Source organism: Notolepis coatsorum, assembly GCF_963971535.1.
Source record: "Notolepis coatsorum genome assembly, chromosome: 6".
Taxonomy (NCBI): Eukaryota; Metazoa; Chordata; class Actinopteri; order Aulopiformes; family Paralepididae; genus Notolepis; species Notolepis coatsorum.
Genome location: NC_140170.1, coordinates 45,396,019 through 45,468,107, shown reverse-complemented (window position 1 = coordinate 45,468,107; position 72,089 = coordinate 45,396,019). Strand labels below are relative to the sequence as shown.

At 44.9% G+C, this 72,089-nt stretch overlaps 1 protein-coding gene across 1 annotated transcript; it reads right to left on the bottom strand.

Annotated features, from left to right (window-relative positions):
• Positions 1-30,917: 30,917 nt before the first annotated feature.
• On the bottom strand, positions 30,918-60,319 carry LOC311229457 (uncharacterized protein; the record flags this gene model as incomplete). The annotated part of the gene is made up of 13 exons (XM_084315538.1): positions 30,918-31,129; positions 32,719-32,794; positions 33,934-34,059; positions 39,257-39,399; positions 39,564-39,740; positions 40,143-40,282; positions 42,099-42,282; positions 45,146-45,877; positions 46,621-46,691; positions 48,543-48,623; positions 48,993-49,128; positions 58,854-59,048; positions 60,247-60,319. 13 exons carry the CDS (start codon positions 60,317-60,319, stop codon positions 30,918-30,920), a joined length of 2,346 nt encoding a protein of 781 aa, XP_084171664.1.
• Positions 60,320-72,089: the final 11,770 nt, after the last annotated feature.

The following is a 72,089-nucleotide window of genomic DNA, read 5'->3' as shown; positions in this document are numbered from 1 at the left end:
CAAATTCCTCAGAGACTCAGCAGCCGCCATCACCCCAATCATCACACACATAATAAACCTCTCCATAAAACAGGGACACGTCCCCAAGGACTTCAAAATTGCGAGAGTGACCCCTCTGCACAAAAAGGGCAGCAAATTAGACCCAGGCAACTACCGCCCTGTTTCTATTCTTGCCTCAATCTCGAAAGTCATGGGGAAAAAATTCTACAAACGGGTCGAAAAGTACCTAGCGGAAAAAAATCGAATCTACGAATTCCAATCTGGCTTCAGAACATCCCACTCCACTGACACATGCCTTCTCTATTTGAACGACCACATCAAACAAGAGGTGGACGCGGGCAAATACTGCGGCAATGTGCGGCATGGTCATGCTGGGCCTACAAAAGGCCTTCAACACTGTCAATCACTCCATTCTGATTGACAAGCTCAAAGCAATTGGTTTTGATAGTTTATCAGTGAGCTGGATGCAATCCTACCTTGAGGGGAGAGAACAGATGGTGGAGGTAAACGGTACTCTATCCCCCCCCCTCACAGTGAGCTGTGGTGTTCCACAAGGAAGCATACTAGGACCGCTACTGTTCCTAATTTATGCAAATGACATGTCGTCAGCTTGTGACTGCAACTTGTTCTTGTTCGCGGACGACTCAGCCCTGCTGGTTTCTGACACGAACAAGTTACAGGTTGAAAAACCCCTCAGCTCAGAACTCGGCAGAATCTGCACCTGGCTCGCTGATAACAAACTATCATTACACCTGGGTAAAACAGAGTCCATTCTCTTCGGATCAAATAACAAACTCAACAAGACCGACGGCTTCTCAGTTACAGTGGGTGACAATATTGTCACAAGGAAAGATGAAATTACATACCTAGGGTCCATCCTAGAGGCAAATCTTTCCTGTGACAAAATGGCATCCAAGGTAATAAAAAAAGTCAACCAACAAACTAGATTCTTGTACCGGATCTCCTCTCTGGTAAACAAGAATACCCTGAAGACTCTGGCAGGAGCACTCATTCAAGGGTACTACGACTATGCTTGCACCTCATGTTACCAAAGCACCTCAAAGGCGCTAAAAACAAGATTACAAACATCACAAAACAAACTGGTCAGACTACTACCTTGACTCCTAGAACCCACCTCACCCCTGCCCACTTTGACTACCTAGGATGGCTTAGAGTAGACGACAGAGTACAGCAACTTGCAATGGGCCTAGTCTACAAGATACACTATACGACTAAGGTACCCATGTACATGTCAAAATATTTCCCAAAGGTCAGTGAATACCACAAGCACTACACCAGAGGAAGCTCAACAAATCATGTTAAACCCAGATTCGGCTCAAACAAGGGACTAAACACGTTTCGCAATTATGCCACATCAATGTGGAACGCCCTACCCAAAGCTGTAAAGGAATGTGAATCCCTACCCACATTCAAAACCGCTCTAAAAGAGCACCTACGGGAGGCTGCAATTCGAAACTGGCCACCGTAAATGTCCAAACCCCCCCACCCCCTCCTAATGTACAGTCTCCTCCCCACCGTATGTATTCTCTCCCCACCATATGTATATTTCTCTCCCACCCACCCACCCCCTCCTAATGTACAGTCTCTTCCCCATCATGTGTATATACTCTCTGTCAGGATCTATGGGTAACAGTACTGTATATTTGCATATCATATGTCACAAATGTAACAGTACTATATACCTGTATGTCATGTATGTGTTATGGTTTGTGTTGTGAAGGATCAGATTAAACCGAATATATATATTTATTTATGGATATATATTTAATAGTATTTGTATATCGTTTGATATCCCCTGTATATTCCTTGTACAATATGCACTGAATATCCCTTTAGTCTACTAACAGCCCATAATAGTTTCATTCTACCATTGGACGAGAACCTGGCGCCAGCAGCCATGCCCCTTGGTTCAAGTTCAATCGTGCCGACAAACATGTCGTGGCAAGCCCGGTTCCGCGTAGGAATACGTCTGGCGAAATACGAATGGTACTATTTGTTCACAGCGCATATATATATGGCGCAAGTAAAGTAGAACTTTCTTTTAGTCCATTAGTCCTTTACCCTCCAACCTAGTAACAGACGTGAAGCCTCACCCACGACGCACGTGTGGTGCAGTAAGGCCTACTTGGCCTCAGAATAGGCATTGAGACATCGTGTGGATTAATAGTTGAATTGTCATAGTTTGGCACTATACCGTCGAGTGGGACGTATTTCTATTAAGTTAATAATAGTCTATTATGTATGGTGCATCGTTCGGTTAGAGTTATAAAGTGAGCAGTACCCCCATCGTTCCTGACGTTATCTGGAGTCTTAACCAGGCTGGGCAGACCACGTGTGGTGCTTGCATCCGAGGAGCTCCGGGCCAGGACGAGTGGACCTGTACATTGTATTGCTTTGCCCGGACGACGGCGAGCCTTCCACGGCTTGGATTATCTACATGCTTTGGGTGCTTTGATTATTCCATGGATAACGGCCAACACTGCTGAGTGTTGGAACTACCCCCCGGAGAGGAGTCCAGGTGAGACGGCGCTCTACCCCGAGTGAGGTCGCCTCACGTCTCTTCGTTGTGGACCGGCAGCTGCCGTCCACCAGAGGGTCCAGCTGTATTCATCTGTGGACCGAGGTTCTGTGGGCACCGTGTTCAGCACTCTGAATTCTCCCAAGAAATCGTCGGCCAGATGGGATACCGCCAGCGGCTCTTCTAACCCCCCCCCCCCCCTACTGTCTTACAACCAGCGGGACCCCCCCCCTTTAGTGTATCCAGCTATAATCATTTAAGTACCATCGCTATAGTTCCCTAAAGAACCAGGTTGTATACTTGCTCCCTGCGTAACCAGAGATTGGACATTCAATGTTGATTTACCTACGAATACTCATTTGCCTTACAAGTGCATTTCAAATCATAAATGTCATTAAGTGAACGTTGTATATACCCTTTGCTATATAAAATATTCGATTTATACATTTGTGTGGACTTCGTTTCATCAGGTGGGAAAGTGTTCATCATATCTATATCATGTACTGGATGGCCAGAAGTTAAAGTACAAGCGGTAGTGGTTTAATAATACCATACTTATCAATACAGTCAGGGAATTGTACCCCTCAGTTACAATTGGTCCTTCGAGCCGGAGGGTAACTAGTGTAATATTAATATAGTGTTATTAATATTGAAATGGCCTATGATGAACACTCCACGAAACGGTCCTCCTAACGTAGAACGCCCGCAGCGCAGACGACAGCCACCTCAGTACTTAGAGGATTACGCTGTCAGTCAACTACCTAGCCTTCAACAAACGGTAAACGCGGTAAAAGTAGAAAGTAAAATTATGTCTGACCTTAACGACCAGGTTTCCCCGACCACAGAGGCCCTAGTGGGTTCTAATGTAACTGACCAAGCTCACGGTGGGGACCAGGAGGGAGCTGACATGCCTTTACCCCCCGCCAATACCGAAGAAGTAGTCCCCGACCAGCCCCGGGAGGAAGACAACCCTACAGAGAGAGAACTCTGCACGGAAGAAGAGGAGGAGAGCGCCGAGGAAATAGAGCTCCAGGACTCCCCAACGAGCGGCTCACCCAGGAGCGGCTCACCTCTACAACCGTCTTCCCCCAGCGAAGCGGAGAGGATGCTACAACAGGCGTTCCTCGTCAGCCTGACAGCCTCTACCGAACGCGATCGACTTCAGGGTGAACGCGATCGACTTCAGGGTGAACGCGATCGACTCCAAGCACAGATGCTTATCGAGCGCGAACAACTCCAAGCGCAGCAACGGAGTGAAGAAGAGCGCATACGCCTGGAGATGAGACGCCTTCAGACGGAAGAGAATATGGCAAGAGACCGGGCCGACGCCCAGCGCGCCGCTGCCGGTGCCCAAAGAGAAGCAGATCTCACCAAGCGCGAAGCCGAGCGCGACAAGCTACAAGCGCAACTAATGGAGCAGCTGATCCTCAAGGCAACACCCTCTCCCTCCGCCAGGGGTTCAAGGAACTCGTCGAGACAACAGTCAAGGGCAGCGTCTCCTAACCGAGCAAGCGACCCTGAACTTGACCAACAGACCAAGCCTATACCCCCCGCAGACCCCCTTCCCAGACCGGTCCAAGCGAGACCCAGCTACAAGGAAGGAGCGGCATACACTGCGGAGAAGCTAAATAAACGACTACAGGATCTAGAGGACCTGATAGAAGAAGAAGAGGGAGAGGAGGAGAACCAAGCCCGACGACAGCACAGTACTCCACCGGACCAGGAGGTCCAGTACAGCCCAGGCTATACCCCCGCGGCGCTGCGCTACAGACCCCCGACTCTATTCACGGGTGAGCATGACGCACGACCAGCCCCGAGGAATAGCACCTGGACCAGCGGGCCATGGTACCCTGTCGGTACCAGCCCACAGAGAGGCGCAAGAGGAGACTCGCCTAGGAGGTCTCTCCCCCAACGCTCGCCGATGTATCAGCCATCCACGGCGTCATACATTGCCACGCCGACGTTTCCAGACTTCACCTATGAGAATCGAGCACAGTACACGGAGCTCCGGATGTGCTTAGAGACAATGATGGTGGATGTCGCTGATGAACGCCACAAGTATGCAATATTACTGAAGCACCTGAAAGTACCGCGAGCGCACAATATAGCGCTAGCCTATGCCACCTCTACGACCCCATACACCGCGGCTCTAGCAGCGCTGGACCAGAGATATGGACGTATATGGGATTACGTAATCCAAGAGATAAGGCATATTGATCGCCTACCCCCAGCAACAGACAATCGCTCATTAGACGACCTGTCGATAAAAGTGCAGTCCCTGGTAGGGATGCTGGGAGCGCAACGGGAAAAGGGCATGCACGAGCTATACGCCAACTCTAACGTCGAGAGGATTTTAGAGAAGCTGCCACCCGCAAGACAAGAGCGTTTTAGGCGGCAGAGAGACCACCGTGATCCTAACGGTCCCGAACCATCCCTCCTCGATCTAGCCGACTTCCTGGCGAGAGAAGTCAGCAGCTTACGACTGGATACGTTCGTGCGGAGCACGCCAAGCTCCAGAGAGGGACCCAGGAGAATAAACGATGGAAGAAGATCGGTGACTGTCATGCACCAATCAGAGTCAGTACCGAGCAGTAAGAGCCACAGTACCCCCTCGAGAAAAGAGAAGTGGAAGATGGTGTGCCCCTACTGTGAGAAGGAACACTGGCTGTCACAATGTGACCTGTTCACAAAGATGAATGCAGAAGAAGTGAGTCAATGGATAAAGTCCAACAGGCGCTGTTACCGATGTGCGCGCAGTCACATGGCAGCCGAATGCCGCCTAAAGAAAAGGTGCAGTCGGTGTGACGGAGCCCATCTAGATATACTACACGACAGTAACAGAAGACGGCCTTCACCTGCACCATCGAGCGGCACCAAGGCAAGTGTCATGTACATTGACCCCGCCAGCAGCAGCGGCGCCCAAGTGCTCTTAAAGGTAGTCCGTGTGACATTGAGCTACCAAGATAAAGTCATGGACACTTACGCCGTCCTTGATGACGGGTCAGAGAAGACCCTTCTGCTCGCGTCCGCTGCGGCCCAGCTGGGACTGCGGGGGAGCGAGAACCAAATGACGATTCGGACAATAAGAAGAGATTTAAAGACGATAAAGGGCGAGAATGTCTCCTTCACTATCGCAGCAAGCGGGCAGCCAGAGCGACGGTATAGGATTACAAATGCTTTCACCAGACAAGAAATAGGACTATCGCAGTACACCTACCCCATCGCCAAGCTGATGGATAAATATGTGCACCTGCGTCAACTACCTATCCCGCTCATAGACGGCGCCACCCCGACCCTGCTGATAGGCTCCGACCATGCAGACCTCATCGTCCCGATTGACCGGGTCCATACAGGACCCCGAGGCTGTCCTGCAGCAGTCGAGACCCGCCAAGGGTGGACACTACAAGGCCCCCTCGCTAAATCTCTCAACCGAACAGCAGCCACTAGCTGCCTCCACTCCAGAACGACAGAAGAAGACACCACTCTCCTGCAGCATGTCGAGAGGCTATGGACACTAGAGACAATGCCTTTTAAGAACGAAAAGAAAGACATTCGTTCTAAAGAAGACATTTACGCCATCAACCTACTCAAGCAAGGGACAAAGAGAGTCACAGTCGGCGGAGTGATGAGATACGCAACTCCACTCCTGAGGCGAGAGGGAATGCCCACCTTTCACGCAAAGAAAGATGCCACGGAGCGGTATCTATTGAACACAGAGCGGCGCCTAGCCAAAGACCCCGCTCAAGAGAGTGTGTACCGCGCTGAGATTGAGAAGCTAATCACAGCGGGACACGTGACAAAGATTGACATTAAAGAGGCCGATCAGACGACCGAATCATGGTACGTGCCGCACCACAAGGTCCACCACAACGGCAAGGATCGCATTGTGTTTAACTGCAGCTACCAGATCGGATCCCAAAATCTGAATAAAGAGCTCTTGCCCGGCCCCACACTCGGCCCCTCTCTACTAGGCGTGCTACTACGCTTCCGCCAGGACAAGGTGGCTATCAGCGGGGATATCAAAGGGATGTTCCTGCAGGTGAGACTAGTGGAGGAGGACAAGCCCCTGCTGCGGTTCCTATGGAGAGAGAGGATCGGAGATGAGAACCCAGCCATCTACCAGTGGGAAGTACTCCCCTTCGGAACCACGTGCAGCCCGTGCTGTGCTACATTTGCACTACAGAAACACGTCGCAGAGGACCCAGCAGCAGATGAAGAGGTCCGACACAGTGTGAAGAACAGTTTCTACGTGGACAACTGTTTACAAAGCGTTTCGACTCAAGAAGAAGCCGAGGCTCTCCTAATCAAGCTACGCGCCTCCCTGATCAAAGGCGGCTTTGATCTCAGGCAGTGGGCCAGCAGTGACCCGCACGTATTGCGCAGCCTCTCCCCCGCGGACAAGGCTGCCAGCAGCGAGACCTGGATGGCGACCATCCCAGGAGAAGCCCAAGAAATGACACTAGGATTAGTCTGGCGCTTCAAAACAGACTCGCTCCACTATAGACACAAACCCCTGACCACGGAGCAGGGAAGGTCGACGGCGATACCGACCACCAGACGGAGTGTGTACAGAACACTCGCCAGACAATATGACCCGTTGGGATGTATTCTACCTTACACCACCAGGGCAAAGATGATTGTACGAGCACTATGGGACAAGGACCAGGGCTGGGACGACCCAATACCCGCACACCTTGCCTCCACATGGAACTCCGCTCACTCCCAGGCGTCAATATACGCCGCAGCTACTTCCCACCCACAGTGAGGCCAGAGACATGCAAGATGGATCTACACGTCTTCAGTGACGCCTCCGAAGTAGCCTATGGATCGGTGGCCTACTTGCGTGCCCAAGAGAAGGGAGGAGAGATACACACTGCTTTCATCCTGGCTCGCTCAAGAATAGCCCCACGAAAGCAACAATCTATCCCGCGTCTAGAGCTCTGCGCAGCCCTAGCAGGAGCGCATCTAGCCACGTTAATCCAACGTGAACTCACCATTCCGGTGCACAGAACAATCTTGTGGTCAGACTCCACGACAGTACTCACATGGATCAAGTCTGATTCATGCAGATACAAGGTCTTCGTGGGAGTCAGAATCACCGAGATTCAAGAGTTAACAGAAGCAGCGAGCTGGCGGTATGTGGACACCAAACACAACCCAGCTGACGTCATCACCCGGGGAATGTCCCTGGATGACCTCACCCGTCGCAACATCTACAGTGACGGACCAGAATTCCTCAAGCTCCCGGAAGAAGAGTGGCCTACGCCCACCCCACAGGAAGCAAGTAAAGAGGAGGCTGAGAACAAGAAACCTATGTTCTGTGGACTGAGCACAGTCGCCTCCACAGACCCCAACATAGATGACTGCATTACCCTACAGAGTGCGCAGCAAAAGACATTCCTGTGGCACCACCCAGAGATTCAGTCTACCACTGACATTTCAGCAGCTGACTACGAAGAAGCAGAACTTCTTCTACTACAACGAGCCCAGAGAGCACAGACTCATTCCTTATGGCCTTCCGAAGATTCACATCACGGAAAGGAAAACCGTCTACATTGTTGTCTGATCACGGGACAAACTTCAAAGGCGGAGAAAGAGAGCTGAGAGAGAGCTTCCAAGCTATGGGCCCAGAACTTAAGACCCACCTCGCTCCATCCCAGATTGACTTCCAGTTTAATCCCCCGAACGCACCCCACTTCGGTGGAACCTGGGAACGAGAAGTACGTTCTATAAAGACAGCCCTGTACGCCGTGCTTGGGGCCCAGACTGTGGCGGAAGAAGTCCTAATGACAGTCCTCACGGAGATCGAGGGAGTATTGAACTCCAAGCCCCTCGGCTACGTCTCCAGTGATGTAGCAGATGTCGACCCAGTCACCCCCAACACACTCTTAATGGGGCGGCTGGACCCCGCGCTACCCCAGACAATGTACAGGCCTGAAGAAGCGAACGGCCGAAGAATGTGGAGGTACAGTCAAGTGCTAGCTGACAAGTTTTGGAACAGCTTCCTACTCCACTACCTACCGTCTCTACAGACCCGCCAGAAGTGGGTAAAAGAGAGAGACAATTTGACAGAAGGAACAGTCGTCATGATTATCGACCAGTCACTACCCAGAGGTAAGCAAAGTGATCACCGGTGCCGATGGCAAGGTCCGAGCAGCTGAAGTGCTCGTCCAAGGGCGAACTTACACACGACCCGTGGCGAGGCTAATAGAACTGCCCCGACTCCCAGACACTATCGATGATGACCATGACCCCATGACTTTGTGAGTTGACTGACCCTTACAGCGGACCTTGAGTGGTAGACAGTGCGGTTAATCTGTCTCTGCTTAGCTAATTAGGTGGGACTAATTAGGGGGCGGCTGTTGTGAAGGATCAGATTAAACCGAATATATATATTTATTTATGGGTATATATTTAATAGTATTTGTATATCGTTTGATATCCCCTGTATATTCCTTGTACAATATGCACTGAATATCCCTTTAGTCTACTAACAGCCCATAATAGTTTCATTCTACCATTGGACGAGAACCTGGCGCCAGCAGCCATGCCCCTTGGTTCAAGTTCAATCGTGCCGACAAACATGTCGTGGCAAGCCCGGTTCCGCGTAGGAATACGTCTGGCGAAATACGAATGGTACTATTTGTTCACAGCAGCGCTTGCGACCACAACTCGGCCCGCCCCTTTGTTGGCTAGACCTTCTAGAGTTTTCTCTTTTTTTTTTAATGTGTTTTTTTCTTTTCTTCACATTATTATAAATTGAATGTATAAGTACTTGTTTACTATAAAAACGAACAGTTAGAATATCTAAAATAGTGTCAAACCTGTGTTTAAATTTAGGTTGTTCACGGACTTTATTTCAATGAAACGGGGGCGTAATTACTGTATTTGCATGTGAATCAAACCTAGCCTGCAGCCCGCAGAGATTTACATTGGGGGAGTGTTTGAAGCGACGCACTGGCTGTTTACACTTTCAATGGGATTAGCACTCTGGATCAGAAAGAGATGAATGCATTGGATCTAATGAACGAGTACATGAACTTTGTTAAACCAGTTGATTCAGTCTCTGGCTCTCTGCTCACCGGTGAAAACACCGCGCTATTCAACGAAATTAACTGAGATCGGTCGAGATGCGTCTGCATGGGTAAGTTTAAGAATGTTTGTTTATGTTTACAGTAGCATGTTTACAATTCCGCATCTTTGATAAAACTACACCAAGTTTTTCTGCCGACCACAAGTCCAACCATGTCACGTTTATTACATTAACGTTAGCGTTCGTCTTGTTTACATCAGGGTCCCCCATTTTCAATGCATCATAACATTGACATACATGAACACAACGCATTGTAACGTTAACGCAGCTGTCAACTGTACTTTACTATGGAATATACATGTATATTATCGCGACGCGTCGTCACAGACTAAACAGTGTTGTGAACACAACACATTGTAACGTTAACGCAGCTGTCAACTGTACTTTACTATGGAATATACATGTATATTATCGCGACGCGTCGTCACAGACTAAACAGTGTTGTGAACACAACACATTGTAACGTTAACGCAGCTGTCAACTGTACTTTACTATGGAATATACATGTATTGTTAGAAAATGTTTTGGATCTAAATCACTTGGAGTTTGAAAGTGATATCAGAAGAAACTACTCAACCTCGGCTGTCTTTAACTATGATTGAACACAACACTCTAACTCACCATGTTTAGATAATAAAGTACTCAACCTCTACTTGTCTACTGTCTGACTGAACACAACACTCTAACTTACCATGTTTAGATAATGAAGTACTCAACCTCTACTGTATTTAACTATGAGTGAACACAACACTCTAACTTACCATCTTTAGATAATGAATATCTAAACATGGTAAGTTAGAGTGTTGTGTTCACTCATAGTTAAATACAGTAGAGGTTGAGTACTTCATTATCTAAACATGGTAAGTTAGAGTGTTGTGTTCAGTCAGACAGTAGACAAGTAGAGGTTGAGTACTTTATTATCTAAACATGGTGAGTTAGAGTGTTGTGTTCATTCATAGTTAAAGACAGCCGAGGTTGAGTAGTTTCTTCTGATATCACTTTCAAACTCCAAGTGATTTAGATCCAAAACATTTTCTAACAATACATGTATATTCCATAGTAAAGTACAGTTGACAGCTGCGTTAACGTTACAAGGTGCAAGGTGGAGAGCTGTAAACAAGACGAAAGTGTATGGATGCAGGGTCCATGTGTGTGTGTGTGTGTGTGTGTGTAATAACAACAAGTTTATAATCTCAGCACAGATTGCAGAATGGGTACAGTACAATACAGCTCAATACACACAATTGTTAAGGGGATGCAGACCTGAGAAAGACTTTCGTCTTGTTTACATCAGGGTCCCCCATTTTCAATGCATCATAACATTGACATACATGACATACAGGTAGACAGTACTGCTACATCAGTGTCTAAGAGAGGTGATGAGCATCAGATAGCAAGGTGGAGAGCTACATAACATTAGGTTGTGGTGGCTAGGAGGGATATGAGAACTGTGTGTGTGTGTGTGTGTAGTTTAAGATGCTGCATCACCGCTTAGCCACTGAGTCCAGCTAGTTTAAGATGCTGCATCACCGCTTAGCCACTGAGTCCAGCTAGTTTAAGATGCTGCATCACCTCTTAACCACTGAGTCCAGCTAGTTTAAGATGCTGCATCACCTCTTAACCACTGAGTCCAGATAGTTTAAGATGCTGCATCACCTCTTAACCACTGAGTCCAGATAGTTTAAGATGCTCATCACCTCATGACATGAGGACCGTGCGTATGTGTAGCTAGGAGTGATATGATAAGCAGTGTGTAAGCAGCTTGCAGAGCTACATAACATTAGGCCCATGCCACTGAGTGAGGACTTTGTTGCTTTTTCTCGTTGTGACATAGATTTAACAATAATTCTGGTGTCAAAGCAGCATGGGGGGGGGGGGGTACATAGCTTCACAGTCCTATACAGTCCAGATAGGGGGTCCTGGAGAGACAGGGGTCCTGAGGAGAGAGAACTCTGATTCAGCAGCACTTAATTATGTTAATGTTATTCAGGTGAGGGGCGTTGCTGGAGGGGGGTTTGTTGACGCCCAGTTGAAACTGTCTGAAGTGTGAAAAGTTGCCTTCCTTTGAGACACCTTTTCACCTCTTTGGTAATTTAGAACACAGCCAGTTTTAGAAGTTATAATTGGGCACATCGTGTTCAAAACATTCTCAGATGTCAACATATGACACATCATTTGAAAGCTTAGATTCTGTACTTTAGCAATCTGGAATAATCTGAAAAATGAAAATGTAGAGATCTGGCATAAAGCGCTGTGAGGTGACACATATGGCGCAAGTAAAGTAGAACTTTCTTTTAGTCCATTAGTCCTTTACCCTCCAACCTAGTAACAGACGTGAAGCCTCACCCACGACGCACGTGTGGTGCAGTAAGGCCTACTTGGCCTCAGAATAGGCATTGAGACATCGTGTGGATTAATAGTTGAATTGTCATAGTTTGGCACTATACCGTCGAGTGGGACGTATTTCTATTAAGTTAATAATAGTCTATTATGTATGGTGCATCGTTCGGTTAGAGTTATAAAGTGAGCAGTACCCCCATCGTTCCTGACGTTATCTGGAGTCTTAACCAGGCTGGGCAGACCACGTGTGGTGCTTGCATCCGAGGAGCTCCGGGCCAGGACGAGTGGACCTGTACATTGGATTGCTTTGCCCGGACGACGGCGAGCCTTCCACGGCTTGGATTATCTACATGCTTTGGGTGCTTTGATTATTCCATGGATAACGGCCAACACTGCTGAGTGTTGGAACTACCCCCCGGAGAGGAGTCCAGGTGAGACGGCGCTCTACCCCGAGTGAGGTCGCCTCACGTCTCTTCGTTGTGGACCGGCAGCTGCCGTCCACCAGAGGGTCCAGCTGTATTCATCTGTGGACCGAGGTTCTGTGGGCACCGTGTTCAGCACTCTGAATTCTCCCAAGAAATCGTCGGCCAGATGGGATACCGCCAGCGGCTCTTCTAACCCCCCCCCCCCCCCCTACTGTCTTACAACCAGCGGGACCCCCCCCCTTTAGTGTATCCAGCTATAATCATTTAAGTACCATCGCTATAGTTCCCTAAAGAACCAGGTTGTATACTTGCTCCCTGCGTAACCAGAGATTGGACATTCAATGTTGATTTACCTACGAATACTCATTTGCCTTACAAGTGCATTTCAAATCATAAATGTCATTAAGTGAACGTTGTATATACCCTTTGCTATATAAAATATTCGATTTATACATTTGTGTGGACTTCGTTTCATCAGGTGGGAAAGTGTTCATCATATCTATATCATGTACTGGATGGCCAGAAGTTAAAGTACAAGCGGTAGTGGTTTAATAATACCATACTTATCAATACAGTCAGGGAATTGTACCCCTCAGTTACAGTTTGACACCGACCCCAAACGCAAACGGCACAGAGAGAGTTGTTTCAGAGTTAGCCAAAATCAAGGGCGTGTTTATTTACTGAGTAACAAGAATGAATTTGGTGGTGAACAGAACAAACTGGGAAACAGGCATGTGAGGAATGTTTGCTGCTCTGCAGCTTCTCCCAGAAGGTTACATTGTGGAATTTGTCCGTGACGTCTGAGCCGCTCTGCAGATCCTCCCAGCATATACTCCGGATGGAGGCGGAGAGGGAGAGAGAGAGTCCGAGTTAGCTCAGCGCACAATTGAAAACTGACAGGTGAGGTGAATTCTCCAAACAAATAATCCAAGTGACAGATCTTCGGTGTGAAACACACAGTGAGCAGTGTCCAGAGTGAAAACAATTAGGTAATCCAAATGTGAAAATCCAACAGACAAAAAGGTGAGAACAGTCTGAACAAAAACAGGATCTCTTCAGTGCTTTACAAACACACAAAAAACGATAGATCCAAAAGACTGTTTACAAAAACTCACCAGAGCGCAGCGCGTAAAGCGGGCAGATCAAACAAGGCGACCGCTTCGTAACGGGGAAGCAGGTTCTCCAAACGGAATATTTCTCGAGAGTCCTGGGAGGCAAAGGAACAGGGAAAGCAGCGACGGGAAGGAACAGGCAAATGCAGGGAATGTTTCAGAACGATCCAACATCAATAATAGGGAGATCAGGGTATTTAAAGCCACGGGGCGCTTAATGACAAGCTGTGACAGCTGCGGGATGAAATTGATCATTGCTCCAGAAGCGTGTGGTTGGGAGAGCACCAATCAAACGGCATCTACAGGAAGAAGCGTGTGGAGAGGAGAATGCAATTAATTAACCGAAATACCTTAAAGGAACAGAGCGAGTGGGTGGGCAGCGGACAAAACCTCACAGTACCCCCCCCTCCACGGGAGCCACCCGGCGACCAGGCCGACCCGCCCGGATGGGCACGATGGAAGTCTGTGATCAGGCCGGGATCCACGATGAGCTGGCGGGAGACCCAGCTCCGTTCCTCCGGGCCGTAACCCTCCCAGTCCACCAGGTACTGGAACCCCTGACCCCGCCGTCGAACGCCCATCAACCGGCGGACCTGCCACTGGGGGTGACCGTCCACCATCTTGGGAGGAGGTGGATCCGGAGCAGGAGGCATCAGGGGACTGAGAGAGACAGGCTTAACCCGGGACACATGGAAAACGGGGTGAATGTGCATGGACGCAGGAAGCTTAAGACGCACCGCCGCCGGACTGAGTACCTTCAGAACCTCGAAAGGTCCGACGAACCGGGGGTTAAGCTTCTTGGCCGAGGACCGAAGCGGGAGGTCCCTTGCGGAAAGCCACACCCTCTGCCCAGGGTGGTACGTCGGCGCAGGAACCCGGCGCCGGTCAGCCCCACAACAGGTGCGCTCTGATGACCGGAGCAGCGCGGTCCTGGCGATCTCCCAGACCCGACGGCACCGGTCGAGGTGGTCCTGCACGGAGGGAACTGCCACCTCCGTCTCCTGTGCAGGGAAAAGAGGGGGCTGGTAGCCCAGGGATACCTCAAAGGGTGAGAGGCCGGTGGCGGAACTGACCATGGAGTTGATGGAGTACTCGACCCAGGGAAGGAAACGGCTCCAAGAAGCTGGTCTCTCGGCAGCCACACACCGAAGAGCAGACTCCACGCTCTGGTTCATCCTCTCCGTTTGTCCGTTAGTCTGGGGATGATAACCAGAGGAAAGACTGACCGTCGCCCCCAATCCCTTGCAAAAAGCCCGCCATACCTGGGAAGTGAACTGGGGCCCCCGGTCCGAGACGATGTCCTGGGGAAAACCATGGAGGCGAAACACGTGGTGTGTCAGGAGGTCCGCCGTCTCGGCCGCCGAGGGAAGCTTGGGAAGGGCCACGAGGTGAACCCCCTTGCTGAACCGATCCACCACGGTCAGAAGGCACGTGTTCCCCTGGGAGGAGGGAAGACCTGTGACGAAGTCCAGCGCCACATGTGACCAAGGACGGCTCGGAATGGGAAGTGGCTGTAACAGCCCGGAGGGTGCCTGGTGGGAGGCCTTGCTGCGGGCGCAGACCGCGCAGGCCAGTACGAACTCCTTGACGTCGTTCCTCATGGTGGGCCACCAGAATCGACGAGCTTGGAAGGAGAACGTGCGATGAACGCCTGGGTGGCAGGCGAACCGGCTGGTATGGCCCCACTGGAGGACCCGGGACCGGACTCAGTCGGGGACGAAGAGACGATGAACCGGTACATTGCCTGGAGCGCGATGGAAGCGTAGGGCACGCCTTACCACCCCCTCGATGCCCAAGGTGACGACTCCTACCACCCTGGCCTCCGGGAGAATGGGAGTCGGGTCCTCAGTGGTTGGAGCCCCCTTGGAGTGTAACCGGGACAGGGAGTCGGCCTTCGTGTTGCGGGAACCAGGGCGAAACGTCAGCGAGAAGTCGAACCGACTGAGGAAGCTGGCCCATCTTGCCTGCCGACCGTTGAGGCGCTTGGAAGCACGGATGTACGTCAGGTTCTTGTGGTCCGTCCAAATGGTAAACGGCTCCTCGGCCCCCTCTAGCCAATGACACCACTCCTCCAAGGCAGCCACGACCGCCAGCAGCTCCCGATTGCCGATGTCATAGTTCCTCTCGGCAGGGAGGAACCGACGCGAGTAGAAGGCGCACGGATGTACCTTCTGGTCCGTTGCCGATCGCTGGGATAAGATAGCTCCCAGTCCAGTATCCGAGGCGTCCACCTCAACGATGAACTGTCTCTTGGGGTCCGGATGGAGCAAGATCGGGGCGGAAGTGAACCTCTTCTTGAGGGAGCGGAACGCAGCACATGCTGCTGGGGACCAGTCGAACGGCAGGGCGGGAGAGGTCAGTCTGGTAAGCGGTTCCGCCACTTGACTGTAGTTCCGGATGAACCTTCGGTAGAAGTTGGCGAACCCGAGGAAGCTCTGTAACTCCTTCCGAGAGGTGGGTTCAGGCGATTCCTCCACTGCCTGGATCTTGCGAGGATCAGCTCGGGTCAAGCCCTTCTCCACGATGAAGCCCAGGTAATCGACGGAGTCGGAGTGGAATCGGCACTTCTCCGCCTTGACGAAGAGCCGATTGTGGAGGAGGCGCTCCAGCACACGGCGGACATGCTGGATGTGTTCCTCGAGGGTCTTGGAGAAGATGAGGATGTCGTCCAGGTACACTACCACAAACTCCTCCAGCATGTCACGAAGGACGTCGTTCATGAGCGCCTGGAATACCGCCGAAGCGTTGGTGAGGCCGAACGGCATCACCAGGTACTCGTAGTGGCCCCTGGGAGTCTTGAAGGCGGTCTTCCATTCATCGCCCTCACGGATACGGACTAGATGGTAGGCACTCCCGGAGGTCCAGCTTGGTAAAGACGGTAGCCTGGGTGAGAGGCTCGAAAGTGGAGTTCATGAGAGGTAGAGGATACTTGTTCTTGATGGTGATCTCGTTGAGCTGGCGATAGTCGATGCAGGGTCGAAGGTCCCCGTCCTTCTTCCCAACAAAGAAGAAACCGGCCGCCACAGGGGAGGAGGAAGGCCGAATGAGTCCTGCTTCCAAGGACTCAGAGATGTATTGATCCATCGCCGCCTTCTCCGGAACGGTCAGACTGTAGAGGCGGCTGCCGGGAAGGGGAGCCCCTGAGCGGAGGTCGATGGCACAGTCGTAAGGCCGGTGGGGTGGAAGGGCCTGAGCCCTGGACTTACTGAAAACCTCCATGAGGTCGTGGTACTCGGGGGGTATGGTCGAAAGGTCCGGAGGCGGCTCACCAACGGATCTCCGGGGCGGGGGACAGGACGCCTCCTGAAGACACTGGGCATGACAGGAGGAGCTCCAGCCCTTGATGGTACCGGAGGACCAGGCGATGTGGGGCTCGTGCAGCGCGAGCCAGGGCCGGCCCAGGACTACTGGGACAAGAGGGGATCTGGTGATAAGGAACTGGAGTCTCTCAACGTGGTTACCAGCAATGGTCAGCAGGACAGGGCAGGTGCGTTGAGTGATGTCAGCCAGGCGGTGTTGGTCCAATGCGAATATCTCCAATGGCCTCACAAGGTCCTCAAGTGGAATGTTGGCCCGGGTAGCAAACTCGAAGTCAATGAGTGCCTCCACCGTGGCCCGTTGGTCCGCCCAGGCCAGGTTGACGCTCATCAGATGGCCAGGTGGTGCACGGCTCTGGGAATGAGAAAAACGGCTCACCAGGATCTCCCGGGGTCCCGGCGAGCCTGGTCTTTTGGCCGGGTGGGGCAGTTGGCGATTCGGTGTCCCTCCCGACCGCAGTAGAGGCAAAGGCCGGACCTGAACCTCGCCTCCCGTTCAGCTTGGCTCAGATGAGAACGTCCCAGCTGCATGGGTTCCTCCTCGGGTACCGAACGGGAGGGAAAAAAACCACCAGTCGTGTTGGGAGCAGGGCGACCAGCAGTACCGTCACGAGTACGGGGGGTCCGGAGTACCTCAGGAGGTCCCTGTCGGGTTCTCTCACGTCTTCTCTCCTGGAGGCGTCCGTCGATGCGAATGGCGAGGCTGAACAGGTCCTCGAGGGACTCAGGTTCCTCACGGGTCGCGAGCTGGTCCCTGACTGCGTCGTTGAGCCCCCTCATGAAGGTAAGACGAAGTGCTTGGTCGTTCCAACCGCTCTCCGTAGCCGCCAGTCTGAACTCCAGCACGTAGTCGGTAACCCCGCCGCTGCCCTGCCGGAAGGTATCCAACCGGGCTCCAGGGTCCAGACCACGGGCTGGATGGTGGAACACCCTGCGGAGCTCAGCCACGAAGTCTGGGTAGGAGAAACAGAAGTCTGCCTCCATTGCCCAGGAGGAAGTGACCCACTGGGCTGCCCGGCCTGAGAGCAAGTTAGTCATATAGGCCACTTGGGCTCCCCTTGAAGTGAAACGACTGGGTTGATGACGAAAAACCAACTCACATTGCATGATGAATGTGGCACAATCCTCGAAGTTGCCGTCGAACAGCCGTGGTTCGGAGAGACGGGGCTCCCGAGGTGCGGGATCGGGAGGCGCGGGGCCTGCCAGGGCTGCGGGTGATGCTCCGGCCAAGGCTCCTGAAGGAAGTGGGGGTACAAGCAAGGTGTTAACGGTGTCACTCAGCGTGTGTAGGTGGAGGAGAATACTTGACTGCTGGCTTGCCAGAGCGCCCAGGGACCCCTGAATAGGCAGGACCTGCTCTCGGAGTTCCTGTACTGCAGCCGCAGCCCTGTCTAGCTGTTGGCTGTGTTCCTTGGTTAACTCAATCTGGCCTGCTAATGCTGTTCTGACTCTCTCTGTGTCGGCTGGGGTCGTCATGTTGGTTGGATCGTAATGTTATGGTTTGACACCGACCCCAAACGCAAACGGCACAGAGAGAGTTGTTTCAGAGTTAGCCAAAATCAAGGGCGTGTTTATTTACTGAGTAACAAGAATGAATTTGGTGGTGAACAGAACAAACTGGGAAACAGGCATGTGAGGAATGTTTGCTGCTCTGCAGCTTCTCCCAGAAGGTTACGTTGTGGAATTTGTCCGTGACGTCTGAGCCGCTCTGCAGATCCTCCCAGCATATACTCCGGATGGAGGCGGAGAGGGAGAGAGAGAGTCCGAGTTAGCTCAGCGCACAATTGAAAACTGACAGGTGACTGGTGAGGTGAATTGTCCAAACAAATAATCCAAGTGACAGATCTTCGGTGTGAAACACACAGTGAGCAGTGTCCAGAGTGAAAACAATTAGGTAATCCAAATGTGAAAATCCAACAGACAAAAAGGTGAGAACAGTCTGAACAAAAACAGGATCTCTTCAGTGCTTTACAAACACACAAAAAACGATAGATCCAAAAGACTGTTTACAAAAACTCACCAGAGCGCAGCCAGGCGGTCAGGGTGGGGGGTCAGACCTCCAACACCATCACCCTGAGTATCGGGTCCCCCCAGGGCTGTGTTCTGAGCCCCCTGCTGTATTCACTCTACACACATGACTGTGTGGCCAAGTTCAGCTCCAACTCCATAGTGAAGTTTGCGGACGACACAGTGGTGGTGGGGCTGATCTCGGACAACGACGAGAAGGCCTACCGGGAGGAGGTTGAGGTACTGGAACGCTGGTGCCAGGACAACAGCCTGCTCCTGAACAGGAGCTGATTGTGGATTTTAGGAGAAGACAGCAGGGGACACACACACCACTGAGGATAAACGGGGCTACCGTGGACAAGGTGAGCAGCTTCAAGTACCTGGGGGTCCTCTCAGAGGATCTGATATGGACAACATTGATTGATTGATTGATTGATTGATTGATTGATTGATTGATTGAAAAGTTTATTAACAGATTGCAGAATGGGTACAGAGACAGAGAGAGAGACACACAGAGAGAGAGTGTGTATTTTTCAGTGTGACAGTCAGAGACAGACAGACTGCCACCACTATGATGAATTGAAAATGGGGGACCCTGATGTAAACAAGACGAAAGTCTTTCTCTGGTCTGCATCCCCTTAACAATTGTATGTATTGAGCTGTACTGTACTGTACCCATTCTGCAATCTGTTAATAAACTTTTCAATCAATCAATCAAACTCCTAATATACTGCTGTCTCAACCAGAATACACACACACACACACACACACACACACACACACACACACACACACACACACACACACACACACACACACACACACACACTCATACATACCCAGACACAGCCACACACACAGACACATGCACGCACACATTACCACACACACAGACACACGCACACATTACCACACACACAGACACATGCATGCACACATTACCACACACACAGACACACACACACGCAAACATTACCACACACACAGACACACGTATGCATACATACACACGCACAAACAGATACATACACACACACATTTGAATACTTTATTTGGTTCCACAAATTATATTACATAAACAGGGAATCAAACATATCAGGGCCAAGCAACACTGAACACTTAATGGACACATAGCATAGCACCTCCTTCTCCACGCAGCTAAGCTGCCAATAATAGCTGAGACAGAGCAATATTTGGCCATTTGTTCGACTTTTCTCTTTGACATTGCAGCAATTCTCAGACCATGGTGCATTTATATACATGGCCGAGACTTCAGAACACAAGTACACTATATCAACACTTGTACCCAAGGCTGGTTATCACATCGAGCAATGGTTGGTATTTTATATACTTGTCCCGGAAAGCCTGGTCCATGTACAGATCAAAGGTACAGCCTACTTCTATGACCAGCACCTCCCTGTGGCTGGTGTCAACAAAAACAACATCAGGTGTATTTGGGATGTTAGCAAAGACATCATTGGTAAAACCAAACCATTCTGGTAGCACTCTAGTATGCTTGTACATTGCTGCACTAGATGGTGAGATGTTTTGTACCACATCAGACACAATATCCACAATACGGTCATGAGGAGCTACAGGTGTTTGTATGCATTACATCCATTTGTTGTGCTATAAGTGGTTTAAGAATAAATCGCAAATTACTTTGGCTATGCAATCGACAGGCGTTTTATGCAAAACGAATCCAGGGTCTGCAGTACCTGTAAACCTGTAGAAAGCAGCGGCCCGCCTGATCTCAAACCTACCGAAGTCGGCCCATGTCACCCCACTTCTTAGGGACCTGCACTGGATCCCCATTGCCGCACAAATCCGCTTCAAGGCCCTCGACCTAAGATAAGATAAGATATTCCTTTATTGATCCCCTTGGGGAAATTCAGGCATCATAGCAGCATGGGGGGGAGGGGGGGAGGGGTACAGGTAGTAAAACAACACAGTATACAGGTAGTAAAAGACAACACAGGCAGTGTAAACAATTTGATCAATATGGTCAATATAATTTACTATCTGACTAGCTGAGGAATATTCACATTATTCACAGTGTCACATGAGGTGCAGTATGCATGAGGTAGTGTTATAATTTACTATCTACTGAGTATACATTAATCAAAGTACCAGGGTAGTCTACTTTGTCCCCCTTGGGTTCCTATAAGTCCCAGGTCAATGTCTGGTAGCAGTCGCTGTCGCTGCCCCCTGTTGTGGGGCCTGGAGGCTGCTAGTCGCTGCCCACTGTTGTGGAGCCTGATGGCCGCTGGTATGAAGGACTGTCCGAGGCGGTTAGTTGAGTGTCGGGGGGGGATGAGTCTGTGGCTGAACGAGCTTCTCATCTTGACTAGCTCGTCGTAGAGGGGCATATCGTGCGGCGAAGGGAACAGCTCCCGCCTACCTCCGGTCAATGGACTCTAACTACACACCCTCAAGACCCCTACGCTCTGCATCTTCTGGCCGCCTCAGACCTACTCCTATCCAAGCTCCGGGAGGGTCATCAAAGAGAAGTCGCCTATTCTCAGTCCTTGCCCCACAATGGTGGAACAAACTTCCCACCACAGTTAGGACAGCCGAAACCTGACCAGTCTTTCGCCGTCGACTAAAGACACACTTCTTCAATCATTATCTGAAATGAAAAGAAATACAAATAAAATATCTAACCCTAACTAACCTTACTGTCATGCACTTGTCCTAATAAACTAACCTACACTGTAGCACTCAACACTTTGATGAACATTGTTACTCAGCTGATAGAGTTGTACCCTTCCTGCTGTCTTGTTGTACAAAACTTGTAAGTCGCTTTGGATAAAAGCGTCAGCTAAATGACTAAATGTAAATGTAAACATAGTGTCCCACGCGGTCAATACGCTTTTCCGGGATCACATACATACATATACCACATTGCATTGTGGGTTGTTTTTGTGTCTTGCTCCAGCCTACAGGTTGAGGCTGTTCTGTCCTGAACTTGACCTGTATCATTTATGGATTGGATTCACTTCGTCATGTGAGAAATACAACACCCAGGCCCGCCCCCCTTTGCACAGACAAGGCAAGCATCCGTCACTGACTGACACTGTTACATGTGACTGTCCTGTATGTATTTATGTATATATGTATTTATTGTGGGGATTGGGAGATGGGAGGGGGGCGTTTGATGTCTGATGTTTCATGTTGATGTCCCAGTGCTTTTAACAAACTGTACCGCAAACAATTACATTTACATTTACATTTAGTCATTTAGCTGATGCTTTTATCCAAAGCGACTTACAAGTTCTGTACGACAAGTCATCAGGAAGGGCACAACTCTATCAGCTGAGCAACAATGTTCATCAAAGTGTTGAGTGCTACAGTGTAGGTTAGTATATTATGTATGAGTGCATGACAGTACGGTTAGTTAGGGTTAGATTTTATTTTATTATTATTATTTTTTTAAATTCAGATAATGGTTGAAGAAGTGCATCTTTAGTCGACGGCGAAAGATTGGACGGGTTTCGGCTGTCCTAACTGGGGTGGGTAGTTCATTCCACCATTGTGGGGCAAGGACTGAGAATAGGCGACTTCTCTTTGATGACCCTCCCGGAGCTTGGATAGGAGTAGGTCTGAGGCGGCCAGAAGATGCAGAGCGTAGGGGTCTTGAGGGTGTGTAGTTAGAGTCCATTGACCGGAGGTAGGCGGGAGCTGTTCCCTTCGCCGCACGATATGCCAGGTCGAGGGCCTTGAAGCGGATTTGTGCGGCAATGGGGAGCCAGTGCAGGTTCCTGAGAAGTGGGGTGACATGGGCCGACTTCGGTAGGTTTGAGATCAGGCGGGCCGCTGCGTTCTACAGGTTTACAGGTACTGGAGACCCTGGATTCGTTTTGCATAAAACGCCTGTCGATTGCATAGCCAAAGTTATTTGCGATTTATTCTTAAACCACTTATAGCACAACAAATGGATGTAATGCATACAAACACTTGTAGCTCCTCATGACCGTATTGTGGATATTGTGTCTGATGTGGTACAAAACATCTCACCATCTAGTGCAGCAATGTACAAGCATACTAGAGTGCTACCAGAATGGTTTGGTTTTACCAATGATGTCTTTGCTAACATCCCAAATACACCTGATGTTGTTTTTGTTGACACCAGCCACAGGGAGGTGCTGGTCATAGAAGTAGGCTGTACCTTTGATCTGTACATGGACCAGGCTTTCCGGGACAAGTATATAAAATACCAACCATTGCTCGATGTGATAACCAGCCTTGGGTACAAGTGTTGATATAGTGTACTTGTGTTCTGAAGTCTCGGCCATGTATATAAATGCACCATGGTCTGAGAATTGCTGCAATGTCAAAGAGAAAAGTCGAACAAATGGCCAAATATTGCTCTGTCTCAGCTATTATTGGCAGCTTAGCTGCGTGGAGAAGGAGGTGCTATGCTATGTGTCCATTAAGTGTTCAGTGCTGCTTGGCCCTGATATATTTGATTCCCTGTTTATGTAATATAATTTGTGGAACCAAATAAAGTATTCAAATGTGTGTGTATGTATCTGTTTGTGCGTGTGTATGTATGCATGCGTGTGTCTGTGTGTGTGGTAATGTTTGCGTGTGTGTGTGTCTGTGTGTGTGGTAATGTGTGCATGCATGTGTCTGTGTGTGTGGTAATGTGTGCGTGTGTCTGTGTGTGTGGTAATGTGTGCGTGCGTGTGTCTGTGTGTGTGGCTGTGTCTGGGTATGTGTGTGTGTGTGTGTGTGTGTGTGTGTGTGTGTGTGTGTGTGTGTGTGTGTGTGTGTGTGTGTGTGTGTGTGTGTGTGTGTGTGTGTGTGTGTGTGTGTGTGTGTGTGTGTGTGTGTGTGTGTGTGTGTGTGTGTGTGTGTGTGTGTGTGTGTGTGTGTATTCTGGTTGAGACAGCAGTATATTAGGAGTTTGATTGATTGATTGAAAAGTTTATTAACAGATTGCAGAATGGGTACAGTACAGTACAGCTCAATACATACACTTGTTAAGGGGATGCAGACCAGAGAAAGACTTTCGTCTTGTTTACATCAGGGTCCCCCATTTTCAATTCATCATAGTGGTGGCAGTCTGTCTGTCTCTGACTGTCACACTGAAAAATACACACTCTCTCTCTGTGTGTCTCTCTCTCTGTCTCTGTACCCATTCTGCAATCTGTTAATAAACTTTTCAATCAATCAATCAATCAATCAAGCAATCAATCAATCAATCAATCAATCAATCAATCAATCAATCAATGTTGTCCATATCAGATCCTCTGAGAGGACCCCCAGGTACTTGAAGCTGCTCACCTTGTCCACGGTAGCCCCGTTTATCCTCAGTGGTGTGTGTGTCCCCTGCTGTCTTCTCCTAAAATCCACAATCGGCTCCTGTTCAGGAGCAGGCTGTTGCCCCACCCTGACCGCCTGGGGCCTCTCACTCAGAAAGTCCAGTATCCAGGCGCTCAGAGCGGAGCTCAGACCCAGCTCGGTCAGCTTGTCCACCAGTCTGGTGGGGACTATGGTGTTGAACGCTGAGCTGTAGTCAATGAACAACAGTCTCACATAGCCCCCCTTCTGGCGGTCTAGGTGAGAGAGGGTGCTGTGCAGTACTTGGGAGACCGCATCATCACTTCAGTGGATCTGTTTGGCCTGTATGCAAGTTGCATAGGGTCCATATCGGTGGGGAAGGAGGCACAAATGTGATCCTTGACCAGCCTCTCAAAACATTTCATGGCCACAGAGGTGAGTGCCACCGGTCTGTGGATTTCTTTGGTACCGGGATAATGGTAGACATCTTGAAGCAGGCAGGGACCACTGACTCCGCCAGGGATATATTAAATATGGTGGTGAACACAGGGGCTAGCTGGTTAGCACAGGACTTAAGTATACGTCCTGTTATTCCATCTGGGCCAGCCGCCAAACAAGGACATTTGACCAAGATCCTTGTGCTCAAAGAGGACATAAACAACCCGGTGCTAATACTCGTATTATTTCGCCTGATTTTGATCAGTTTTGTTCTTATGGACTGACTATGTAATTTGTATTTTATGGTTGGAGAATTGTGATATCTGACTTATGATTATTGAGTGAGCTTTGATTCACCGTTTTGTTTGTTGTGATCTTTTCTTACTTCAATGTTTGTAGTTTTATATTTGTATTTTACTTAATTTTTTTGTGTGTGTTTGTATTTTTAATGTTTGGACCCTATAGTAAGAGTAGTCTCACTTTGGTGTACTGTAGACTAATGGGGATCCACAATGAAACAACAACAATGATAATGAATAATAGTATATTGTTAAAAAATATTGTTTGCTAGACGGAATCATTTTGAGATTGGTCAATAATTATTTAAGTCAGTTCTAGCTCCACATTTATGTAATGGAGATACACAAGCCTTTTCCAGGTACTATAGGAACTATGCCTGTTGACAAAGAAAGTAATTTGTTCTGTAATTAATGGAGCAACTATAGGAAAAAAGGGATCTTGTTTATCCTCTCCAGTTTATCAATGGATTGTTTAAAAAACAACACGAATGAATGAATGAATGAATGAATGAATGAATGAAAACTTGATTAACAGATTGCAGAATGGGTACAATACAGTACGGCTCAATACACACAATTGTTAACACTTTGGCTGCCATGGGTTAAATTCATTATCAACCGTAGGTTGCCGGCTCTATTTGTCTATAGAGAAAGTCCCCTTCTTTGCAGGGCTATAACTTTTTAAATTCTATTGCTACATTGCCATTATTAGGGCCCATTCAAAGTCCTATATGTATTGTTCATTGTGTAGCAACGTTAAACTTTTTCATTCACATATTCATAGTAAAGTATGGTCTAATGTATAAGTATGTTTTCATCTCTTTCTGCAGCTTTCTCCAGAACGTGATCTATAGCCCCAAATACATTATATTGATGATGCAATACAGTTTTATGGCAATCAGCGCGATATAAAAAAATCCAACTAGACGTACTTCTAGAAGTTACTACACGTCATCTGATGTTGACCGGATGGGCTAGGGGGCGTTTATAATTCCGTGGGCAGCGTTATACCAATCATCTAATGTGGGTAAAATGTTGATAATAGCAGTTAGTATCGAAGTCGGTAACTTTACACGCTAAAACTCACCCCAGTCTCCGCGCGCCGTTGGGCGATCATCGTAGAGTAGAAATGTTATCATTATGGGATGTAGATTTACCCGGTCCATCTCCAGCTTGTATAATGGTATATACGTCCAAATCATGTTGTTTATTGAGTTATTGGCAATCGATCGCTATGTAGTGTGTCGAGATCGAGTCCCGGGACCTATTAGTGAGTGCCCGGAAGTAATACGGCCGTCCAGCACAACCTCTACGGCACTTCCTGTTAAGCGATTGCGCCGATCGGCCACCAGATGGCGCTCCTGAACCGCCAGAGAGCTCAGTGGGTCCTCCTGGTGGATCTCAGGCCAGCGGAGGGGACATATGAATCCGATCCCAGATTTTTGAAATATTGATATTAAAGACGCTGTAAGGCGCCTTCGGCAACTTGAGCATGGCCGGGAATGACGTGTTTAGGCGTTTCCCGGCACCCAAAGTGTTAAGGGGATGCAGACCAGAGAAAGACGTTTGTCTTGTTTACATCAGGGTCCCCCATTTTCAATTCATAGTGACATTTATGGCATAGGGACATACATGACATACAGGTATATAGTACTGTTACATTTGTGACATGATATGCAAATATACAGTACTGTTACCCATAGATCCTGACAGAGAGTATATACACATGATGGGGAAGAGACTGTACATTATGAGGGGGTGGGTGGGTGGGAGAGAAATATACATATGGTGGGGAGAGAATACATACGGTGGGGAGGAGACTGTACATTAGGAGGGGGTGGGGGGGTTTGGACATTTTCGGTGGCCAGTTTCGAATTGCAGCCTCCCGTAGGTGGTCTTTTAGAGCGGTTTTGAATGTGGGTAGGGATTCACATTCCTTTACAGCTTTGGGTAGGGCGTTCCACATTGATGTGGCATAATTGCGAAACGTGTTTAGTCCCTTGTTTGAGCCGAATCTGGGTTTAACATGATTTGTTGAGCTTCCTCTGGTGTAGTGGTTGTGGTATTCACTGACCTTTGGGAAATATTTTGACATGTACATGGGTACCTTAGTCGTATAGTGTATCTTGTAGACTAGGCCCATTGCAAGTTGCTGTACTCTGTTGTCTACTCTAAGCCATCCTAGGTAGTCAAAGTGGGCAGGGGTGAGGTGGGTTCTAGGAGTCAAGGTAGTAGTCTGACCAGTTTGTTTTGTGATGTTTGTAATCTTGTTTTTAGCGCCTTTGAGGTGCTTTGGTACCATGAGGTGCAAGCATAGTCGTAGTACCCTTGAATGAGTGCTCCTGCCAGAGTCTTCAGGGTATTCTTGTTTACCAGAGAGGAGATCCGGTACAAGAATCTAGTTCGTTGGTTGACTTTTTTTATTACCTTGGATGCCATTTTGTCACAGGAAAGATTTGCCTCTAGGATGGACCCTAGGTATGTAATTTCATCTTTCCTTGTGACAATATTGTCACCCACTGTAACTGAGAAGCCGTCGGTCTTGTTGAGTTTGTTATTTGATCCGAAGAGAATGGACTCTGTTTTACCCAGGTGTAATGATAGTTTGTTATCAGCGAGCCAGGTGCAGATTCTGCCGAGTTCTGAGCTGAGGGTTTTTTCAACCTGTAACTTGTTCGTGTCAGAAACCAGCAGGGCTGAGTCGTCCGCGAACAAGAACAAGTTGCAGTCACAAGCTGACGACATGTCATTTGCATAAATTAGGAACAGTAGCGGTCCTAGTATGCTTCCTTGTGGAACACCACAGCTCACTGTGAGGGGGGGGGATAGAGTACCGTTTACCTCCACCATCTGTTCTCTCCCCTCAAGGTACAGTAGGATTGCATCCAGCTCACTGATAAACTATCAAAACCAATTGCTTTGAGCTTGTCAATCAGAATGGAGTGATTGACAGTGTTGAAGGCCTTTTGTAGGTCCAGCATGACCATGCCGCAGTATTTGCCCGCGTCCACCTCTTGTTTGATGTGGTCGTTCAAATAGAGAAGGCATGTGTCAGTGGAGTGGGATGTTCTGAAGCCAGATTGGAATTCGTAGATTAGATTTTTTTCCGTGAGGTACTTTTCGACCCGTTTGTAGATTTTTTTTCCCATGACTTTCGAGATTGAGGCAAGAATAGAAACAGGGCGGTAGTTGCCTGGGTCTAATTTGCTGCCCTTTTTGTGCAGAGGGGTCACTCTCGCAATTTTGAAGTCCTTGGGGACGTGTCCCTGTTTTATGGAGAGGTTTATTATGTGTGTGATGATTGGGGTGATGGCGGCTGCTGAGTCTCTGAGGAATTTGGAGGGGATGTTGTCATGGCCAGTGGCCTTGTTAGGTTGAAGGGCGCTCAGTTTTTTGAGTACCTCATCTGTTGTTACCATTTCCAGTTTGAAGTCGTCTTTGCGGACCCCTAGGTTTTTGTAGTATGCTACTATGTGTTCTACCCCATAATGCCCTGAGTGGGAGGGTAGTTGTTTACCAGTGTTGTGGCTATGTTTGTGAAGAAAATGTTTAAGTAATTGGCTACATTGGCGGCTACATGGCGTAGTGGGAAAGGCGCTCGCCACGAATGACGGAGACGCTGGGCTTGCCTGTTCGAGCCCAGCGCTCCACATTGCTTTCAGTTTAGCTGGTCGTTCATACTAATACACATTGGCCGTATTAGGGGGTGGGAAACTGATGGGTGGGGATCGGGCGTTGTGGACAGCGACTCCTACAGGTCGGTTGGTGCGCCTGCGCAGTAGAATCAGTAAGTATCGGGGGCAGCGTGAGCCTCCCACACGTTACTCCTCGCCACTGAGAGATCGAGCTGCGCAGGTGAAAAGATGCGACTGCTGTTACCTCAAGTACCGGAGGGGACTTGTGCTATGTATGACTTAGTCCACATTGCAGCCGGCTTGTGGGAGGCAAGAAACAGCGTTCGTGACAGGGGAGGGTTGAATTGAATGATACGAAATTGGGATGGGAGAAAAAAATATAGAAAATGGGAGAAAAAGTGAATCAAAAAAAAAAAATCAAAAAAAAAAGTAATTGGCTACATCCAGCTTGTCTGTGATGAGCGTGTTGTCCGTTTTTATGTTTGAGAATCTGGTTAAGTTTTTTACTGCAGCCTAGTTGATTGAGTAATTTCCAAAGTTTGTTTTTGTTTTCCTCAGTTTTGTCATTGATGAATTTTCTTTTGCTAGTAGAGAAAGGTGGAAGGAAAACTTAAGAGGCATGCCTCACAATGCGCACATGATCTTGATTATTAAGAGGGGGCCCTGTATGATTAAATGACCAGCATCAGCTAAATGTTTATTAAAGGCTAAGCAGATAATTATCATTCAATTTGACGTGTAGGTAAAGTTTTATAATAAAACACAAGATAGTTGTGCTCTAATACATGATCAATGATGAACCCCAATTCCATTGCCAAAAGAGTCTTAATATGCCTATAAATACTTACTGTATACTATGGAATTACACACCACAAAACATACCCAGACCCGGGGAAGCTGGAGGGAATTTATTCCATTCAGACAGAAATAACAAAAAGGGCGATCCGAGTCTAAATCAAATGTGTGCCCAACACACCAGCTCCTCTTCCCAAAGGGACTATATAGATTATACTATGGAATTACACACTAGCCTACAAATGTATTACATTTAGAGTATTTCTAAATGTATTACCACATGGCCCCTAATGGCCACCACAACTCAAAGTGTAGTGCAGCGAGAGCCAGCATATCACCAGGGTTATCAAGTGGGCACCTCCCTTCACTGGTCTTTAGTTTTGTGTCAGGAAAGGTTGAAAGGTGCATGTTTATTAATGACCAAAAAAATAAACCAGTGCTGTGAAAACCAGGGATTTCAGAAGTATGAATGTAAAATGTAAATGAAAAAGCTTGATCACTTAAAGTTTAATTTATTTTAATAGTGTTGAGATTGTGTTATATTGAGTATTTCTAATACATATAGGGCAGTGACCAGTGACCACTAAATCGAAGACAGCACAACAAGCAATAATGTTGTCACAACTGCTGGAAAACATTTAATCAATTAGGGTAGATCTCAAAGTTATTCTTCAGTTTTGGCCTAATGGGTCCAGTAATCAGCTAGGTTAAATTTAGGTTATCACCAAGTTCAGATTCAGAGTTTTATTTGCCACATGGAAGCAATACGAGTTTTCATACAAAATCATGAATACCATACCATGGGGGTTTAGTTTATTCCTAAACTAAACACCCTATTCCTAAACGAAACAAGTATTACTTGATGGTCGGCGTACAACCTAATTAACACAAAATAATAATTTATACCATATACAAAGAAGCAAACAATCCACAGATTAAACAAGAAAAAATTTAATAATAATAAAAAAATTTAGGTATTACTCACCCAATCAAGATTAAAGTCACCCATAACAATAATTTCAACATCAGAGTAAACCTGATATCGTGTCAATGTATAGTATCGGCAGATGGGGGTCTATAGACCCTAATCGCATCGAATTAACCATTAGGCCACAAACCAACCTTCAACACAAGACGCAACACATTTTGGGACAGTGATGGCATTCATGACAGTGACAGATCATTTTAAATACTTTATTTAGATTTCATTGGTACAAGTACAAAATGACACAAGAATGAATGCAAACGTACACAATACACCATACACAATCCATCACATTTCTCAGGGACGATCTAAATTGTTTTGCTAAAGTACTGGCCCCGAAGAATACCACTGTGCTGGTACATAGTGACCAAACCGGCTCTATTTGGGGTCGCTTAGCCGCAGATACAGTAACAGTAGAAGATGATTGCATGTAAGGGCAATATAAAACTCCGGCCACAAAGATAAAAACAAAATAAAAATCTATCACATACCATTGGGCTCACAAGGGGAAGAAGACCCCACACAGCTCTGCTTCAAGTTCTCAAAAGGAACAATGTATTCAAACCTCGCCATCTAAAGATGGTAAGCTAGAGTGCTGCACCCATACACATAACCACAGAGGTTGAGCTAACCAACCTACACACGTCTACACCACACTCGGAGCAGAGTCACTGAAATACTGGTTATATATCCCTGGGTGGGCTTGGTAAAATTGTCCCAGGAGGCGTTTCCTGTTCTTAGCCGAGGTCTTGAGGTCCTGGTCGATGTTCTTTAAGAGATTCCAAAGCTCCTGGTTGGTGGCAATCTGGGCCGCGTTAATTAAAGAGTTGTTGGAGATCTGCCGACAGAACATGGAGCCTGGAGACGTGAAAGAGTAGAAAACAGTCAGAACTGTCACCGTCTGAACTCACTGCACCTGCTTCACTGAACTCACTACACCTGCTTCACTGAACTCACTGCACCTGCTTCACTGAACTCACTACACCTGCTTCACTGAACTCACTGCACCTGCTTCACTGAACTCACTGCACCTGCTTCACTGAACTCACTGCACCTGCTTCACTGAACTCACTACACCTGCTTCACTGAACTCACTACACCTGCTTCACTGAACTCACTGCACCTGCTTCACTGAACTCACTGCACCTGCTTCACTGAACTCACTGCACCTGCTTCACTGAACTCACTGCTTCACTGAACTCACTGCACCTGCTTTACTGAACTCACTGCACCTGCTTCACTGAACTCACTGCTTCACTGAACTCACTGCACCTGCTTCACTGAACTCACTGCACCTGCTTCACTGAACTCACTACACCTGCTTCACTGAACTCACTGCACCTGCTTCACTGAACTCACTGCTTCACTGAACTCACTGCACCTGCTTCACTGAACTCACTGCTTCACTGAACTCACTGCACCTGCTTCACTGAACTCACTGCTTCACTGAACTCACTGCTTCACTGAACTCACTGCACCTGCTTCACTGAACTCACTGCACCTGCTTCACTGAACTCACTGTACCTGCTTCACTGAACTCACTGCACCTGCTTCACTGAACTCACTGCACCTGCTTCACTGAACTCACTGCACCTGCTTCACTGAACTCACTACACCTGCTTCACTGAACTCACTGCACCTGCTTCACTGAACTCACTGCTTCACTGAACTCACTGCACCTGCTTCACTGAACTCACTACACCTGCTTCACTGAACTCACTGCTTCACTGAACTCACTGCTTCACTGAACTCACAGTACACCTGCTTCACTGAACTCACAGTACACCTGCTTCACCGTCTGAATTGGATACATTATGCAAAAAAATAAAAATAAAAAGAGGCCCGTCAGAATGACCAGCCACAGGGATGTCAGCCAATTAAGGGGGAGGGATGATTAGGTGGCCTTGATGTCAGAGACCTCATTGGGAATTTGGCCAGGAACGTCGGGGAACCCCCTACTCTTTGTGATAGGCACCCTGGGTCCTTTAACGACCGAATTCAGTCAGGACCTCGGTTTAACGTCTCATCCGAAGGACGGCACTCGCAGCTGTACGGTGTCCCTATCACTGCAACAGGGGCACCGTTACCGACAAGTCCAGAGGACAGAGTGCTGCCTGCTGGACAACAACACCACCACTTTCTGACAACGGCCTTGACCGGGCTCGAACCGGTGACCTTCCGATCACGAGTGCGGAGCTCTACCCATGTAGCCATGCTGCCGGAGAATAAATGGCAATACAGTTAAGTCTTGGCGGTTTGGTTCTCCTGCTGCAAGAGGCATAACTGAACAGCAGGGGGCACTGTGAACAAGCCCCCCACAGGGGAAATGCCGTCACAGCTCCATGCATGACTTAAAGAGTGCCCCACCTGTGCCCATTAGCAAACCAATATTAGTCTAACCCTCCTTCATAATATCACACATAAGATCACAGATGAACTATATTTACCTGTAACATCTGGTAGTTTCCCGTGTACAAGACTGGCCAATTTGTCGCTGACCACCCTGTGTAGAGCCCCATGGATCTAAAGTGCAACACATAAAAGGGTTTAGATTAGAAGAATAATACATTAAATGATACATAAAATGTTCAATACCCGATCTCACTCGGTACTGTACTTGCACTGTATAATGACAATACATTTTAATTAGTGCTGTCGGGTGATTACAAAGCAGGATTTGTAATTAATTAATCTAATTAATCGCATAACCATTTTATGCCTGATATTCTATAATCATATTTCAAATTGAATGTGTCCGGATGGCAGAATTCAGTACTGTATCTACAAAACCTTCTGTTTAATCATCTTCCATCTATTAATTTGCTTAGATTTTTCAGGTCTGGTCAATTTGAGAATGGTGTTATTCACAGTCAAAGATACAATTTTTTTTATTGATATTCTCATTTGGTTCATTACAATTTACTCAAGCCTAGTAACAGACACAGTATTTCTGACACTGGGAATACATTCCCTGAGATCCATAGATGTCCCTAGAATCAGATACCAAGAACATACAAATGGACCATATAAAAAAAAAGTTTGTAAATGTGTATTCTACGTTCTTATGGAATGAATGAGATAAAAAAAAATATATATATATTTGTAATGAATTTGAGTAAATTTTCATAACGCGATAATTTGCTGTGTAATTAATTAATCTAATTAACGCGATAAACTGACAGCCCTAATTTTAATCTAATCACTCAACTATTTCCCTGACACATCACCAGCAATCACTGTTTGAATGGTCTAAAATGTTTTCAACTTTGCCATTTTTTCATGGATTACCGCTAGAGGGCGCTCTTTTCCTGATCCTCCAACTAGTCACTTACTAGTGCTTCCCTCGGACAAAAAGTTTGCAACAGTTGTAATTTGAGGATCAAGAAAAGAGGGCAGGGCCACATTCTTTTCTAATTTACATAAAAACACAAGATTCGAACTTGATATATTTTTTTATTTTCCTTTTTTCAAAACAAACAAAATACAATAATAACCAAACATAGCATGGTAAAAGAAAAGTAGCCAAAACGTTGAATAGCTTAGACTTTATATATATTAATTTTACACTGAAATTCGATTTTGAACTAGTCTACAATTCTGCAACGAATATCGAATTAGATTTTTTGTTAAAGTGACAGCCCTACTATGGACACAGCTCCTACCTTGAAGAGGTCCTCGATGTTGGCCAGCATGAAGAGCAACACCAGGTCCTCAGTCTCCTTGGAGACTCTCCTGTTGTGGAGGACAGCTCTAAATAAAGACCTCTTCACGGCCATCATGTTCTCCACCTGGAAACACAGAGTCACCCTTTCCCAGTCAAATGAAGAGTGTCGACTATAATTACGGCTTAGGGCTGCAACGAAACAACTATTTAGAAAATCGATTAAATCAGATTTATACAAAAGAAAAAAACGAAACATTATCCCTCGTCTTGTACAATGAATGAATTAAATGAATGTACAATGCTCTTTCCAACAACTTATTGTAAATTTGACGATTATATAACAAAAAGCAGATGTACATGTATGCTAGTATACGTCAAGAATGCCAAATAACTAGGTCTTTTAACACTTTCAGTGCCAGCCATGCGGTGCCCCGGAAGCGTGTTGCTTTTTAACAGCGGAGCAGTGCAAGAATGTGACAATTTGACCATGTGACCGCGGCAATGCGGGAGAGCGGCAGTGCGGAAATAGGCTGTCTCTAAGACAAACTCTAACCTTAACCAGCTCCTTAACAGCGCCTAAACTTAACCGTTCTAACCTTAACCAACTCCGAAACAATGCCTAACCTTAACCTTAACCATGCCTAACCTTAACCATAGAAAGAATATTGCCATTCTCTAAGACAAACTCTAACCTTAACCAGCTCCTTAACAGCGCCTAAACTTAACCGTTCTAACCTTAACCAACTCCGAAACAATGCCTAACCTTAACCATAACCATGCCTAACCTTAACCGGCGAAAGAATACACGTTAAAAAAAAAATCACGTTAAAAAAAAAAATGTCATGGGATTCGAACTCGTCAACAACAGACCGCAGGACCGCTGCTTTGCCAGGTGAGCTGAGCGCCGAATGAAAATCATGGCGGATTAGGGCGGTTACATAATTCCGCAAGCTCTGCCGCTCCGCTCTGCGTAAACTATAGCTTAAATTATGTCTATGTGTATAATATGGCCGTCGCTTATCAATGACTTGTTTGTAGTCAACATGTGTTTTTTTTTTTAAATCGGTTCATTTCCGTTTTATACCATTTTGAAAAACGCTCGTTTTTTGAAAGTTTCAGAAAAAAATAAAGATTCTGTGATGAACGCCCTTTACTGGAATACACAAAACACGTTGTCATTTTTCGGCCTATTTATGAATAGTTTTCAAATAAACGCTAGATTAACGATAGTATGTGTACTTATGCACGCTATAAAATCGTGCTGAAAAATCGATTATTTCCTGATCGCACACACATATATATATAGGTGAAAATAGCTCCGATTATCCCAAGACTGGTAAAATAGATTACTTACCTCAGATCAGATGTTCTCCAAAAAGATTATTCCAATTCCTGATCGCCATTCCAAATATCTATCGCGTTTATTGATCCAACGCTGGGTACTGGAAACACACATTCTCCACTGTTCTGGTGGTGGGCGATTACTTGGATCGTCTCGGGTTACTTGTCTGACAAGTCAAATGTGGAAGCAGGACTTTTTTTTCTCCATGCGTTTCATTCAATCCAATGGGGTGCAGTACCATCCGTAGAGACGATAGGGGGCGGCATTTCCCCTGTTCGAGTTCAGACAGATCCCCACTGGTAACGTGAGGCTAGATTGATGAAAAATGATGGAAATCGATAATAAAAAAATAACGATTAAAAACTAGATCTCTCGTCGGCTGGCACGAACTAACGAGAAATCTCATTGTTGGCACTGAAAGTGTTAACATTTGTTCCAAAACAAAAACCTGTTTCAGTCTTCCATTTGAAAGGAGCCGAATGGTTTTAAAAAACATAAACACAAACTAAGTGTTAACTCTTTAATTGCCAACCCCGAGATAAGTCGGGTTAACTCGACATGCGTTGGCTGTCGAGTCTTGGGTTTTGGTCGTTTATTCGATATTTGTATTCATTATTCATCCAGGGACCTTGGTGTTACCATAGGGAATGAGTCTGAGATCGCCAAAGTGCAATACCGGCCGCATCCAGCTAGACGGCGGTATCGAGCACCCATTGAAACCTTATATCTTGGCCTGTGCAACGGTCAAATGTCACCGGGCACAGTTTTCTGGGTCGGGCCAGTCGAGCGGTTCTCCCGGTTCCATTGAAGCGCGTCAAATATCCCCGATCCATATGTTGTGGTGGGTTATCTCAAGCCGGCTTGACTATTGTAATGCACTGTTCACTGGTCTTCCCAAAACAACCATTGGGAAGCTTCAGCTTATCCAAAACTCTGCAGCTCGATTGCTAACTCGTACAAAGAGAAGAGAACATATCACTCCAGTCCTAGCCACTCTGCACTGGCTTCCAATAACTCAGAATTGATTTTAAGGTCCTTTTCCTGACATATAAAGCTCTTAATGAGCAAGGCCCAAAATACATAGCAAATTCCCTAGTTAGTTATCTGCCCTCAAGAACGCTACGGTCATCCACTACAGGTTTATTAGACACACCCAGAAACCAAAAGAGGATCGGAAGTATGGCATTTGCCAACTATGCCCCAAAACTATGGAACACACTACCAACACACATCAGGAACGCCAGCTCCATACACATTTTTAAACGTACCTATACAGTCTAGCTTACAAATAGTGTACCATGCCTTAGGGAAAGAGAGTATCTTATTGAAATGTTTTTATTATTATGTTTTTATTTTATGTATTGATCTTTTACTGAAATGTTATTTTACTGTACGTTGCCTATTGCCGTACTTTTATTACTGTTGTCTTATTAATGTGATGCTTTATTTTTAGTACCCGGAGCTGCTAACTGGCTAACGTTATGAGAGCTAACGTTGCTACCTACTGTACCCGGAGCTGCTAACTGGCTAACGTTATGAGAGCTAACGTTGCTACCTACTGTACAAGTGCATTGGTTTAGTGCACTTCCTACTTCCGGTTGCTACTGAACGGACGTGTTTGTGCGGACCTGTTCTCCGAAACTTTCTTGACTGTTTTTTTGTACGTTATTTTTTCTTTAAAAAAAATGTTTTAACCATTGATCTTAACTGATAACTGTGACTTTATTGCTTTTATATGCCTATGTTTGTGTACAGCACTTTGAGCTACATGACATGTATGAAAGGTGCTTTATAAATACTTACTTATGCCGTGGACCAAATGGACATCGGATGTACCAGATGGCGATCAAACAATTGGAATATTATTTTTAGAATACTCCCGATCACAGGTAAGGACTATCTTGACGTCAATTGTAGCTTGATCGTGCAATGCTTTTATACCGATCGGGCTGATAAGCGTTTTTAGTGTTCAATACGAATGCCGCTACTGGCAATCAAATAATCAGAAAAAAATTGAAAAATATTTGTATAATCCATTAGTTCTTGCAGCCCTATTACTGATTGCATCTACCTGGTTAATTATAGATTTCAGGGGGAAATGTGAGGAGGGAAACAACATTCACCAAAACGCCATTAACTGCTGTGGTGGAACCGAAGAGGTTAATTATTATATTGTTAAAACATAGCTAATAAAATACAATTTAGGTTAGGAGTTCAGTAGAGGACTTTACTTTCTCTGGCCAGGAAAAAGGGTCAAGCACCCTTCCCCTTTCTGTGAGTTTGCTTTTTTTTTTTTTTTATATATAATTTTTTAGCATTTTTACAGCTTTATTGGTCACGCAGGACCGACAGAGGAGAGGGCGAACGGGAGGAGAGGTGGGGAGGACATGCGATAAATAACGACGGAGCTGGGATCGAACCCGGGTCGGCCGCGTAGGTGCGCGAGGCACTATGGTATGCGCCACGAGGGCGCCCCGTGAGTTTGCTTTTTTTTTTTGCTGGGAAAAGGGAGATGACCAGGTAAGGGGAGAGGACAAGGAGGATACAGGGGTAAATGGACTGCATTTATAAAGCGCTTTTATCAAAAGCTTTACAATTTATGCCTCAGTCACCCATTTACTCATACATTCACACACCGATGGCAGAGGCAACAATGCAAGGTGCCAACCTGCTCATTGGGAGCAGGTGGGGGTTAAGTAAAGCTGTAAAGGAATGTGAATCACTACCCACTTTCAAAAACACTCAAAAAACACCTAAGGGAGACTGCAACTCGAAACTGGCCCCTGTAAATGTCCGAACACAACCACCTCCAATGTACAGTAAATTACCAAGTATGGTCTTGTCAATAATCGAATGTACAGTTTTGTTTGTACAGTTGTACAGTGTCCCCCCCCCCCCCCCCCCCCACTCCTACCCAACCCCCCACCCACCCAACCACCTCCAATGTACAGTCCCTCCCCCCCACCCCCACCTACCCAATCCAATGTACAGTTTCTACGTCAAATGTATATACTCTTTTTTTCTGGACTCTTTTTGTATCACAAACAGTACTGTAATTGCAAATCTGGTATGTCATAAATGTATAGATGTAGCAGTACTGTCTATCTGTATGTCATATATGTTACGATGAATTGAAAATGGGGGACCCTGATGTAAACAAGACGAAAGTCTTTCTCTGGTCTGCATCCCCTTAACAATTGTATGTATTGAGCTGTACTGTACTGTACCCATTCTGCAATCTGTTAATAAAGTTTTCAATCAATCAAGTGTCTTGCTCAAGGACACTTCGACACGCTGCCGGGAGGAGCCGGAATCTAACCAGGAACCTTCAGATTACCGCTCTACCTCCTGAGCCACTGTTGCTTGCTTATTGTTATTATATATATATATATATATATATATATATATATTTTTTTTTAGATAGCAATTACCCAACCGATTACAGTAAATATAGTAATTAAGTCAAATGTATGGTGCTCTACACAGTGAACAACCAGACTAGAGCAATATACCTCCTCAGTCTATTCTCTACTTATGAATGAATACATTAAACATCAGTGAAATGTCAATGGTCTATGAATGCTACGCAAAGTAGGCGACATGCTGTTGGCACAATTAGGAAATTAACAAACAGCCATTTTTATCCTTTAGATAATGCTAAATTAGCTGTATTCCAATGAAACAAAACTTTTCACAGTACTAGCGGTGTCGTCTTCCTGCAACAACTCACGCCTTGTGGGATTTCAGAAGGAGATTTGTTTCAGTGGCACAACCGAGCACCTTTGGTGGTAACCCCCCACAAAAAGATTCTATTAGTCGAGCACCCTCAAAAACCACTTGAAACGGCAAGGAATCTATTATTCATGCCCATCCCTATAGTTTAGAGATAGGGAAAGAAGGCAAATTAATGGGACATCCTCACAAATACTACAAGTGTGTGAGCACATGTTTTAGTGTGTTTGCATTTTCTCCATCTCACGTCTTTGTCCAGCTTTAGCGCCTGTGGGTCCACGGCCAAGGCCATGAACGTCAGCAACATGCGCAGCTCATCCCTGCAGCTAGAGGGCAGCAACTTCAGACACAGCTGCAGAGCCTCCAGAGCTTTATCCACCTGGGCATTCACTATTGAGAGAAGAGGGAGCGAGACCAAAGGGGTAAAAAGGGGGGGGGGGGGGGGGCCGCTGCCCATTTGGTCTGTATGGCGGCTACCCTCCTCCGCCCACCAAAAACATTTTGGACAATGAAACCATTTAGTGTCTAGTTGCTATAAAGCTCTATGGTCTCACCCAGCAGGTCGTTGATGGCTATGTAAACGTCAGACAGGTGTTGGGGCATCAGTGCAGGTCTGTCAGTCCGGCTATAGTGTTTGGTCAGAGTTCCATACAGCAGGAGCTTGCACTGGGCAAACCCAGACTGTTCCTTGTGATCACAGTCTGGGCTGGGCACACACCTTGGCTGCCATACTGAAAAAAATAGAAACACAGGGACAGGTACTTTAAATGAATTTGCTGCAAATTAAATAATAATGTGCCAACACTTATGATAGTCACTGCCTACTGGCAGGCACCTTGACCCGAGCCTGGCTCGACAACCATGAACCTCCTACTCACCGCTCAGGGCAATGTGGCCTGCACCATCTTATCTGAAATGGGCCCCCCAAATTATTTAGGATAAATCCATATATCTTTATTATTATTTATTATTTATTTTTTATTTCTATTTTAAGTTACCAAAACCTTAAATAACCTCTAAAGTATGCTGAATAAATTAATGTAGGCTAGTACATATTTTTAAATAAGTTGAGGCACCATTGTGACCATAAGCTAAATTATTTCTAACGATAAAAATAGGATTAAAATACTCACCTTCACTTTCGCCCGTCTGGCAGTCGAAGCTGTGCTGATCCTGAGGGAAAAACCTGGGCAGCTCTCTGCTCAACTCCACCACCGGCTGGTCGGGCAGGAAGTCCAGACAGTCCAGCGCCGCACACAGCCACTCGTCTTCTCTGAGAGGAGGAACAGCAGGGGAAACGTCTCGCTATTCCTCAACTTGTACGTCGCTTTGGATAAAAGAGTCGGCTAGATGACAAAATGTATTCCTCATCTTCTCTGGAGGTAGAGGAGGAACAAACGGGTCAAAGTCGTGCTGGTTCCCGGCTGCGTGTGTTCACTGCTATGCTTTGCTTGCTTCATATCACAGGTGGGCAAATTAAACAAGACTGAAATTAAGTTCTGATCTCCCGGGCAATGGTATGTCATGAAATTTCATTTTATATCATATAACACTTGCAGAGTCCGTCCCGTTTACTGGGGGCTGACATCTTGATTAGAACGTAAAATATTGTGTTATTTTCACAAGCCGTGGTGGAGATCTAAAGTTAATTTCAGCCTATGTTAATTTGCACAGCGGTGATATGAAGCGAACAAAGTGTAGCGGACTAGCGGTACATGTGCAGCTGGGAGGCAGAAAGTCAACACCCCACACAACACCCAACACAATTAGAAACTGGCCCCTACAAATGTCCTAACCCAGTTGTACAGTAAATGACCAAGTATGGCTTTGTCAGTATTCCAATGTAGTGTACAGTGTGTTATTATTATTTTATTTCATTGGGTTTTTAGCCCTAGTAGTTGCACTTTTGTTGCAACCCCAGTTATCCCATTAGTTCCCCCAAACTTACTGTAGGTCTGTTATGTTAAGCTAAGAAATCTGCTAAGAAGCATATTATTTATTATTATTTGATTTCATTGGGTTTTTAGCCCTAGTTGCACTTTTGTTGCACTTTTTTGTGTTCATTTCATGTTTTTAACAGTGCATGAAAGATTGTGTATTACTGCAAACATTTTAAAATAAATCATAGTGGTTACAAAATGTGGGTCGTGACTTAATGACTAAGGAAAATGTTGGGTCCCGAGGCTAGACCAGTTGAGAACCACTGATCTACATGATGCGTGCAGTTAATTACAGACTATGTATTCCAATCACAACTATAAAATAATGTAGACAAATACGGCTGATTAGAAGGTGGAGATATTTGTCTATGTGTCAATACAGATCAAAACTATAGTATGTACAGTATTGTGTAATTGTATTTTTGTCCAGAATACACAGGTTCCTAGTGCAAATTACGTTGAAGGGTTATGTAAATGTCCAGAATTGCAATCCATGCACAGGTGGCAGTCAGAATAAAAACTACGATTTATACAGTATGTGCAATTGCAATTTTGCCAGAATACAGTATGGACAAGTAGCAGCCAGCAGAAGCGACTAGCAGCCCCAGAGTTGGCTGAGACTGAGATAGTGGTTGTCCACATAGTCATAGGTACATGTATTATAATTAGGGATGTCCGATATTATCTGCCTACCGATATTGGCATTAAAATGTGATATCGGAAAATAACGGTATCGGTTTAAAAAAAATCTCTCTCATATATATATATATATATATATATATATATATATATATATATATTTTTTTTTACATTTCTATACCCTTTATTTAACCAGGCAAGCAAGTAAGAACAAATTCTGATTTTATTTATTGTCAAAAGTATGCATAATGTTGTGTTAATTCCACAACAAGAGATATGTAATGTTAATTACCTGAAATTATTCCGTTTTTGGGGGGGAAAACCCTGCATATATCGTTATCGGTTGATATCGGTATCGGAAATTAAGAGTTGGATAATATCGGTATAGGTAAAAAAGCCAATATCGAGCATCCCTAATTATAATAGAGAGTGGCTCTTAGCAAAAAAAGGAAGGACTGAACCATTCCTTAGTACATCTAGACGGGATAATCATTACATAAACCAACATACTGGGCGTCCCTGAAGGCCTTGAGGATCCGTCTGTCCAGGTGGTCGCTGCTCTGAGTCAGAGGGCGAGGAGGGCGAGCGGGTGAAGAGTCATTTTGGATGCACTGCATCACTCCATCCAGCAGGGGGAGATCTACCAACTGTAACAGCCTTAGCACGGTCTGCTCCTTCCACACTTCATCCACCACTGAGGACAGAAGGGAAGCGCATACAGCTAGAGGGGGCAGTTCCCATAATACAGTACAGACACACATTTACTGTAAGTAATCCTGTGAGCCACACAAGGACCACCATTGGCGTATCTTATCGTCTAGACCAGTGGTTCCCAAAGTCGGGGTCGCGACCCAAAGGTGGGCCGCGAGCAGCCACGGGTGGGCCGCGAGATGATTTAAAAAAAAAAAATTATTTACATTTTTTTTTGTCAGGCCACTGAACTTAGAAGCAGGCCAGGACAGTGTTTCTAGTTGTATTCTAAAATTCTATTCTATTGTATTCTAAAATGTGACTATATGGTTTTATATTAACTTAATAAATAAACAAAAACGAAAAATCTACTTATTTCAACGAACATTTCAAACTAAATAACAGATTATGCACATAAAACGCTGAAAACAACCGAAGCAACAATAGTATTTTAATGAGGCTATTATTATTATCATTATTATTTTGCAACAAGTTAGCCCTCTCATAAATAGCACATATAAATGAATAACTAACTTGAACTAACTTAATAGGATTGAAGTGATATTTGGCTTAAAAAATCGGTCCTCTGGCAAAAAAAAAAAAAAAAAAGCCAGACGATGTGCATTGGGCCGCGGCTCTCTGACGCCTTATTTTCTGGGCCCCGGCCTGAAAAGTTTGGGAACCCCTGGTCTAGACTAGAGGTCACTGGCTCCATTCACCCCAATGAGAGATGTCCAGGATTTGTTGGAATACGGGTTTTTCTTTACCATAAAAATCGATGCAAATATTGGACCTTCGCTCACAATTTGAAGGTGTTCTGAACATTTTGACAAACAGTTTTTCTGACCTGTAGATACTTGCAAAACAAGTATGAGACTGATGGCACATGTGTAACTGTCCCACCCAACTGTTTTCATCCCATTTCCGCTGCTCTGAATGAGCCATCTTGGTACAGCCAATGCGTTCCCACAGCTACCGTACCATCCGTCACGGTGACCAATTGCAGCCACTCTTATTGTCTGGGACCAAATACGGCCACGCCCCACTCCCAGTAAAAAGTGGGAATCTCTAGAATGGGTTTGGGGCGGCGCTGTATACGGAAGTGGCTCTCAAGGTGATGATTAGACAACACTTTCTGTTGTCAGTAGATGGCAGCATTGGTTTAAAATTAAAAGGTGAAAATGTTGAAAACTACAACACTGCATTTCCCAAGAGCGTTAGCACAGGTCGCAGGTCACTGGGATGTGTCTATATTCTTCGACGTGATCTGAACAGCGGTAAACTATTACTGCGACCTCGGTATAGTGACCGCGAATGGTAAACTAATTATCTTAACAGAAGTGTGCTGGTAGCGTTACATATGTTGTCTAAAGGGGGACATGTGGTACAATTTAAGATTCTAATGATAATCGGCATATAAAGGACAACATAGAGCATCGTTAATTTGTAAGAAACCTCAATGAAAACTGCGCAGGGTGCTATTGTTATGAAAATGTGATAGAATCCTATAAGAATGTGGACGCATTTGGTTTACGTTCCGTTAGAGAACATTCTGAAAACGGCCACCTGTTTTCTACCCGCACAAGACAACACTGCTTCGTCATTTGAGATTAAATTTACTACCACTCATTGGAAAGAGTGATGGGGCTCAGTAACCTCATTACAGAATAAATCGGGAGCCTCTAGGTGGCGGTATGACACATGAGAACAGTCAATTATCCTTCTATATACTATATATATTCTATAGAAGATATTGATCCGACTCCAATGGCATGGTGCTGTGACTTCACTCTGGGGGTGCCTTGCAAAGGTTTATAGATGTGCGTTTACATCTCGCTTCTCATCCTCACTTCCTCAGTGAAATGTCAGGGGAAACCAGGAAGAGATTGGTGGAGAAGACGAGGTGGAGGAAGTAAACGTGAGGAGCATGGGTACGTCCCGCGTTATTTTTTTTCGTAGCCGCATTTTGCGGAGACGCTCTCTGATTGGCCACTTAATGTGACATGTGCGCCCAATCGTGTGACGCCTGTTTCTACACCGGTTAAGCTTAGGCACTCTTTCGAAGTTGGTTAAGGTTAGAGTTTGTCTTAGAGCGTGGCGATAGAACACCCGCCCTGATTCCAAACTCTAACCTTAACCAACTTCGAAAGAGTCGCCTAAGCTTAACCAGTGATAAACTAGGCGTTAGGTAGTTTGCAGGCTGTTCGAGGCGGAAATGGGCAAAGACACAGCTCGTCACGCGATTGGGCGCACATGTCAGTGGCCAATCAGAGAGCGTCTCCGCAAAATGCGGCTACGAAAAAAAACACGCGGTACGTCCCTTTTCACTCGTGTGCCGTTTTAAAGTGCCGTTTGTGGGAGGAGCTTTATGCGTCTAACAGCCTACGTCAAGAGACCTTTGAAAAATACTTCTGCGCGAGGACACAGCATGTCTCCTCCTCCTCCTGAGGAGCCGAGTGAGGACACAGCATGTCTCCTCCTCCTCCTGAGGAGCTGAGTGAGGACACAGCATGTCTCCTCCTCCTGAGGAGCTGAGTGAGGACACAGCATGTCTCCTCCTCCTCCTGAGGAGCTGAGTGAGGACACAGCATGTCTCCTCCTCCTCCTGAGGAGCTGAGTGAGGACACAGCATGTCTCCTCCTCCTCCTGAGGAGCTGAGTGAGGACACAGCATGTCTCCTCCTCCTGAGGAGCTGAGTGAGGACACAGCATGTCTCCTCCTCCTCCTGAGGAGCTGAGTGAGGACACAGCATGTCTCCTCCTCCTGAGGAGCCGAGTGAGGACACAGCATGTCTCCTCCTCCTCCTGAGGAGCTGAGTGAGGACACAGCATGTCTCCTCCTCCTCCTGAGGAGCTGAGTGAGGACACAGCATGTCTCCTCCTCCTCCTGAGGAGCTGAGTGAGGACACAGCATGTCTCCTCCTGAGGAGCCGAGTGAGGACACAGCATGTCTCCTCCTCCTCCTGAGGAGCCGAGTGAGGACACAGCATGTCTCCTCCTCCTCCTGAGGAGCCGAGTGAGGACACAGCATGTCTCCTCCTCCTGAGGAGCTGAGTGAGGACACAGCATGTCTCCTCCTCCTGAGGAGCTGAGTGAGGACACAGCATGTCTCCTCCTGAGGAGCTGAGTGAGGACACAGCATGTCTCCTCCTGAGGAGCTGAGTGAGGACACAGCATGTCTCCTCCTGAGGAGCTGAGTGAGGACACAGCATGTCTCCTCCTGAGGAGCTGAGTGAGGACACAGCATGTCTCCTCCTGAGGAGCTGAGTGAGGACACAGCATGTCTCCTCCTCCTCCTGAGGAGCTGAGTGAGGACACAGCATGTCTCCTCCTCCTGAGGAGCCGAGTGAGGACACAGCATGTCTCCTCCTGAGGAGCCGAGTGAGGACACAGCATGTCTCCTCCTGAGGAGCCGAGTGAGGACACAGCATGTCTCCTCCTCCTGAGGAGCCGAGTGAGGACACAGCATGTCTCCTCCTCCTGAGGAGCTGAGTGAGGACACAGCATGTCTCCTCCTCCTCCTGAGGAGCTGAGTGAGGACACAGCATGTCTCCTCCTCCTGAGGAGCCGAGTGAGGACACAGCATGTCTCCTCCTCCTCCTGAGGAGCTGAGTGAGGACACAGCATGTCTCCTCCTCCTCCTGAGGAGCTGAGTGAGGACACAGCATGTCTCCTCCTGAGGAGCTGAGTGAGGACACAGCATGTCTCCTCCTCCTCCTGAGGAGCTGAGTGAGGACACAGCATGTCTCCTCCTCCTCCTGAGGAGCTGAGTGAGGACACAGCATGTCTCCTCCTCCTGAGGAGCTGAGTGAGGACACAGTCAGCTTCCTCTGCGTTTCCCATGGCTTCGGAACAGCCTTAAATATGGTGACAATCTTTCAGTTCCCGGGTCACGGAATAATCAAGGACACAAAACAATGGAAGGGAAGCTTATTTTTCCACTTTGGAATGGATCCTGGGCTTCTCTATGGGAAGAGCAAAGAGGTTCAAGGAAAGAAGAGGTTTAAGGGGGGGGGGGGGGGGGGGGGGGGGGGGGAGATTATGACCACGGGTATCGTTTTTTTCTTACGTATTTGTTCCTTAAAGCCCACAATGTCATCCAAAATGATGTCGTCCCGTGTAATAATCCCTGTCACTCCTGAAGGCAACGTGTTCCCCATGGCCTTTAAGAGTGGTCCCATATCATCATCACCCACAGACGGAACGGAGGGAGGTGCCAGGGAGGAGAACCCAGGGTAAAGAGAGGAGGAACGCAGAAAAAGAGGGAAAGAAGAAAGAGATGGAGAAGGGGGGGCTGTGCATATCCCCCCCCCCCCCCCCCCATTCCAATTGAAATATTTCACCTCCATATTCATCTTCCACGGGAGTGCACAGCTGGACAGGTGCATCGTGGGTAGACGTCGGCTCGCCCTGCCTAATAACAAAAAGACTGCATGAAAGACTGGTTTCCTGCAGATTGTGTATGATAAGCTACAAGTTTAAAAGCTATATTTTTCAAGGTAAAGCAATGCATAGGCTAGATTACAATAAACATTTACTGTAAGAAATTAGATACATTCAGAACTTGTAAAAGGACACTGGTACAATTTTTTTTTTAATTTGTATTAGTGTATTTTACTCTAAAATACTATATAACACCAGCTTGGTGTGTATTTGGATCCAAAGTTTCAAATGTACTCTTACAGATCCAAATATTGTCCTGTAAGCCACTTTGGACTATTGCATTATTTCTCCTCTCCAGTGCTTTTAAATGTAGAAATCACAAGTCTAAAATCTACCAGAAAGATATGATCGGCTGATATTAAGCCTTTTACAGATATCATTATTAAATCAGCAAAGGTTATAACATGTCGTTATATCTGACACTTATTTTAATCATGAGGCTATTTATTTGTGTGTTTATGGTTAAAGCAATACAAGTTTTTGCTAAAAGTTCAGTCTTCACTGACTTTGGGATATTTACAAGGAAATGTCAAATGTAAAAAAAAAGTGCATGGGCAGATGCATCGGTTATTGAAGTTTTAAGCTCTCAAATATGGAAAGCCAAAAATCCTATACGTCTAGAAGCCATACTACCTACCTACACTGCGTCTACACCAGCCCTACTACCTACTGTACCTAGTGTCTACTCTAGCCCTACTACCTACCTACACTGAGTCTACTCTAGCCCTACTACCTACCTACACTGAGTCTACTCTAGCCATACTACCTACCTACAGGGTCTACTCTAGCCATACTACCTACCTACACTGAGTCTACTCTAGCCATACTACCTACCTACACTGAGTCTACTCTAGCCATGCTACCTACCTACACTGAGTCTACTCTAGCCATACTACCTACCTACACTGAGTCTACTCTAGCCATACTACCTACCCACACTGAGTCTACTCTAGCCATACTACCTACCTACACTGTCTACTCTAGCCATACTACCTACCTACACTAAGTCTACTCTAGCCATACTACCTACCTACACTGAGTCTACTCTAGCCATACTACCTACCTACACTGTCTACTCTAGCCCTACTACCTACCTACACTGAGTCTACTCTAGCCATACTACCTACCTACACTGAGTCTACTCTAGCCATACTACCTACCTACACTGAGTCTACTCTAGCCATACTACCTACCTACACCGAGTCTACTCTAGCCATACTACCTACCTACACTGAGTCTACTCTAGCCATACTACCTACCTACACTGAGTCTACTCTAGCCCTACGACCTACAATGAGTCTACTCTAGCCATACTACCTACCCACAATGAGTCTACTCTAGCCCTACTACCTACCCACAATGAGTCTACTCTAGCCCTACGACCTACAATGAGTCTACTCTAGCCCTACGACGCGTCTACTCTAGCCCTACCTACCTACACTGAGTCTACTCTAGCCCTACTACCTACCTACACTGAGTCTACTCTAGCCATACGACCTACAATGAGTCTACTCTAGCCCTACTACCTACCTACCTACAATGAGTCTACTCTAGCCCTACTACCTACCTACACTGAGTCTACTCTAGCCATACAACCTACAATGAGTCTACTCTAGCCCTACTACCTACCTACACTGAGTCTACTCTAGCCCTACTCCCTACGACGCGTCTACTCTAGCCATACTACCTACCTACACTGAGTCTACTCTAGCCCTACTACCTACCTACACTGAGTCTACTCTAGCCCTACTCCCTACGACGCGTCTACTCTAGCCCTACCTACACTGTTGCACAATAGAAACAGCCTGCTGAGATGCCTCACCCGCAGAAGAAGTTCTGGATCCCATGGCTGAGCACACCTCTGTCCAGCTCAGTTACCGACGGGCAGTCAGTGTTCAGGAACCTGTTAATGTTTTTGTTGCGTTTGTTAAGTGCGATTATGGTCGATATTAATCTCTGAAAGAGGTTTGAGTTTGAGCAGGAGTACTATTGCAACAAATACATCATCAGTAGGGTAAAACAAACCCGTCTTGTGTGAGAGAGAGAGACAGAGAGATGACAGGCCACAGAGGCCACAGAGCTCCCAGGAGGAGTAGTGCAGGTTATTACAGAGCTCTGTTCACATTACACACATCACATTACAGCCAAGCCTGAATACATAAAGCTGGACAAGACATCTCTCGAGGTCTGTGGGAAACACACACGGTCAAGTAGCAGCTACAGGGCATGATAACCATCACCATAACACTTGTAAAATACTTGTACTACTAACCTGTAGAGAGCACCCTTGCCGTCCTGAAACACATCATGGCGTTTGCCTTTCCCAAATACATTGGTCCCCACCGTCTCAAACACCTTACAGTCCAGCAGGGCCTGGCACACGCACGCCACCTTGTCCCGAGACACGTCTGCATCTACAGTGATGCCAGCCCAATAAGAGTGGCAGAGTCAATTAAAGTAGAATAGTAGAGTAAATCTTTACTGCCCCTGAAGGTGAATTCACGTTAAAAGAGCACTCATTAAAATGACACCTTGAGTGAGACACTTAACCCCCAACTGCTCCCGATGAGCAGGTTGGCACCTTGCATGGTTGCCGTCTGTGTGTGAGAATGTGAGGCATAAGCAGTGGCGGCTGGTCCATAGCGGGCGCTAGGGCGCTGCCCCCCCGCCCCCTGGTGGAAAGTAGTTTTTGGGATTTTTCTATTGTAGTAGATTTCGACCGCAAAAAAATATAAAACATTTAAAAAATAAAGAACTCATTTTTAAGTATGTTTGCATTTAAAATGCACAATAACGTGTAATATATCAAATAGAAATCATTGTTTGTGCTTCCTGTTCATCCCCTCCCTCTCTTCTGGGGCGCTAGAAACATCGCGCCACTGACTGGGCGTTAGGGCTGGGCGATATGGCCTAAATATGATATCACGATATTTTCTGACCTTTCGGCGATACACGATACGCATCACGGTGTTTTTCTTTTTTTCCCCAAACAATTCATTATGAGGCTTACCAAGACAGTATTTGAGTTTGCAAGCTAACATTAAAGACAAAATAAAATACCCATGCATTTAGCATTTTTATATTATATATTAGATTTAGATTATTGGATTATTAGATTATATATTGCATATATTTAGCAATGAGATATTATATGATTTAGATATGAAATATGATGAATTGAAAATGGGGGACCCTGATGTAAACAAGACGAAAGTCTCTCTGGTCTGCATCCTCCAGTCCACTGTTGACTGTTGTTGTATTGAGCTGTACTGTATTGTACCTATGCTGCAATCTGTTAATAACGTTTATATTCATTCGGTCGGCAAACAGAATCATTTTGATTGACAGTCGCGTCTGCCAATTACGTCACATCGCTTGCACCCGCCCTGCTGTTCTTAGCACCAATCGGCAAGCGCATATTACTTTTTTACTTCCGCCATTGGAGAGCTCAATGAAAACAAACAATGGCAGCGGTAGCTCGCCGCGGCCGACGTTTAGCTCTGCAGAATGACTAAACGACTGGAGGCATAATGATTTTACTGTAACGGATGTTATAATAAAAGCCTTTCCATACATCTGTCTGATTGAAAACGTTATTAACAGACCGCAGAATGGGCACAACGGAGTCAGCACGGGCTGAGATATGAACGACTAATGCTTGCTATATTATTATATCTAGGTCGACCTCGGTCGTTGCTATGTAAATACGCTGATGTTATTGAAAGTGTAACTATATAACGTTAATGCCACAAAACGAATGCCTTTGTTATCATAAGTAGTAACTTTTGATGCAGTAGTGTGTGTGTGTGGGGCGGCGCTGTTCAAAAGTGTCAACGTGTGGACCAGATTGACGCAACACAAGCCTCTTGGGCAAAACATCACGATATCCACGATACGTTTAAAAAGTGTATTGTTAATGAACTGTACCCGATATTTATATAATATAGTCATATCGCCCAGCCCTACTGGGCGTCATTGCGCAACGCAGCCAATTGAAAAATGCACCTAGCAACTCAATTTAGCCAATCAGCGTCTTCAAACATGATGCCTAAAGGGCGATTCATTTAGTGCCCCAAGCAGCATCATTGGTGTGTCAGGGGGTGCGGACTGACGTGACGACGACAACACAGGGACTCAAGAGACAGGATTACAGCTGCCCCCAAATTCAATATTATCTCTTCTCCAAAAGCCATTTGAGAGAAGAAATTTGGTGGAGATGTATAAAATCAGCTATATATATCCATGGGATATCGCAATATCACATATCCAAATGGGCACTGGATAAAATGTATACGTTCACATTACACTGATAAAATGAATTGTCTATTGGCTGAGCATGGCATTCGTGTGACATCACGTCCCGAATCACGTCAACCAGAAATACCTAACACTAATAATCACAAGATACATTCAGACAAGTCAAGTCAAGAGTTTTATTTGTCACGGCATACAAGCATACAGTGAAATGTGGGTGGTCATGCCTGCAGCGATTGTGCAATAATACAAGTAATAAGAATAAGACATTTGTGCAATAATACAAGTAATAAGAATAAGACATAACAGGTATAATGTACATAAAGTTTACAAAAAGCATGGTATAATGTACATAAAGTTTACAAAAAACATGGTAAAGACAGGTCTCATGTACACTACTATACAATCTACAGTTATACTATATATCCTTATGCTATATCCATCTATTTACTATACAAGAACCACTCCCGTTCTTTAAAGTGACATTTTCATTGTGTAAAGTGACCGTTGACTGTGTGCGTGTGCAGCATGTGTGTGTTCGTGCTAAAGTGACTGTTAAGTGTGTGAGCGTATACAGTATGTGTGTTGCGTGTGTGCTCATGTGTGTGGAGAGTTCAGTGTTCAAGACTCTGATGGCCTGGGGGAAGAAGCTGAGCCGAAGTCTCTCTGTCCTAGTTGCTGGTGTGCGCAGGCGTTTGCCTGACCGCAGCAGCTTGAACAGGCTGTTGTTGGGGTGGTGAGGGTCTTTCATTATTCTGCAGGCTCTGGATTTGCACCTCTTGTTGTATAGGACCTGCAGGGGTGGTAGTGCAATACCCGTAGTACGCTCAGCTGAGCGCACCACTCTCTGTAGGGCCTTCTTGTCCTGTGCCTTGCCGTTTCCATACCAGGCAGTGATGTTTCCAGTCAAGATGCTCTCTACAGCTCCGGAGTAGAAGGACTGGAGTATCTTCCCGATACTCTGAACTTCCTTAACACATCCACCGCTGGAAACGCTGTTCAGCGTTATTGCCCGCCATGCGTTGAGCGCCAGACCTCGCTGTACAGCGTTATTGAGATCAATATTTCATTTTTTCGCCATGGCATTCATAATTCATATATACACCCGCGACGCTCCAGCTGGACCCTATAGGTGACGGCAACGACGGCTCAATACCGCCGCCTGGTGGATGGTCGGGCGAGTTACACTGGCAAACAGGATATGGCTGATGTGCGTCGATTAAATTCATCCGGCCGTCAGATATCGTTGCAAGGCTCCCGACAGACACAATGTACATAATGGATCGCTTTCTAAACTTAATAATCGATATGATTTCGGCGTTTATTGCGACATACAAACCGGAAATGGACCTAGGCGATCGACGTCCTATACCTGGGATCTTTCACCGCCAGTCTCATTGGCGAACGGTAAGAGGACAGTAACGTTATTCTCAGCCCGATTGTTTATTCATTTCACTGCAAACCATCTGATCAATATATCACCCATACTACATAAAGCATTTACTGACGATCACAGAATTATAAACGACCCCCCCCCCCCCTTACCTACACGTATGATGAATCATAACGTATACCGATCATATACAGTTTAATTTTTTAATATAGCGTGTATAGGGAAGAAACGGCAATCGATAATCTATATATGCGTTTAGGCCTATAACTCACGTTCTAGGAATTACTGCAGAAAACGATAAAAACATACTTATATTCTAGAAGGTATTTTTGTATGAATGTATGGATGAAAAAGTATAACGTTCCCACATCCTGAACGATAGATAATCGATGTTGAATGGGCCATAGTAATGTCAATATAGCAATAACATTTAAAAAGTTATAGCCCTGCAAAGAAGGTGAGCCACTCCATAGACTTATAGCGCTGGCAGAGAGAGGCATTAGATGGGTACAATGCCCGGCAGGCAATGTGTTAACTGTCTCAGGTGGTAGAGGCGCTGCTTCGCCTTCTTTACGACTGAGTCTATGTGTGTTGTCCATGTGTGTTGGACAGTGTTGGATCCAACTAAATGGATTTATGTAAAGTTCAAGCCTGGACGACAAAGCTTCTCGAAGTGTTGGTGAGACACGCGACGGCTCTTCCAATTCGTGTGCGACGTTCTACCGGCAGCAAAAAAAAGGACGGTGTATCTGCAGAACGGGGTCCACAGCTTGTTTGGCGGGCTTGATCGGCCTACAGCTTGTTGGGTGGGGCTTGAGGGACATACAGCTTACCAATCACTAGTGCGCATGGACTGAATTTGAGTTTGCCAGAACTTAAACAGACACTAGTTCAGGGGTGGCCAACCACAACCAGTCAGAGACTAAGAGCCACAAAAATTACTGTGGTACCACAAAGAGCCACACCATATATACGAGCGTTTCTCAACCTTTTTTTCAGTCACGGCACCCTTCATGTGTTTATAGGTCCCACCCTCTGGCCTCGGAAGTTGCTAATGTCTTTTTTATTTGGGCCTCACAGGGTTAACCTCTTAAGCCCGAGCAGTCCGATACTGGACCGCAAAGGACATCATGCCATAAATCCATCTCTACAGAATGTATGAATTAATGTTGCGTTTTCTTTTCAAATGTAGCCGAGAGTAAAGACCCTAACCCTGTCAAAACAGCAGTCTATAGTGTGTATTTTCAGCATTACGTTTGTTTACCAATGATTTTAACTGTTATTAGTCAAATATAAGATTATAGAAATCACAGGGAATTGAGTCGGAAACCGGCGCATATTGACGGGAGGAAGTGGCGCAGCCAAAAGTGAGTAGTCTTTTGAAGGAAGAGGCCCAGGGCTTTCGACAGGCTTTTGAATTTCGAAAAACTACACTAACTTCTGGATTTACTTTTTTATTTCTCTTATTTTCCGGGATTATCTCCCACAAACCTGAACGTTATTGCCATAAAACAGAACGCAGTTAGTTTCTCTACCTTTCTGTGAACGTTTAGCAAAAAACGGTGTTGCAATCTGATGGAAATGGTGGAGAAATTTACATTATAAAAAAAGTGTACTTAGATTTCATTCACGGTTTGTGAATCACACCTGGTGATACTAAATCTAGATTGAACTCTGCCATTGGAAAGGGGAGATTTGGCCCGATCCATAGATGTGCGACTTGGCCATAATATATATATTGAAATTCTTTATTGGGAAAACCACATTGAGATTTCGAGAGGGTCCCACATAATAAGGTAATTTATAGGCCAGATATAAAAAAATGTATCTACTTTTTCTCCCCATTTTCAATTTTTCTCCCATCCCAATTTCGTGTTTCCAATTCTTCCCTCCCCTGTCTTGAACGTTGCTAGACTATGCCTCCCACTGGTCGGCTGTAGTGAGGATAGAAGCATTGCATCACGTGTCCCCTCCGGTACACGAGGAGGCAGCCTGTCGCATCTTTTCACCGCAACAGCTAGAACTCTGTGGCGAGGAGTAAAGCGTGGGAGGCTCACGCTGCCCCCGATACTTCCTGTTTCCGCCATACTGGCGTCACCCAACCGACCTGTAGGAGTCGCTGTCCACAACGTCCAATCCCCACCCACCGGCTTTCCCACCCTCTAACACTGCCAATTGTGTTAGTATGACGGTCGGACAAGTCGGTAGCAACGCCGAGAGCTGGGCTCGATACCAGCATCTCCTGCGTTAGTGGTGAGCGCCTTGCCCACTGATATTCTAGAATCATATTTCAAATAGCATGTGTCCGGATGGCAGAATTCAGTACTGTATCTAGAAAACCTTCCGTTTAATCATCTTCCCTTTATTAATTTGCTTAGATTTTTCAGGTCTGGTCAATTTTAGCATGGTGTTATTCACAGTCAAAGATAAAAAAAGAACAGAATTGATATTCTCATTTGGTTCATTACAATTTACTCAAGCCTAGTAACAGGCACAATACATTCCCTGAGATCCATAGATGTCCCTAGAATCAGATACCAAGAACATGCAAATGGACCATTTAAAAACAAAATCTGTAAATGTTTATTCTACGTTCTTATGGCATGAATGAGATAAATGGATGAGGATGGAGGAGCCGCACATTGACGGGCAAAGAGCCGCGGGTTGGCCACCTGACTAGTCTTTCCATCTCCGGTTTATATAACATTACTAGTTGAAGCATTCATTCTGTACTTTAGGGGGCACCTTCGCTATTTTGGACATTAGGGCCTATTTTCGGTCTATCATTTGCTTTAGTGTTGAGATAACGTTAGCTAGCTTGTTAGCATGCTGCGCGTTAGCTAGGTTAATATTCCCTGTAAACACAGAACCCACCCAACTATGTGAATGTGAAGTTGCCATCAATTTGGCCACCAAGTTGAGGAAGACTACTTATTAATGTTGAACTAATGTTAAAGCTATGTTAAACACAAAACATTTTCACAAGGTGTTCAACGTCACATTCTCTATTAATGTCCACTGCAATACACATAGTCAACGTCATTGTAAAAAAAAACACATTGGAATTTGTTGCTTATTCAATCATCAAAGCCACCTTGAAAATATGTGTAATGCTAAAACGAACCCGGTGCATAGTGCCCACAACTGCGTTTTATAAGCTTGAGCAACATTCCTCTATTTTAGTCCAAAATGAGAAACATGACTTGATGCTCATATAGCAGTGACTTTTTTTTGTGGGGTCAATGAGTCTCAAGTTAATATCTTACAGGAGAATGAAACAAGCCTTTGTTCAGATATTTCAATACTAATACATGAATCTATATCGGAAACGTTTTCCGTTTTAAATGTTAGTTTTCATTTTCTTTGCGACAGTAACTGTATGCGTTGTCCTGGTCATATCACTATTATACCCAACGATGTATAATACAGTGGTACAGTGTAGAATTACCAGACCATTACAATTTTGTAAACTATTTATATATATATATTTATGCTTTTTCATATTAGTGAGCGGGAGGCATTCGATGACAGAATCAGCCGTGAAATGAAGAAATTATTCAAACAATCTTTAAGATGAGAGTAATTTACTTTTAACTGCAAGACTACACCAAGCTAATCTTAATCCAGGTTGGTATTCTCATCATCATCTTCTTCTTCATCATCATACAACATCTGATATCTCTGCAGGCATGTCATGGACGACAGAGTGGAGGTGGAAACTGACCCAGCCAGGGCCCAGTAGAGAAGAACTGTGTCCAGGTCCAGTGGGCAGTCCTCCTGGGTCTTATGGTCCTCATCTATGGCTCCCATGCCCCCCTCCTACTGACTGGAGGCCTCTCCACCCTGAGGCCTCCATGGACCATTCTACCTGGTTTTGGCAGACATGTGAATTTTGGCCTCTGGACGAAATGTCATCTAAATAAGTTGTTTGATAAGACTAAGTTCAAAGTAAGCATTGGTGGTACGTCAGGTAGGTGACTTGTTTCAAGTTTCCCCCTCACCTTTGCAGCTTGAAAAATATTTTTTTAATGTTTCAGCATGTTTAAATATTGTTTTTCGTGTTCTCTTGGAGCCTTGTGTAGCTGGTACATATCAATAGTGTAAAGTGCAAGTGTATTATGCAAGTACCTGTATTATTCAGTACATGTGACAAATTAAATGTCTTCAACTTGAAACTGTGTGTTACAGTATGTGTATCTGATCACCTGTGTGATGGAGGAGATATGGTCAGCTGTCCGACAGAGCCTGTATCCTCTCCTCTGACGGAGGCCGTGGACGTTTGAACTGTAAAACCCCACAGTCATAGCATTAGCTACTGTACCAGATCCGTCTGAACTGTAAAACCCCACAGTCCGTTGCGGTCCGAATCAGATCAGATTTGTAGAGGATAACGGATACAAGAGGGGGAAACGTGTTGGCACCCACCTTGTTAATTCCCTTCTCTGGAGGATTTACTCCTTTTTGGTTTCATAGGCCCTTGACATCTGGTGTCAACGTTTCAGTAACAGGATGGTGTTTTATGGGGTGGAGTTGTTGGCCCCATGCCCAGGGTTCACTTCCACTCCAGATCTTTGCCAGTGCCTTGGTCAGGGGCACTGACGGGGGTGTACATATCTTTGATGGTGGGAGGAAACTGGAGCACCCGGAGGAAACTCACAAAGACACGGGGAGAACATGCAAACTCCACACAGAAAGTACCTGGATTCTAATAGAATCTTTGCATCTCTTGAGTTCCATATCAAAAGAATACAAAACACAAAATAAACACTTTGTGTTTACTGATCAACCATATAATTTATACCAAATAAACCATTAAGAGGATATGATAAAAAGATGAATGAGATCAAAGCAGCACATATACCTCCAACATAAAGTTTTTTATCTGGTAAGAAGTGAAGGTAATTTGTACACCATAATCATGAGGAGTCAATGGCTTTACAATGATGTAGCAGAGCATCACTGCACTCCGAGGAGAAGACTGGTACTGTATGACTGTTGCCATGTTTACTCTTGCATTTTAGTATTTATATTTCAGTACCGTGTACCTTGTGTATAGTTACTACCTTCTTTGCCGCTTGTGACATTTGTTGCAACAAGGGGCACCATTGTAAATTAGACATTGGTCTCAATTTCAGACAGATCTGGTACAGTAGCTTCTGCTACTAATTGGACACTGGCCATATAAGGCAATCGCCGACAGGGCGTGCAGGAAGAGACGGCAGGGGTGCTACTGTGGGGGCTGTGTGTGTGCGGTGTGTTTTTATGAACGGGAATAAGGAAAGGCACGGGTCCACGCCATCGGTCGGGATAGAGGCGCCTCGACTGGGCAGTGCTGGTGAACGGAGAGGAACAGGAGGAAGTGAGTTACCGACGGTGGAGGGCTTCCCGTACAGACGAGGCGACCGGCGGGTGTCGCCAGATACACTACGTCGTACTCCTGATCTACGCAGCGACCGGGTTAAACCGGTCGCGTGTGTAAGTATTGCAAAACGGCGTACTGTCATTACCAGACCTGCTAGAACTGTCGCCGCTATAGGCTGTTAGAAACAGGAAGACCGCCTTCGCTTTTGTGATTTCAGGTCCGAAGGGGGACAGACGCCGAGCGCTCTCCGGCTTGGAAACAGACTGCATCTTTCATACACGCACACACACACACACACATTTCACCCATGCTAGACTGCTGTTTTTTTGCACTACGCTTGTTTGCACACTGCCGTATTGCACATTTTGTAGCTTCAATTATTTGAAGAGTTATTGGTTTATTTAGTTAGTTTGGCGCCATAGGGTTTTGTATTTTGTAATTTAGCATATTTGTATTAGGTTCTTATAAATATAATTTTTGGTTATAATAAATATATATATATATTTCTACATTGATGAACGGTTTCAGTGTCAGTCTCTCTCCTGCCACGTAAAGGTTGTTTTGCTTTCACCTGGTATATGATTGATTGATGTTTTTTATTTTCGTGTCGTACATACAGGTGTATGCCCAGCCCATGTGGGCTTACAAGACACCTGGTATAAGAAACGAACCTATGAGTATCCCATCATGCGTTTTAATTTAAATGGCGTCACCCGGGGACTTTAACCTCGAAAACAAAACTGGCGTAGTGGGCAAACAATTGGTCTACTCTTTACTTAAGTTGGTTTTACAGTAATCATGCACTCTGCACTTTATACGGTGCAAACCAATTAAATTATTGCTGCCATTCTTAACGACTGAAATCGGCCACCGTCACATGTACAGTACTAGTATTTGTTCATAAAGCCAATAGCCACTGTCAGCTGTACATTACTTCTCCGACCACTTCAATTGTGTAAACTACCTACTTACTTATACACCTGCATATAACCCACATAACATACAGGTGCATATAATCCTTTTTACACATCTATAGATACTACAGTTACTTGCACTCCGGTTGGATGCCAAACTTAGTTTTGTTGTACTGTACTTGTATTGCTGTATAATGAACACACACACACACACACCTTCAAAGCCTTTGGCATGGACAATGTGATCTGCCACCACATCCACCGCCTCAGAGCCCAGGAAACAGCCATCGTGGGACTTGAGGTGGACTCGTCTCCGTTTCACCTTCACCGAGGACCTGAGATGGGAGATGAGGCTACTCCATATGGAGGACAATTGGACCGTCATCCTAATGGTCATCCCATGGTCTGGTAAGAAAGAGAGAGAGAGGGCGGGTGGGAAGAAGGAGGGATGGAAGAGCTCATATTTCATTTTACTCCACCACTTTATTGTATTATCCGTCCGTTAATGTCTGTCCGCTAATGTCGCACCGGTAACGTCCAAAGAAAATTCCTTGTATGTGAAAAGTATACTTGGCAATAAAGACCTTTCTGATTCTGATTGAGTAAAAAGTGGGGGGAAAGCGAGGACAAGAGGGACTTGAGAGGAAGGTGAAGAAAGAGGGAAGCAAAATGCTTCGAGTAGTATGCAGTACTATACTTGATTGAAAACTTTATTAACAGATTGCAGAATGGGTACAATACAGTACGGCTCAATACACACAACTGTTAAGGGGATGCAGACCAGAGAAAGACTTTCGTCTTGTTTACATCAGGTCCCCCATTGTCAATTCATCAAGACATTTATATACAGTACTGTTTCATCAAGACATTTATGCATACAAATATACTGTTTAAGAGAAGGATCATAAAGAAATATATATATACATTCGAAGGGGAAGAAACTGTACACTGGAGGGGTTTGGGTTGGGGTTTGGACATTTACCGGGGCCAGTAGTGCTCTTTGAGAGCGGTTTTGAAGGAGGGTAGGGATTCACATTATTTTACGGCTGTGGGTAGGGCGTTCCACATTGTTGTGGCACTGTGTCTCAGTCAGCAACATTAGAGTTATTATCACATCTTAAAATAAATTAAAAATAAAAACTTAATTTATAAGTATTCTACCGACCAAATTTAACTTTAGCGCTGCGTCTGTGTTGTTGGGAAGATTGATTTAGTTGAAAACACCATTAGCCTTCCTTAATTGATAATGAATTCAACACATGAAGGGATGGATGAATGAATGAATGAATGAATGAATGAATGAATGAATGAATGAATGAATGAATGAATGAATGAATGAATGAATGAAAACTTTATTAACAGATTGCAGAATGGGTACAATACAGTACGGCTCAATACACAATTGTTAAGGGGATGCAGACCAGAGAAAGACTTTCGTCTTGTTTACATCAGGGTCCCCCATTTTCAATTCATCATATGACACACACGACATACAGATAGACAGTAGGCCTACTGCTACATCTATACATATACCAGATTTGCAAATACAGTACTGTTTGTGATACTAAAAACTGAAAGGTGTGTACTACTAGGCCTACTTTACCTGGAGTGCTCGGACACACACTCAACTTCTCTTCGAGATTTAACGCAGCAGCCAACTCCCGGACGGAGGCCATTCTCCAAATTGACGTGCAATCAGAGTGAAAAGAAGAGAAAACAAGGAAAAACACCACCTTTTTATTATGGATGTCGCCGACAAATGAGGCCGCTAGATGGAAGCAGTGAGCGACAAACATGAACACTGCAACTTAACTGCCTGACTTCTGATTCTCGAAGACACTCTGACGTCACGAGACCGCCGCCATCTTTGGTATTGGGGGTAAACAAACGGATTTCTACCATCAAACGTATGCGTTGAGCTCCGTTTTTATTACATATTTTTATCACATTCTTGTTCATTTCATAACCTTTTCATATCATTTGTTTTGAAAATAGTGAGGCCAACGTGGCATTTCGCTATTTTCGAAAGCCTTTCTGGTGATTCTAAAAGTGCATGTTTCCCCCCCAAGCCAAGCCATAGACGTGATGCACTTAGACAGAAAGTTAAACAGACAGGAAGTTGACTCCGAGTCCTAAATAATGGACTCCTCTATTAAAGACAAAAAACGAGTAGGCTACTTGTGCTGATAAATATTACTGTTGAACTTATTTATATATATTATATGTCCTATAATCCTATAATAATAATAATTTCTAGGTCTCACTTGCATCACGTGGTCCCGTTAGTTCAGTTCCCCTCGGATCATCTGAACAACAGACACTGCAGTGCAGCAAGGTTGGTGACAAAAACAAAGAAGCATTTGTTTTTATTAACTCAAGTTAACAACAAAAAAACGTTTCTGTGTCGCCCATTAATTCAACTAAGCTCAAAGTTAACCGTTATTATCTCAATTTGTCTAACCACCACCACACCTTTTCTTTTGACAGATGACACTTCCTCAGTGTTGTTAGCTAACACTCTACTCTAGCTAACACTATCCAGCTGTTAGAGAACAGATAACGTTTTAGGGCAACATTTTACTAAAGTCAAGGATTTCTGTCAGGATCTATGGGTAACAGTACTGTATATTTGCATATCATATGGGTACAACAATACAGTACGGCTCAATACACACAATTGTTAAGGGGATGCAGACCAGAGAAAGACTTTCGTCTTGTTTACATCAGGGTCCCCCGTTTTCAATTCATCATAACATATGACATACAGATAGACAGTACTGCTACATCATGTATGTTGTGTATGTCATAAATGTCACTATGAATTGAAAATGGGGGACCCTGATGTAAACAAGACAAACTTATTTCTCTGGTCTGCATTCCCTTAACAATTGTGTGTATTGAGCCGTATTGCAATCTGTTAAATACAGTTTTCATTCATTCATTCAAGGTTGTTCTTCTTACAGGCCTCTCAACATAAATGGTGTGTACGTTATAGTTAGAATATTTTATTATGTCTCACTAGCTCATTATTTCCTAACAGTTATTTTAATATTAGTTTTAGTTAAAACGCGTTCTGTTGATTTGAGGTTAATGTTAGTAAGCTAACCAACTAACAGCATTATTGTTACACCAACCAAGGAAACAATTACAACAAGACTGCACTACTAGGCAGGACAGTGGTTCTCTATGAAACCAGCTTTTCCACAGTGTTGGATACTTCAGTAAAAAAAGAAAAAACAATATTAGGCCCAAAGGCTATTGGAATTTTTTTCCTGTAATTATTAGACACTCAGATTCCTATAAGCTTAACTGTTTACTGCATTTAGACAATAGCTGAGCTGATATATATATACTGCCATATTACATCACCTCAGGGCTCTGGTTAGACTGTCTATTCCTCAGTACATTGCAAAACAATGGGGCATATGATATAACTCAAACCGAAAGGTAATATAGACTATGAGATCCCGTTTTATGGATGACTTTTAATTTGGCTTTTCATGGCTTAGAGATATGTGGTTAATACCTGCTCAACTGGATCAGAGGGGAGGCAAATAAAGCTATTGTGGTACCCTCCCTTCACACACACACACACACACACACGCACACACACACACACACACACACACATTTTGCTCCTAAACACAGTAGACATACCCTTCTCACACGTTGCTTGTATTGCTCTCTCGCACACACACACACACACACACACACACACACACACACATACTTCATACTTACAAACACACTTACACTGTCTCATACACATTCACACACCTCCCCTCTCAGCCTGGGGTCACAATGTCATTTTATGATAGTAGCAAATTCTAGCAGGGATCATTTAATTCCCCTAGGTGATTGATATGGGCATGGGTTAAATGGCAGAAAAAAGCTCTCTTCTATTAAGAGATCATTGGCTAGTGGAGACCTCCCACTTAAACAGTCAGTCACATTCTGTTGTTGTGTGTGTGTGTGTGTGTTTGTCAGTCCCTCTGTGATGATGAGGGGGCAGACAGTAGCAAGAGGAGCATCCACAGGTCAAATTAAATAACTTATATAATTTAAAAAGGTATGACAGGACAATTTGTCCATTCACTGTTATTGCTCTGACCCCTATTAGGCCCAGTGGGCAGGTTCATTTTAACCTTGATGGCTTGCCGGGGTGCCATCTCCTCTATGCAGTAAAGTAGTATCAAACTGGGGGGGGGGGCGTGGGTTTGGGAGCATGATGGTCATTTCAAAGCCATTAAGTTAAATTGTAGTGACTAAGAAACATTACGAGCTTTTAATGTGATAGCCTATTATTTCCAATCAAATAATCTTGCTGTAAAAAGTACAGATGAGGAACTAGCCTAATTGAAAGCGTATCGAGGGAAAAGTGGGACCATTGCTATTAATTGCATAGCCTGCAATTTCTATTAACCTTTTTAACATAATTATCTTTTCTTTATCAACATACATAGGTTATGGTGGTTTAGCCTGTAAAGTGGGAGAGCAGAGGACGTCCTGGACCCTGGTCTGCCCCCGCACAACTAACATGGATCACAGTGCAGACCCTGGGAAACTCCCCACTGACACGACAGTAAGTCATGGCCGCAGACAGTGGAAGAACAAGACTTGTAACGTGCATAAGCCATTTTGTTTTATTTAGGCCTTATTTTCGATTAGAACTATTCTTTTGCTCACAGAAATGAACATAATTTATATAAAAGCTGAACAATCTTTGTCAAAGTTTGTCTGAGGGAAGCGACAGTTGTGATTGGAGGATCAAGAAACGAGGGCAGGTCTTAAGGTCCATTGAGAAAAACAAGTGACGCACCATGATGACACAAGTATTTTTGAAAATTTTGAAGCATTTTTGACGTTCTATATATATATATATATATTATATCAATTACAGTGAGAAAAGGAAAGAATTAAGAAATAACTTAATGTTGCAGGGCACCAGTGATATTGATATGGTCAAATTAATACATTTATTGTATTCATTGTTTGATGTTAGTTAACAATTTCCTTGTCCTTTCTGTAGACAGGAGGATGTAGATTTGAGCATGAGCTGTGTCTGTCCTACGCCCCTCAGCAGACGGACGTCTCTCTTCATGTCCTGGAGTTCAGAAGCGGTTTGCTTGCGGCTGTAGAGGAGCTGCACATTAGAAGGGTGTGTTGGCAACTTATCATAATCTGTATAAGTCAAAATCTAAGGTGCTCTGTTTGAAAACATTGGCCACTTAGTATATGACGGTCAGATGATCCATTGGTAGGGTTAATAATATCCAGGCTAATGTTGTTAAAAAGTCCTGTCTGACATTAAAAGCCTCTAGCCTCCTCAGGAGAAACATGCGCTGTTGGGCCTTTTTGACTCATGTCCGCATGTTTTGTGAAGGACAGATGGTGGTCGATCTCAGTGCCCAGGTACTTACAGATCTCAACCGGTTCCACTACCTGTCCCTATAGCTCTCTGGTCTTACTGATGTTCAGTTCCAGTGAACCAGAGGACTATGGTGTCCACATAATACAGGGAGCGATCATCTGTCAGAGGGGCCACCCGGGCCATGTCATCATCATATGAAGAAGAGGATGAGTGACAAGACACAGCCCTGTGGGACCCCAGTATTTAAAACAGTTGCTGGATTTAAAACCATTCACACTGATGTGTTGGGGTCTGTCCTTTAAATGGATTTAAAACCCCATAATCCATAAAAACAGTGTTGTGCTGACTTGGAGGCAGTGCAGAAGTGTGTTTGTGTTTACCGTATTGAAAGCAGATGAAAAGCCCATGAATAAAATCCTGACATAATGCGTTCGGAGAGTCAAGGTGCCTATCCGCTGTATGCAAAAGAGTTAGGTTGGCATCCTCAACCCCCCGCTTCGCCTTGTAGGCAAACTGGAGCGGGTCCAGACCTTTCGCCCACCATGGTGGTACACTCCCCAGTGACCACCCTCTCTATGCATTTGCAGAGGATAGAGGTGAGTGCCACAGGCCTGAAGTCGTTCGTGGCCTTGGCGTGGGTTCGGCATACTATTAACAGTAATAGGCCTGACCCTTCTGGGCATAGTGTTTTGATTTCATTGTCAGAAAACTTTCCATATAATTATTAGTTACAGACAGTGATTAGGCTGGAGGCCAGTGATAAAAGCACAATAAAAAAACATAATATTTTCAGGAATGTTCACTTCCTCTCCGCTTCATACCATTACTTACTGAGAAAAGCCCAGACGCTTATGGCTCTTCTTGGCCAAGTCATGGGGAACTGAGAGCAGGGTAATTTCGTAGGAGTAGGAGGGGAGTGGGTATTACAGAGTCATCGGAGGAGGCGCGCAGCCCCTTTTGGCCTTCTGGACAAGGGCCAGCTGTGGTTGATGCACATCAGGATGAGACACTAACTGAAGAGTAAATAGAAAGTACATTTGTTTGTAAAAAGATAAATAAATAAATAAATGTATTTTAGCCTCCAGCAAGCACTTTCAACCTGACATCAAAGGCTGGACATGTTTAAAGGTTAGAGGAGCAAAAATAAACAGTTTGTGGCTCATTGCCGTTTTTTCGTTTTTATAGTTATGGTGGTGTTTTCTGGGACTGGAACACAAGGCGTTAAATCAATGTGATCCTCCTCGGGCACTTTGTAGTTGTGGCGTTTATTGGGTGGAGAGGTTAAGAAGCAAGAGGATGTCATGATGATGCGGGACATTCCTGAGCAGGTCAAATTCCACTATTTGTTCTTGCTTTTTTTAATACGGGGCCCAATGTCGAGTCTCTGAGAATGTGGCATGGTAGTATGCCTAAGCCTAAACGGTAAAGCAGTACATGTAGGGTTGCAAATATGCAAGTGTTATGCACACAATATGCAAAAAATATATATTACGTTAAGTAAACACTAAGGTCTTTAACAGGTCAAAGAGTAGTCAAGCTAGTATACTACATGTAGTATGTAAGGGCCATTGATGGTAATTTTACAGTACTAGAATATACTTTAAAACACCCCTTTTATATTTTAAAATCTAAATGTGCAATACAAATGCTGAGCTGTTGAGATATTTATCCATCCCCATTAAAGAGAAATACAGTATCAAATTATCACGTTTTGACAGATATTTACATTAGGCTATTCTTTTTGAAGCGTGTTGATAAATGTATTGATTTAGTCACAAGGCAATAGACTGATGAAAATCAATGACAGGCTTCCGCACAGTCAATCGTCAATTTCTGGATAATAAGGTGATGCATACATTATGAGATATTCAGGTTGTATAAGAGATATAGGCTTTAATAGTGTAGTCACTATTGTAGTGCCACTACCTTCAGCCCCTAGTTCATCTGCAGTTTCATGTTTTGATTTACATCATGGATAACTATATTTAATAAAGCCTTTTAGTGCTTTTGTAAACTCACTAAACACACGGACACACACACACACACACACACACACACACACACACACATAATTATTCCTCAGGAAAAATAACAGCTTTATCTTCTGTGCACTTCTTTTTAAAGTGCAGTGCCACGCTGGTAGCATAGTTTAATGGGAACTTATAAAATGAACTCACTGAGCTGACTCACTCACTCCCACATGCAAATAAAAAAAGAAAAGAAAAAAAAGTCCAGTGTGGATATAGAAAGCAATTGACTTTTACCTGTTTTCTCCGGGGGCAGAGGGAGGATAGGGATGGCTCTCCACGAATATCCCCTCCCCTCTAACGCTCCTCTCCCTGGTAGCTTCTCCAAAAGATATGGACGGATGAAGCGGAGACACTGGACGGTAGAGTTCAGGCTCAACTCTAGAGATTTATAATACGGGGAGCTACATATTTAGTTATTGATGGTTTCGGTGGATGATTCTGAACCTTGCTGGATATATATTAAGTACACTACCATCCATTGCTTAATGAAAATGTATTAGTTATTTCGTTATTTCCCCCCGACAGAATAATGTTTTCACTTGATATGCACTATTCTTATTATTTCTTTAGGAACATTTTAAATATGTGACATATACTGTGTGTATATATATATATACACATTTACTTTTTCAGGATGCAGAGACACGTTATGAGGAACAGATCAGCAAGCTGGTGCTAGAGAAACAAGAGCTAGAGTGGCAAAAGGTACGTTTAATTTGCCATGAATTAGTTGGCCTAATTAATTGTTAGGTACCGGTAGTTGCTTTTTTACTTAAACCTTTTTCTTGTTGATTTTGTTTCTACTTTTAATGTACTTAATTAGCTTAATACTTAATGTGGTAATCGTCATACTGTACATTAAACATACAAAAGTATTAGCATTTCATTAATTGCTTATCATGAATCACTTTGTTGTTTTCTCCTCTTGTATTGCAGGAATCCTTGCAACATCAAATTGACACAATGGCAAATCAGCATACAGAGTCTCTTGCGAGTGTTAAAAAGCAGGTGACTATTTAAGCTAACGCTTAGCAACGTCTCACTATAAACTTCCTACTTATAATGGAATGATGTTGTGAATAATCCTTGCTTTTTTATTAAGTTTCAAGCCAAAGTCAGAGGTGTTGAGGATGAAAAGGTATGAAGATGTTTTACATGGTTTCATAATATGATTCATATTTCTAGTGGACCAATTTTATTATTTAGGCCATGTCCACACGTACACAGTAAAAGTAAAAGTACATTCGAAATACATTTTTCACCCCTCCGTTTGAAAAAAATATTCCGACCACACGACCTCACGGTTATCAGTATTATTGTGGTATTGTTAAAATGTGCTGAAAACTTTCAAAAAGTACTTATACAAGTACCAAGTTTTATATTGAAAACTCCAAAAAGAATTAGCTATCTTCTGTGTTTTTTTTGAGTATATGCATTTGAGTATATGCAAACATGCACAATTGACATAAATACAAATCTTAAAGGTCCACATTTTAGTCCTTTTCAACAAGTTAATATAGCGCTTTGAGGTCCCCTAAACATGTCTTTAAAAAATTTAGCTGAAAGAATCTGACCACTCAGATTATGCATAACAGCCTCTATACCCCTGTGTTTCAGTCCTGTTCTCAACGGGCTGTTTCTGTGCTTGTTGTAACGAGCGAGCCACTCCTGCACCATCTACCAGTGGTGAACAAGCCTGTACCGTCAAACTAAATTCAGATCTAACTTTCAGACTAAATGTTGCAGATCAAATATGATCAAGATACAGCAATAGCATAGCGATCTTACCGTTAAAATCTTTGTCAGAAAGATCTTTTAGGTTCAACTTTAGGTAGAAAAGAGGCGGCTGGGTGGCGCAGCGGAGATTGCGCTCGTCACCAATGCAAGAGACTCCGGTCTCGAATCCGGGTGTCAGCATTGCCTCCGGCTTGGGCCGGCCGTCATACTGGCTCAATTGGCAGAGTCAGCGGGTGGAAGTCGATGGGTGGTAATCTGGATGTTGTGGACAGCGACTCCTACAGGTCGGTTGAGGGACGCCTGCACAGCAGAGACAGGAAATGGCGGGGGTAGTGTGAGCCTCCTACACGTTACACCTCGCCAATGAGAGTCCGCGCTGGCAGGTGAAAAGATGTGACAGGCTGCCTCCTCGTGTACAGGAGGGGACACGTGATGCAAGGCTTCTATCCTCCCTACAACCGACCAGTGGGGGGCATATGCAAGCAACGTTCAAGACAGGGGAGGGGAGAATTGGAAACTCGAAATTGGGATGGGAGAAAAAATAGAAAATAAGGAGAAAAAGTGGATAAAAAAAAAAAAATTGGTAGAAAAGATAAGATTTACGTACGAGCCAGCATCTTGTACATGTGCATTTGATCAAGATATCTCCGCATGCACTTCCACGTGTATACGAGGTCTCCGGAGCTCTGTCTCTGTTCCTTTATAATTTCATTGCAAAACAAACCCATGTTGCTTGTTGCGTCTGGGAAACTGTTGCTAACATCTTTGGTTAATGCTGAACAGTCTACTCTAGATGGTATTTACTGTGAGTTTTTCAAAGCACGGTAATCAAACACGGTTTTAATGATAATTAAAATCTGAACAATATTACTAACCGGCAGGGAATTTTACCATGGTTATCATTAAAACCAGTAACCGTTTCATCCCTACCGTCCACACAACAACGCAAAAACGCTCGCATGAACTGACCTGATGGCAGGCTGCAGGGAGCTCTCCATGGTTATGATTGACCTGATGGCAGGCTGCAGGGAGCTCTCCATGGTTATGATTGACCTGATGGCAGGCTGCAGGGAGCTCTCCATGGTTATGATTGACCTGATGGCAGGCTGCAGGGAGCTCTCCATGGTTATGATTGACCTGATGGCAGGCTGCAGGGAGCTCTCCATGGTTATGATTGACCTGATGGCAGGCTGCAGGGAGCTCTCCATGGTTATGATTGACCTGATGGCAGGCTGCAGGGAGCTCTCCATGGTTATGATTGCAGAGAAAATACTTCGTTTTCAAAAATATCCATATGTGTGGACATTGGTCATGACTTTTGCATTTTTCAAACGCTCTGTTTTAGCTCAGTTTCACCAGCATACAGCTGTTTTATATACAGGCAAAACAGAGTTCTAAGAAAATCTCCACCCTGGAAGGCGTCTTTGAAAAGCTCAGTTTTCAGTGACCTAAAACTCTGTTCTCTGCCAAAATGGGAAAAAAATACGAAGTTTAAAAAAATATATATGTATACGTGTGGATGGGGCCTTAGTTACTTAATCGTAGCGCCTGTTCCTGTTCAGTTTTCCCATGTGGAATTTCTAGTTAATTTTGTTATTATGTTTTCCTGAGCAAAGCAAAATGCACTCTGATTGATTGTAATGTTACATTTCAGGGTAGACATCAGCTGACCGCCGAATTAAAAGACAAGGAGATCAACAGCCTGAAAGAAGGGCTGAAACTGTTACAGGTAAGGTTCTAAAACACACAACTCTTCCCCTCTCACGCCCCATTTTGTTTTCAACAAAAGATAAAGAGAAGAAGAAACATAATTGAATTCACAGAATCTCCCGCCCGATATCTATCTTTCAGTGTTGAATTTGCCCATTTGAATGCCTATAGCACTGGACAGTCATGTCCCTCTATTTATTCTCATACCATAAAAACAGTTATCGTGTGACCGATCCTCAGACTCCAGGGCTTATTGTATTAGTGTGTTGGCCTGACACCGTCTGGGGCATAGAGCCCAAGTCTTTAGGCCTGACACTGCGGAGGTGATATATTGCCAACCCCACGGTCCGCTGCACTTTAACAACCCAGCCGCGCTATTGAGACAATAGAGACTGTTTTTGTTATTCTATCTGGGAGACGCTCAATGCGGTGCTTGGCTAAATTGAGGTCTGATTGTGTTCATTGCCCAGACATGGTCTGGTGGATTTTCTTAATTGAAGAAATAATAATAATAAATAAATAAATTAATGATAATTTGGATCAAAGTCATTTGATTGCTGTGCAGCTCAAGACGTGATTATGTTTAATTTTAAAATGTATTACCTGATTTGATATGGGTCCTTTAATGTGTAATTACATGTTAATGCTTTTATCATAACCGTTGACTACCTTTGATATTACCTAATAATTGTTTTGTTGCCGTCGCTGTTGTTGTTGTTGTTTGGTATATTAATGAAGCTGAGTGTTTTTAAAATGCTCAAGTGCAACTCATATAATAGGGTTTGATTTAAAGACACAAGTGACCTACATTTAGAACAAGCATTTGAATAATTAAATAATCGATAATCAAAATTGTATTTGAATTTATCAAAAGTCTATATGTTTATTTGTTCAGCTGTTTAACCCTCTAAGAAGCCCATTATTTGACATTTGTGGACATGAATAAATGCTTTTTCTTAAAGGAACATTTCACAATTGATATAATATAATTCAACCTCTGAATAGTTATATTATACAACCTCACTGTGCCTTGTATTGTATTATATTTATCAATTTTTACCTTATTTTCTAGCACTCGCTTGTATTTAAATATGTTTTAGTTAAGTATTGTGTGATTTTGTGTGAAGGGCGGACTAGCAAAGTAAGATTTTCATTGTATGGCAAACTGTCTGTTTAACTGCACATGACAATAAACAATCTTGAATCTTTTTTTTTTATCTACTTTTTCTCCCCATTTTTCAATTTTTCTCCCATCCCAATTTCGTATTATCCAATTCTTCCCTCCCCTGTCTCGAACGTTGCTAGACCATGCCTCCCACTGGTCGGCTGCAATGTGGACGAAGCCTTGCATCACGTGTCCCCTCCGGTACATGAGGAGGCAGCCGTCGCATCTTTTCACCTGAACAGCGCGATCTCTCAGTGGCGAGGAGTAACGCGCGGGAGGCTCACGCCGCCCCTGATACTTTCCTGATTCTGCTGTACAGGCGCACCAACCAACCTGTAGGAGTCGCTGTCCACAACGTCCGATCCCCACCCCCTAATACTGCCAATTGTATTAGTATGAACGACCAGCCAAGCCGGAAGCAACGCAGAGAGCTGGGCTCGAACCCAGTGTCTCCTGTGTTAGTGGCGAGCACCTTGCCCACTGCGCCACTTAGCCGCCAACAATCTTGAATCTCTTGCCATACTTATGCCCAAAAAAATCCTAAATGTCTGTTTGGCCAAGGAGCTGTGTTTCCAGGCTACCCAGGAACGACATGTGCCCTGCGGCCTTGAGCAAGAGTTGGGAAGAGAATGAGCAACTCAGACTAACTGGGTTGAAAAGCTTAATACTTAATACTTAATACTTAAGTCTTGTTTTACCAAAACTCTTTTAAATATCCCCCTCTCCCCCTCCCCCTACCCACTGTAGTCTTTCATAGTGCACAGTGCACACAATATATTAAAATATCATATTTTGCTCCTTATTTATATATGCTCTGAAAGCTATTTCAGGAAATGGAGACAGCCTTGTCAATGAAGCCTCATACACCTGCATTGTTTTGTAACTGGAAGGTTCCTTTTAAATCAAATCAAATCAAATTTATTTGTAAGGCCCGACAACACACGTTAATGTCCCCATGGGCCGGACACGTCTTCTTTAAACAAGTCAAGAAGAAACATAACAATAAGTCAAGAATAAAACAAGAACACCATAAGGTCCAACAAATTTAAAATAAATGCAAATAAATGAATGATTGCAAGCACTCCCAGACATCCCCCACGCGAAGGTAAGGAAAAACTCACTAAAACCTAACAATAGGGAAAAATGCACCACAGGCAGTGTGGAGGAGAGAAACCTTAGAAGGGCCATTCAAGGGGGGATCTTCCTTCTTAGATGTCAGTGATAGTAGTGTTGCAGACTAACAGTTGGTAAGCATGCACTCATGTGTGTAGTGAAACACAGATGAGTGCATGCAATAGCAACTGAACATTTTGAAAAATTAAAGATAGAGCTGATAGCGATAGCAACTGAACATTTTGAAAGATTAAAGATAGAGCTGATAGCGATAGCAACTGAACATTTTGAAAGATTAAAGATAGAGCTGATAGCTAATT